This window comes from Aulonocara stuartgranti (genome assembly GCF_965226115.1).
Source record: "Aulonocara stuartgranti genome assembly, chromosome: 3".
In the NCBI taxonomy this organism is placed as follows: Eukaryota; Metazoa; Chordata; class Actinopteri; order Cichliformes; family Cichlidae; genus Aulonocara; species Aulonocara stuartgranti.
In genome coordinates, this window is record NC_138941.1 from 27465343 (window position 1) to 27536557 (window position 71215).

The 71215-nt window shown below is 41.1% G+C and overlaps 4 protein-coding genes across 7 annotated transcripts; all 4 read right to left on the minus strand.

Annotated features, from left to right (window-relative positions):
• Positions 1-3298: 3298 nt before the first annotated feature.
• Positions 3299-5119, minus strand: LOC309702972 (uncharacterized protein). Of its 2 annotated transcripts, XM_082527667.1 has the most exons (7): positions 5038-5119; positions 4831-4887; positions 4540-4581; positions 4323-4364; positions 4124-4225; positions 3945-3982; positions 3299-3844 (listed from the first exon to the last, which is right to left on the minus strand). In XM_082527667.1, exons 1-7 carry the CDS (start codon positions 5084-5086, stop codon positions 3734-3736), a joined length of 441 nt encoding a protein of 146 aa, XP_082383793.1. In that variant the 5' UTR covers positions 5087-5119; the 3' UTR covers positions 3299-3733. The 2 variants fall into 2 exon arrangements, with proteins under 2 accessions (XP_082383793.1, XP_082383792.1); XM_082527666.1 differs by having other exon boundaries at positions 4540-4887.
• Positions 5120-25505: 20386 nt separating this feature from the next.
• LOC309702971 (uncharacterized protein) lies at positions 25506-36421 on the minus strand. Its single transcript, XM_082527665.1, has 6 exons — positions 36274-36421; positions 35802-36146; positions 35678-35719; positions 26960-27070; positions 26801-26874; positions 25506-26404 (listed from the first exon to the last, which is right to left on the minus strand). The coding sequence occupies exons 1-6, from the start codon at positions 36317-36319 to the stop codon at positions 26285-26287; spliced, it is 738 nt and encodes a 245-aa protein (XP_082383791.1). The 5' UTR covers positions 36320-36421; the 3' UTR covers positions 25506-26284.
• Positions 36422-44671: 8250 nt separating this feature from the next.
• Positions 44672-49414, minus strand: LOC309703888 (uncharacterized protein). Its single transcript, XM_082528796.1, has 7 exons — positions 49398-49414; positions 47041-47191; positions 46506-46850; positions 46379-46414; positions 46150-46257; positions 46046-46068; positions 44672-44977 (listed from the first exon to the last, which is right to left on the minus strand). The coding sequence occupies exons 2-7, from the start codon at positions 47084-47086 to the stop codon at positions 44855-44857; spliced, it is 681 nt and encodes a 226-aa protein (XP_082384922.1). The 5' UTR covers positions 47087-47191; positions 49398-49414; the 3' UTR covers positions 44672-44854.
• A 1807-nt stretch (positions 49415-51221) lies between these two features.
• LOC309702968 (uncharacterized protein) lies at positions 51222-57693 on the minus strand. 3 transcript variants are annotated; one of them, XM_082527660.1, is made up of 8 exons: positions 57560-57693; positions 57401-57439; positions 57171-57278; positions 52879-53223; positions 52725-52763; positions 52505-52615; positions 52368-52394; positions 51222-51426 (listed from the first exon to the last, which is right to left on the minus strand). In XM_082527660.1, the coding sequence occupies exons 1-8, from the start codon at positions 57690-57692 to the stop codon at positions 51257-51259; spliced, it is 972 nt and encodes a 323-aa protein (XP_082383786.1). In that variant the 5' UTR covers position 57693; the 3' UTR covers positions 51222-51256. The 3 variants fall into 3 exon arrangements, with proteins under 3 accessions (XP_082383786.1, XP_082383785.1, XP_082383787.1); XM_082527659.1 differs by having other exon boundaries at positions 57171-57290; XM_082527661.1 differs by having other exon boundaries at positions 52363-52394; positions 57171-57290.
• Between the last annotated feature and the right edge of the window lie 13522 nt (positions 57694-71215).

Sequence of the window (71215 nt, forward strand, 5' to 3'; positions counted from 1 at the left end):
CCACCACTTCCCCTGCCAGTGGCGGACTACCTCAGGTGTCGGTGCGTTGGTGGTTCTTTGTGTCTGGGGGTGGGCGTCCGGGTACACACCGGCTCACTCCTTGGCGGCCGCTTATCGGGGCCTGGAACCTGGGGCTCGCTCGGGCCACTTCGGAGGTGGGGTGCCCCCGGCCTCTCGGCCTGGGGCTCGGTCACTCAGGCACGGCTGGCTGCTGGCGGAGCTCACGGGCACGTCACTGCAACTCCCCCTGGCTTCTGCTCCGCGGCTGCTGAGTGAGCCCTCACCTGGGACTCTCCTCAGCTCTTACTGGGACAGTGGCGCGGCTGCCCCTCTGTTAGTCTTCCTTGGTCTCTTGTGTTCTGGGGGCCTCTGGATGTCTGGAGTTTTGATCTCCTCCATACCTGCTTCATACCCTGGAGGACGGGGCTGTGGCTCCCCACACTCCCTAGCAGATCGTTACATGGAGAAACCTTTGGAATGCAAGCATGCTGATCCACACAGGTATGCACACAGGTGTACACACGGGTATTCACAGACGCGGACTACAGCTTTCTTGGCTGCTGCCTCAAAGCACATTGTGCGCTGTCTATCTTGCGTGCTGCACAATATCGTTTATTATTTAGTATCTACTGATATCTACTGCTAGCTAGTTTATTGTGATGGTGCTGTTTGTTTTTTTTTATTATGTTGCTCTTTGTTGTTTGCTTTCTCTTCTGTTTTTTTTTTCTCCATACAGGTGATCCAGGTGGGGTTTTTTTGTTTTGCTTGTTTTTTTTTTTGTTTTTTTTTCTTCCCCCCCCTTCTCACCGTCTCTTCTCCCCTTTGGTTTTCTTTCTCTCCCTCTCTTTCTTTCATTCTTTCTCCCTGTCCTATCCCCCAGTCATGTCTGTCCCGTTTGTAGCAACTGAAAATAAAATAAATTCATAATTATAATAAAGGTCAATCAAATGGACCAATATGGCAAGGCCATGATGATCCACTTGGTAAAATAAATCCGCTTGGCATCTTTCTTGGCCTTAAGACAACAATTCTGATGGCTAAAGATCCAAACGGGACACAAAAAAAAAAAAAAAAAAAAAAAGCTGCTGTTTCAACAGATACCATAGAAGATGGCTGATGCCACCACAGAGTCAGAAAAGGTCTTCAGGAGCACCTGCTGAACTCCAAAAGCTTCCTGAGCAGGTAGAGTCAGCTCTGACCCTTCCTGTAATGAGCTTCAGTCCACTATCCCACTGTCAGTTCCCCAGATGTTCACTGGTGTCGGTGTGGTGGGTCTGCACCTGTGGAAATCCACCACCAGCATCAGCATGATGGTAAGAATTCCCAACCACGGAAAAGAAAGATCCTTTATACCCACTCTATCCACACAATGAGTATAAAGGAGCTGTTATAATCCTTGTGATAAGACTGTTCATGCAGTATTGATGTCTTTACAAAGGCTTCAACAATCTTTCAATAAATATCTGAAAATCAGTTTGATTTTGGTTCTTAGTCAATTTGTTTCACATCACATGCCTTACCCAGTCTGACACGTACTTGCGGTAATCCTCTCTAAATAAGATGATTAACCTTTACAAGCTCATTGAGTATGAGGAACAATTTAAAAGACTCAAAGAGGCCAAACTTAGTTTTTGCTGCTTTCTGTCAAATGAAACCAGCCTGGCCTTCAGAGTAGAGCCTCTTAGTGGATCAGTGTTTTTTCCTCTAAAAGCATGTCACCCTTTTCAAATGCATTAAAGCAGTTGACCTAAACAGCTGAAAGAGAGATGTGAAACTTTTATGTGAAAGCAGTTCAGCTATTTTTGCGTGTGGTTTCATTGCAATGCTCAAAGCCTTTGATAAACAGTGTTGCTACAAACTTTGTTTGTTCAAATGTCAGGAAAGACAACTTCTCTTTTCTCATACAAGATAATAGAAACTGTGAAACAATTACTAATGTCAGTGTATTCAAACTAAAATCACGTTTGTGTTTTATATAAAACTTGATGGAATTAATTTAAGAGAAACATACCTTACACCATAGCTCCAATGATTTAATTATTTTTGTTTTTGCATATAAGACCAGTGTAGCCCAGTCATAGATTACTTATTGTTATAATTACACAGTAGCTGTTCTTTATACCTGACTGTTAGGACCTTCAAGCCTTTAGTTATATTCATTATCAGTTAGAGCCCCTCCTCATTGTTCTTCTTCTTTGGTGCAACCCTATGAATACAGTGTCCCCCTTGGGCCCCTCCCCTTACAATTCCCCTGTGGGAGAGGAGCTGGAGCGAGCAAGTTATTTACTTGGAGGTCTTTCTTTTTTTTACCCTTCTTTGTCAGACACAACACAGAAACACACCGGTTACACCAGCAAGAAGAGAGTTTTGTAAATAATGTTTCTCTTAGTATTTGAATTAATGATGTCATGTCATATTTGTTGTTAGTGCGGAAATCTCCCTGTGGTGCAGACTTTGTCCATTTATCCATTTATCTGTCTTCAAAGGGTGGATGGCTGCAGTTTTAATCACTTTCATTAAATAATTGTAATTATTTTTCTAAAAATCCGCAAAGTCTGACATTATGTAATCAGTGTTGGGAAGGTTACTTTTAAAATGTATTCCACTACAGATTACAGAATACATGCCCCAAAATGTATTTTGTAACGTATTCCGTTACGTTACTCAATGAGAGTAACGTATTCTGAATACTTTGGATTACTTAATATATTATCATGCTTTTTACAACTACATGAATGTACTATTGCTGTGTGATTTATTGCTATGACTGAAGGTCTGCAGCTCCGAACCGTAGTAAAGGGACCTCTGGCTAATACGTCGGGTTCGTAGCCGAAAAATAGCTTTACTTTGTTGTCTGGGTCAACTTTGCTTGTGAGGCGAGAGACAGAGAGAGGCATTGAAAGGCTGCTCCAACAGAACTTATTGTTTCGGAGGAAACAAGCCAAACATACTGTGGCAAGCTCAGACAAGGAGGAGACAGAGGTGTCGTTTGGTCTTGCTACCCTGAGTTGCCAGGAAGCACAGCCGTTTATTTTCCAACAGAAACACACCGCTGTTACCAAACTGCTCGGCATAGCTTAGCACAACAACAACAACAAAAAGGTGCTCTCTCACCCAGGAAACACACAGTCGCAGAGAGAGAGCGTCACCCTGTAACCATGGCAACCGTAACGCTGCCGCCTAGAACAACAGAACGTAGCTGTCAAACAAAACCTAAACAGTCCTGACCCGCCACAATATGAAACAGGGAAGTACCGCCGTGTAATCCATTTATTTCAACAAAGTAACTGTATTCTGAATACCACCTTTTTAAACGGTAACTGTAACGGAATACAGTTACTCATATTTTGTATTTTAAATACGTAACAGCGGTACATGTATTCCGTTACTCCCCAACACTGTATGTAATCAAAACAAGTAGATGAGGTTTCACAGCTTCTTTTTAAACTTTACTATCTGCTGGCAGCTTAAGCAACATGAATTTTACTTCTCTCTCAGCTGCAGGCTCTCTGTCTCCTGCTGGTTTGAGGTTGAGGTAAATGCAACAAAAAATCTAGAATCACATACTGAAAAAAGTGCCTGATCATATCTGTTAAAGGACAGTGTACAGCAGCTTCCTGCATACAGTGGCAGGCAGTCTATGTAGCAAACAAAACAAATAGGGGCTGATGGGGTGAAGATGCAGCCAAAAGTAGACAGGAAATAGAAATAAAAACAGTAAGCAACAGGGAAATTAGTTTTTTCTGTTGGTAGTATAAATAACATGAGTTTCTGCTGCAGGCCTCCTGCGTCTTTTTACTGCTGATTGCAGTGCTGGATCCTTCAGGGTGCCAGGGTCCAGACTCTGTAATTAAAAGTACAGAAATAAAATAACTGAACTGGCTCAAAGCTGCAAGCATCAAAATATTCAAACATTGCAGCATACTGTATAAAAAGGCTCCCACCTCAAATTGTTCTGGATTCTTATTTTCATGTTCGTTAGCTGATAATTCAAAGACATGATCATCAATTCAGTGAACAATACAGTGACATTAAGAGATAAAACTTTGTGGCAACATTGTATTTTTTCATATAGTTGACATTTCACCAAATAAGAGAAACACAGAGTTGAAGTAAAAAGTACCTGATTTCCCGTGTTGAACAACCAGAACAGTGATGACCATTAAGAGGAAAGCAGACAGAACACCCAGGGTGACACTCGTCAGCTTTGCTACTTCGTGAGCCTCTAATACAAAAATAAAGGTAAAAAGCGACACGGCTGAAATTTATTTCACATTCATGTGTTTTTAATCATCTGCACAATAAAAGAAATGTTGACTTACGTTTAGAGATGCAGTCCATGTCATCCTGAGGCTCATCGGTGCCTATTGAAAAATAAAGCCTTGATTTTTTTAGTCCTCATTTCTATATTTATCTTAATCTATAACCACCATAGTCTTTGTCTACAGAGTGTTGACAATAATTACATTGCATATGTAATATAAATTAAAAGAGTAATAACCGAAGAATGAGGAGGCAAAGACTTTACAATAATCTTACCTCCAACCTTTAATTGCACGACGCTTAAATTTAGACGTCCTTCTGAGAGAAATCCACAGAAATACAGCGCAGAGTCAGACACATCCACTTGTTTGATTTTGAGGAAGAGAGCAGAGATGTTTTTTGTCATTTCAAATTTTCCAGGTTGAAACGCAGCATTGTAGTTAACATTTGAACTAGACGCTTGCTTAAAAGCGATAGAGTTGGCTGTGGTTCCGTTGACCAGTCTGAACCAGAAAGTCGTAACGTCATATGTGTAAATCCTGGGGCACTGCAGAGTGACAGTTTCACCTGCCTGCACCTCTGAGGTCTGAAACTCAGAACCTGAGACAGCAATCCAGCCTGAAACTGTGGAAACAATGAGATGTTTAATTACTTCAAAAGAACATGAGGCTAAACCTGTAAAGTTACTAATAAGCAAATGTGTTTAAATTATTATGGGTTAAAATGCAGTGCTAGATTAACTAATGATGTCAAAGAGTAATAGAGCAAACTTACAGAAACAAGCAAGGGCTAAAGCTGTTATCACGTTCATCATCGTGCACATGACTTCTGCCCTGCAATGTCCGCAGATGGTGTGTTCACCAGGAAGGGTGCTCTCAGTGTGATAAATGTAATAGAAGTGGGAGTTTTGTGTTGCTTTCAAAGCTAAATGCATTTAGGTCATAGAGTCATGATACATGTGTTTAGTCATAAAGTGTTATTTTGAAGTTATTCTATATCAAAGTGTCAATCATATAGATTTCACCTCTGTCATATTCTCAACATTTATAACTGAGCTACTCGTGTATATAAGAGGTCTTTCTTATACTTTGTAAACATTGTAATATTGTAATATTTAATTTAGTCCAGTCTGTTACTGTTCTTATTGTCTTGGAGCAATAGTAACCTTCATCATCCTGAGTGTTTAACTTTTTGATTATTAATATTCTTTGTTTCATTCACGCCTCTTCTTTAGTTTCCTGTGTAGCGTCTCCTGTGTGTCCCCAGCCAGCCATGTCCCTGTGTTGCAGTTTGTTACTCTTGTCTCTGTGCTCCATGTTCGCTCTGTCTCCCCTCTTTGATTCTGTCTCCTGTTTCCTTTTTGTCTTTGATAGTCCTGTGTCCTTTGTCCAGTGTTGTGAGTTCTGCTTTCCCCTGTCTCTTTACGTCTGACTAGTCTCAGCTGTGTTTCCACCTGTTCCTCTTGTTATCCTACCGGTGTATTTTAGTCCTCAGTCTTCCCCTGCTTGTTGTTGTGTCATTAACATTCATGTGGTCTCTTGGCTCTGTGTTTTCCTCTGCGCTTCCTAGTTCTCCTCCTCCTCCTCCTGCCTGCCATACAGACAAATCATGAGGTAACCACATAATTTTCTTAGGAATTAATAAAGCATTCTGATTATTTTCAGAAAATGCAACTCTACATATAATGATTAACACGCACAGTAGTTGGAAATATAATCTTAAAGAGGAAGATTTGTCAGTTTATTTCAGCTTTGAAAACGAGACTCATTAATATAATGCCACCTACAAAAGACAGAAAATAACCTACTGCAGAAGCAGGGTCCGGCAAAATAGCCACCTGATTTATGAAAGTTGGGAGATGACAGAGAAAAGGATGGGCATTCCATGAAAAATTAACCTCCCATCTGACATACTGACTTTATTTATTACTTACGCGTTCAAATCAAAGTGTCAGAGCTGCAGCAGTCAACAATCTCTTTATAATTATATCCCAAATATCTATACGTGTATGCAGTCTCATATTATCTGGCAATAGTGTCTTTAGTCATTTGCTCTTGAACTCGGCTATAAAGCTCTGCTGTCTGTAGAGGCCTTGTGATTCCACTTGGTCTCAGGCCACAGCGAGCTCTCTTCCTGTGGTATGATGTCTCTCACTCAGCCCTACCTCCCCCTGGAGTATTTGACTCTCCTTCTGAGTACAAATAACAGTAATTTTCCATTTTTGACCAATTCAAATAGGAGGCAGTATTGTCTCAAAGGTCAGAGCCATAAGGTCAACTCCAGTCATTGTGCCTTTTTCTCCTGTTGCCTGCCCAAGGATCAGAATTATAGCATGGGGGATAGTGAGCTCCTGCCAATAAAACTAGCCTGGGAAGAATGGCGTCACTGGCTGAAGGGAGACGAACACCCATTTCTCATTGGACAGACCTGAGACCAGTCACTCAGTGGCAAACATTTTTCCTTTGGTTTCTGCTCCCTGCTGACATTTTTAGCTCTAGCCACATTCTTCATTCCTTCCATGTAAATAAAGTCTGGTAAACAGTTTAATTGTGTGCACTGAGTCTGCATTTGGGTCCAAGCCTTGTCTGAACCACGGGTTCATAAAAAAATTTGTGATGTTTTTTCCTGTATACTAATGTCACTTTTAAAAACAGCATTTTCAAAGCACTCTCTACTTGCGAGCAAAAAGACCCCATCCCTTTCCTATTGGTGAATGTAATGTAATATGACAACCAATCAAAAAATTATATGAGAACATGTGGCAGTTGGTTGTTTAGGAAGAGGGGAAAGATGTGGGAGTGACGGAGGTGAGAGAGATGGTGAGTTTTGAGATGTGAGAGATTTGTGGCATTTAGCATGTTTGGAGTGTCTCGATTATTATACTATCTTATGCCACGTTATACCTCTTATTAAAGATTGTGAAATCATTATGTAGTTTTAGGTTGCATTATTAGAAGACTTAGAAGAAGGTGATGACTATTAGACTGATTTGTATTACATTAGACTGCTGATTTATTGTGAATGAATTACATTGTTTATGATGCATTATACTGCTGAGTTATTAGAAATGCTGTTTGTGTAGAATGATGGCCTTTCTCTACTGATTACTGTCATGCCCTGGGTCATTTTGACCCAGCATTTTCAGTTCTTACATTCCTTTATATTATGGTTTGGTATTCTGATCCTTTTGTTATACTTTGTTTATTAGTATTATTCTATGTTCTTTGTGAGGGGTTAGTTCTTGGGTTGTGTCTCGTGTTTAGTATAGGTTCAGTTCAGTGTCAAGTCTGTGTCTGTTTCTTGTTTCCTGTTTTATTGTGAAAGGTTGTGCCTCATGTCAGTGTGTCTAGCTTTGCTCCCCGCGTCTCGTTAGCCCAAACCCTCTCAGCTGTGTCTCCCTCCTGTTTCTCATTCCTTGATGACTCCCTCAGTGTATTTAAGCCCAGTGTGTGTTTGTGTCAGTGTCGCGTCGTCAATGTCTACTCACCCTCAGTTTCCGCTGTGTGTTCTGTTACCTGTTTTTGCCTGCCTGTTAGTTTATATTTTCCAGTTTAGTTAGTCTTCTGTTTGATCAGCAGCCTGCAATAAAGCAGTTTATTCTGAGTTTACTTTCGCCTCCGTGAGTCCTGCATTTTGGGTCCTTCCTCTCTGCCTGCCTGCACAAAGCCATGACAGAACGATGCGACTATAACCTGGACCCAGCGGGCTTGCCCGCATCATGAGCTTAATGAAGCGGATTTCCCACACAGAGGATACTAAGGCGATGGCAATTGGGATAAATGCTATCAAAGCAATCCTCGAGAGGAATCCACATTTCCGCCAACTCGGGGTTCATGGGTTTGTTGGATGAGCTGCACGAAGCCCACGAGGTTATTCAAGCTCGGGAGCTAGCAGCCTTTGCTCGCTCCCAGTACTCCATGCCGAAGTCGCAGCAACCACAGTGGAAGGAGCTCGCTATGAAGCCGTATGAGCTCCCCGCGGGGCTAAAGGACTTATGTTGTGTTACTTTTCCTAATCTTGGGGCAAATCCCTCTGAGACAGCCAGCCCGGATTTTGTTAACCCTGAGTCAGTTTCTCCTCTATCCGACAACCCCATATCTGACTTTTCAGGCTGTGCCAAAACTGAACTTAGAGGTCTCAAAACTGTCTCAGCTGACATATCCGTCTCAGACACTGATAGTTCAGATGCTGTTTATTCCCATTCTTTGGACGTTAAAGACTCTTCTGTTTGTGCTCTTTTGGGGGCTGGGAATATAAAAACTATCATCCCGGAGTTTCATCCACGCCTGCAGCAGCAGCAGTTTCATCCACGTGTAACCCTGGTAAGATTTACAGCAATCAGAAGTACAGGGTTCTTTGAATGCATCGTAGTCCTTGTCTGATAGTTTAATTTCCGGGCTTGCCCTGAAGGCACCGTCTGCGGCTCCGTGCGCGTGAAGGTGTGGTGTAGAGGAAAAAGGACGGCAAGGAAAAACTCCATGCTGCCGCGGAGCACGGTTTTTTCCCGTTGAAAGAGAGGAAAGAGGTTTAATTAACATTTGTGAGAGAGCTGTCGTTAGCGGTGAACCACAGACGGGTACCTACCTGAAAGGAGCCGGAGTATTTCTTCGAACTTTTTTGAACTATTCTGGTGAGTTAGCCTAGCTCACTTAGCACCGCTATTGCAGTTCAATGCACTGGAAAAAATAACTAACCAGTCAGAATAGTAGTAAATGTGTTTAATGATGTTTAAGATGTGTTTTCATAGTATTGCAATGTTGTGACAGTTTTGTTTATTATGAGTGTCTAGTGTTTTACTTTCTTGGGCCTGCTAGTTCAGCCGCGGCCAGCTAAGTGGTTATGCGCAGTTCACGTGCAATAGCTGTGCTGTTACTGTAACTGCGGGTGATGCACAGTAATACCGGTGTATTTACTTTTAATGTGTCACAAGATGCAAATTTATTTTAATATTTCAAAAGAACCAAGGACATTAGGAACAAGGACATTTAAGGAATGTGGACATCTAACATTCTGCATATTTGTGTGCAGACTGGTTTTTTTTTGAGGTACAGTTCCATGGGTGCCAAGTGAGGAGCTGGTATCGTGGGTCTAAGACACTGTTGCTGCTGTGGAGGCCTTCTCTGTGTCAGGACGCCGACACGTTGATGCCTGCCGTACCAGGAGGGCGGTAGGGAAAAAAACAAAAGGAAGCCCACCTGAGAGATACCTTATCATTTTCTTTGCTACTTTTTCTCCGCCTGAGATTCAGGTCGTTTTCAGTTCTTAACCCAGGACAGTGGGTAACTGAATAAACTGACACCATAAGGAACTGGACACTCACGTGCTATTTTCTTTTCTTTTTCCTTTTCTTTGGGGTGTTGAAATATTGTGTTTCTTGTCTTACATCTATTTTGATTGTTTCAATTATTTTTGTGATGCATTTGAGATGGTTACTGCATTTGAAGATATCCCTACATTGAGGATGAGCAAAGGGAACTGATCCAAAAGGAAATATATAAAGCAAACTTTGTTTCATAAACCTGTGGTCGTGCGTGTTATGTGGGTTGGAAGTCTCATTGCTCTTACAGAGTTGCTACCGCCAATCTCCTTCCCAAACCTAGATTCGGATATTGTAGACATTGCACTTGGGCGAGCAGTATAGATCATCTCTTTATAGATAGAGGGACACACGTCCAGGTTACATAAAAAGTGGCGAGCCAGCCAGGAGATTGGTTAATAGTAGCTTTCTGATCTTCCACCCCACACTACGCACGTTTGAGATTTTTGAGATTTGTTCCACTGAGTCAGGTATGGATATTTGCAATCGTTTTGAGGTTAATGGTCAAAACTCCCTGTATGTAACAGGTATAGGACCAGAATACACAGATGAGGAAATAACTGCTGTGTTCAAAGTTAATGGAGATATTTCTAAATTAGTGAGGATCCCTGACGAATCAGGACAACCAGAGGGTAGAGCCCTGGTCCAGTATGCATCTGACAGGTCTATCTCTAGAATCGACCCCATTACTTTGGGTACCGTACCAAGTCCAAAGGACCCAGCTGTGATGTGGTTTGCGAGGACCATTAGAGATGTTTGTCAGGAAGTGGTGGGGAGGGAGATAGCTTGCAGATACCTGGACGAACTAAAGTCTGTCGCAGGCAGTGGCAGGAAAGGTTTCTTGAATGTGCTTCAGGAGGAACTGCATGGGAACCAGGGCACATCACATGACGTACACAGTAATGCTACACAGCCCTATGCAGCTCAAAATGCTAACACACCTAATAATGATCAAAATGAGCCTGCAGAGCCCACACATGTTTATAGTGCATCTGCTAGTTTACCAACGAGCCCAGTCCACATCAGTGAGGATGTTTTTAACCCCCCCCAGATCCAGAGAGTGATTGTGGAGCATGTCATCCGAAGTGAGTCCACCACTTCACCATCCCCACAAATAAGGTTGCGCACCTTCTCTGGGCGGATGCCAAGGCCAAACGGTGAGGTGGACTACGAAACATGGCACACCCAAGTTGATCTTCTCCTTAACGATCCTTCCTTGAATGATGCTCACAAGGTGAGAAGGATTCTTGAGAGCTTGCTGAGTCCAGCAGCTGATGTTGTGAAGCCTCTTGGCATCTCTTCACCACCAAGTGTCTACATCACTCAACTTGATTCTGCTTTTGGTGTTGTGGAGGATGGAGAGGAGTTGTTTGCGGCATTTCTCGGCTCTAACCAAGATAGTGGAGAGAAGCCATCAGCATACTTGAACAGGCTCCATAGCCTCCTCACAAGAGCAATTTCTAGAGGGGGAGCCTCAGCTGGAAATTCCAATGATCATTTGCTCAGACAGTTTTGTAGGGGCTGTTGGGATCAGAGCATCATCATCGGCTTACAGTTAGAGTGCAAAAAGGGAAATCCACCAACATTTCCTGAATTCCTCCTCATGCTGAGAACTGAGGAAGACCGCCGTTCCACAAAGCTAGATAGGATGAAAAAGCATTTAGGTGCTTCGAAAGCTAACATGTATGCCCACCATGTTTTTGATATGCCCTCTTATGACTGTGAGCCTGTCCCACTGACTAACTCAAAGCCGAATGAGACATCAAAGCTTGAAAAGAAAGTAAACGAGCTAACTAAACAGTTGGAAAAGCTAAACAAAAAGCCACCGAGCCTCACTCATGATAGTAATCCTCCCCTAGTGGTAAAAGCAAAGCGAGATGAAACCTCTGATATTGAGAACAAGATAGCTGAACTGACAAAGCAAGTTGAAAAACTAGCACAAAATCAGAGAGAGAGTACTGAAAAGACCGACTGCTTTGCAATCAGTAGTAGTAACATGAAGAGGGGCCTTAAGGTGCCTGGAATGCCGAGGCCGTGGTTTTGTTTTAAGTGTGGGGAAGACAACCACATTGCTGCTCATTGCTCGAATGAACCCAACCCCGCACTGGTTCGCAAGAAAAATGCAGAACTCCGGGAGAGGCAGGATAAGTTTTTAGCTCAGCAGGCTGCTTCCCCATTCACTTTAAACTAGTAGCAGCTCCTGTAGTGGGACGTCCAGGAGCTGCAGTTGATGATAACCCCTGTCCCAACAGATCAGTTGATGGTGCTGGAACACAGAAGAAAGTCATAACCCACACAATGACTGAAACCTACCGTTGCACAGAGCGATCTATACCTGCAGGGCTTGTAGGTCCTCGTTGTGCGGCTTCTGTCTTTCTTGAGGGTGTGCAGTGTGAGTCCATAATGGACACCGGCTCACAAGTTACAACAGTGTCCGAGTGTTTCCATAGGAACCATCTGTCTCACTTACCTATACATCCAATTCATGCCCTTCTTGAAATCGAAGGAGCAGGTGGACAGCAGGTCCCCTATCTTGGTTACATAGAAGCGCGTGTCACTTTCCCGCTGTCTGTTCCTGGCAGGAAAGAGGAGCTAGTCGTGTTAGCACTTGTGGTGCCAGAGTGTCAGTTCAACAGCAGGACCCCCCTGTTGATTGGTACCAATGTGTTATTACGACTTTATGAACAAGTACTTGAACAGGATGGTCCAGAGGTTGTTTGCAAACTCTTCTCTAGAGATTTTGCAGTGATCTTCCAGCATATTGCCCAGATCCATGACCTCAACAACCATGCTCATCCTGTCAGGTTACATGGTGGAAACCCCATCACCATCCCTGCAAAACAAAAGTGCTGCATCACAGGTGATGTCAGGTTGAAAAGGAACAGTCAGACCACATTTGTGCTTGAACCCAATGAACATCACAGGTTGCCAGGTGGCGTGTTCCTTGAAGCTGCTCTGATGGACATTCCATTTAAGTCTAGCTGCAAGGTCCCGGTCGTCCTGCGCAATCTTAGTGACCATGATGTTACGCTGCAGCCAAAATGCATCATTGCTCAAATATGTGCAGCTCAGCAGGTCACATCACTTGGACCAGTGAAAGGTGACTCTCATCACAATAAGCCTGACAGTGACAACCTCGAGTTCAATCTTGATGATTCACCAATATCTGAACAATGGAAAGATCGTATCACCACCAAGCTTAGATCTATTCCAGAAGTCTTTGCTGTGGATGACCTGTCATATGGTCACACCACTGCAGTGAAACATCACATCAGGCTACATGACGAGACTCCTTTTAAGGAGAGGCCAAGGCCTATTCATCCCAGTGACAGGGAGGCAGTCAAGGAGCATCTTAAAGAACTGCTTGATGCAGGAATCATTAAAGAGTCACAGAGCCCTTTTGCATCCCCAGTGGTCTTGGTCCGGAAGAAGAATGGTTCTATCAGGTTATGCATTGACTACAGGAAGCTAAATGCTCGAACCATCAGAGATGCATACGCTCTTCCGAACATTGAGGAGACCTTTGCTGCCCTTAGTGGTGCTAAATGGTTCTCCGTCATGGACCTTAAATCTGGTTATTACCAGGTTGAGATGGCCGAAGAAGACAAGCCTAAAACCGCTTTCACGTGTCCCCTCGGCTTCTTTGAATTCAATCGCATGCCTCAGGGTGTCACGAACGCACCAAGCACTTTTCAGCGCCTTATGGAAAGGTGTGTCGGTGACTTGCATCTCAATGAGGTATTGGTGTTTCTGGATGACTTGATTGTCTTTTCAGACACATTGGAAGAACATGAAGCACGACTCATGAAGGTGCTGAACCGTCTTAAAGATTTCGGTCTAAAGCTTTCTCCGGAGAAATGTCACTTCTTTAAGACGTCAGTAAAGTATCTTGGTCATGTCGTGGATGCACGAGGAGTTCATACTGACCCTGACAAGATATCCGCCTTGAGGGACTGGCCTCGTCCTTCAAATAGGAAAGAGCTTAAATGTTTCTTAGGCTTCGCTGGGTATTATCGGCGGTTTGTCGAAGGATATTCCCAGATAGCCAAACCTCTTAATAGCCTGATAGCAGGCTACTATCCACCAAAGAAAAGGGGCAAAGTGTACAAGAGGGAACGCTTCACGACTCTTGTGAGCCCTAATGCACCGCTCGGTGAGGAGTGGACTTCAGAGTGTGAGAGTGCATTCAGAACCCTGATCAAGAAACTGACGTCTGCGCCCATCCTTGCTTTTGCGAATCCACAACTACCATATGTTGTACATACTGACGCTTGTCGCGATGGATTGGGGGCAGCGCTCTATCAAGAGCAGGAGGGGAAGCTCAGAGTTGTCGCGTATGCCAGTCGAGGTCTTTCCAAGAGCGAGAGAAACTACCCTACGCACAAACTCGAATTCTTGGCCTTAAAGTGGGCCGTTTGTGAAAAGTTCAGTGATTTCCTTTATGGGTCAAGTTTCACTGTGCTTACCGACAACAACCCCCTCACATACGTCTTGACATCTGCGAAGTTAGATGCTGCTGGTCATCGCTGGTTAGCCGCTCTTTCTACTTACCAGTTTACCATCAAGTACAGAGCAGGGCAGGCCAACCGCGATGCAGATGGGTTATCCCGGCGGCCTCAAGGTCCGCCTCTTGAGGATGAAGCTTTCACTAAAGAAAGAGAGAGAATAGAGGACATGAAAAAACGGTTCATGGAAGCAGGAGATGACATGGATCATGAGGTGTTCTCTGCATTATGTCAACGTCATCTTGTGATGGTTAAAGATGAACGTCACCCTCATTCAGAGCAGCCTGTCATTGCGGAGTCTCTTGTTGTCGACCCTTCTGTAGTGCCTGATGTTTTCGATGAGGGCACTTTACCATCCATGGCTAACTCTGACTGGTGTAATGCTCAAAATAATGATCCGTCTCTCTCACGTGTCATCACCTTTGTGAGGAGAGCTGTAAAACCCAGTTTCAGAGAGACAAACCTTGAACATCCCGATGTCAAACTTCTTTTTAGGGAGTGGAAAAAACTTGAACTCAGGGATGGTGTCCTGTACAGGAAGTGGTCTGAGCGAGGCGAACTGGTGTATCAGTTGGTCTTACCCGAACAGTTCAGAGAGAGGGCACTGCAAGGAGTGCATGATGATGTTGGCCATCTCGGTTCTGAGCGTGCACTTCAGCTTGCTCGTGCCAGGTTCTACTGGCCGAGAATGGCCAGAGACATCGAGGAGAAGTGCAAAAAGTGCGAACGCTGTTTCAGGCGGAAGGCTGTGCCTCAGAGGGCCGCGCCTTTGGAAAACATTTCTGCTACTTATCCACTTGAACTTCTTTGTATGGATTATCTATCCCTTGAGCCGGATGATAGAGACACGAGAAACATTTTAGTCATCACCGACCACTTTACAAAATTTGCTGTGGCGGTGCCGACTAGGGATCAGAAAGCCAGAACTGTTGCGAAGGCTTTATGGGAGAACTTTATTGTTCACTACGGGTTCCCCAGTCGTCTGCTCAGCGACCAGGGCAGGGACTTTGAGTCTAAGACGATCAGAGAACTCTGCACACTGATTGGAGCAGACAAAGTTCGTACCACCCCGTACCATCCCCGGGGAAACCCAGTGGAACGATTTAACCGGACCCTCCTTGGTATGCTAGGGACCCTGGAAGAAAGAGACAAATATCATTGGAGAGATTTTGTCAAACCTCTGGTCCACGCATACAATTGCACGAGAAACAGTACAACAGGCTATTCGCCTTACGAACTAATGTTGGTAGGCAGCCCAGACTGCCAATTGATCTTGTCCTGGGAATCCAACCTGATATGGCAAGTCACAAGACCCACTCAGAGTATGTCAAGGGCCTTCGTCAACGCCTACAGGAGAGCTACTCATTAGCTGCTAAAAATGCCAAGAAGATGGGAGAGAAGAACAAGGCTAGGTTTGACAGGGAGGTCAGGGCAGCTGAACTCTTAGAAGGGGATAGGGTCTTAGTGAGAAACGTGAATATCAGGGGGAAACACAAACTGGCAGATCGGTGGGAACAGAAAATCCATGTTGTTGTCAGACGGATTAGCGACAGTCCTGTTTATGTAGTCAAACCTGAGACAGGGGAGGGGCCACACCGTACGTTGCATAGAGACCTCCTTTTGCCGTGCGGGTTCCTACCTGTAACTGAGATCAGAGAGCAAAGTTCTTCCACTGACGCATCGAGGAAAATGAGACTGAGGGGCAAAACAACAAAAGGCGTGCAAGGGGACACTGATTGTCAGGAGGACGAGTCGTACAGTGATGAAGATGAACTGTATCCTAATACATGGATGCCAGAAATCATCACGAAGGGTCCTTTCCTGCAGAGGGAAGGAGGCTTCAATGAGCCTCAGCCAGTTTCCAGGGTATTAAACCCAGACACCCCTTCTTTTGTGCCCCAAAGTTCCGCACACTTACCTGAAAGACCTACTCACGAGCTTCAACCAGGAACTCCTTATGTTAGCTCTGAGAATAGTGGTTCAGTTACACATCCTACTTCACACTGTAGGACTCCGGACCATATTGTCATTGATATTCCTGAACCTGATGTGACACAAATCTCACCTGATGAAGAGAACACAGATCTCATCACCACAGACCCTGTAGTTGCAGACACTGACAATGTAGTATCTGAGAGTCAAGAGTCCGAGAACGCAAGTGTCCGGCGTTCTACTAGGGAGAGACGTCCACCTCGGAAACTCACCTACGATGAGCTGGGGGAGCCTTTAACCTTGGCCATTAGTTCATTCTTTCAGGCTTTAGGGGCTGCTATTTCACATGTGTCTGTACCGGTAGGGGCAGGTATGCATGCTGGGACTCATGCAGTCTAGAGGGGGAGAATGTAACCCTGGTAAGATTTACAGCAATCAGAAGTACAGGGTTCTTTGAATGCATCGTAGTCCTTGTCTGATAGTTTAATTTCCGGGCTTGCCCTGAAGGCACCGTCTGCGGCTCCGTGCGCGTGAAGGTGTGGTGTAGAGGAAAAAGGACGGCAAGGAAAAACTCCATGCTGCCGCGGAGCACGGTTTTTTCCCGTTGAAAGAGAGGAAAGAGGTTTAATTAACATTTGTGAGAGAGCTGTCGTTAGCGGTGAACCACAGACGGGTACCTACCTGAAAGGAGCCGGAGTATTTCTTCGAACTTTTTTGAACTATTCTGGTGAGTTAGCCTAGCTCACTTAGCACCGCTATTGCAGTTCAATGCACTGGAAAAAATAACTAACCAGTCAGAATAGTAGTAAATGTGTTTAATGATGTTTAAGATGTGTTTTCATAGTATTGCAATGTTGTGACAGTTTTGTTTATTATGAGTGTCTAGTGTTTTACTTTCTTGGGCCTGCTAGTTCAGCCGCGGCCAGCTAAGTGGTTATGCGCAGTTCACGTGCAATAGCTGTGCTGTTACTGTAACTGCGGGTGATGCACAGTAATACCGGTGTATTTACTTTTAATGTGTCACAAGATGCAAATTTATTTTAATATTTCAAAAGAACCAAGGACATTAGGAACAAGGACATTTAAGGAATGTGGACATCTAACATTCTGCATATTTGTGTGCAGACTGGTTTTTTTTTGAGGTACAGTTCCATGGGTGCCAAGTGAGGAGCTGGTATCGTGGGTCTAAGACACTGTTGCTGCTGTGGAGGCCTTCTCTGTGTCAGGACGCCGACACGTTGATGCCTGCCGTACCAGGAGGGCGGTAGGGAAAAAAACAAAAGGAAGCCCACCTGAGAGATACCTTATCATTTTCTTTGCTACTTTTTCTCCGCCTGAGATTCAGGTCGTTTTCAGTTCTTAACCCAGGACAGTGGGTAACTGAATAAACTGACACCATAAGGAACTGGACACTCACGTGCTATTTTCTTTTCTTTTTCCTTTTCTTTGGGGTGTTGAAATATTGTGTTTCTTGTCTTACATCTATTTTGATTGTTTCAATTATTTTTGTGATGCATTTGAGATGGTTACTGCATTTGAAGATATCCCTACATTGAGGATGAGCAAAGGGAACTGATCCAAAAGGAAATATATAAAGCAAACTTTGTTTCATAAACCTGTGGTCGTGCGTGTTATGTGGGTTGGAAGTCTCATTGCTCTTACAGAGTTGCTACCGCCAATCTCCTTCCCAAACCTAGATTCGGATATTGTAGACATTGCACTTGGGCGAGCAGTATAGATCATCTCTTTATAGATAGAGGGACACACGTCCAGGTTACACACGCCTGCAGCAGCAGTTTCATCCACGCCTGCAGCAGCAGCTGCTTCCGCCTCGCCTGGTCCAGCTTCAGCCTCTTCTGCCTCGCCTGGTCCAGCGGCAGCCTCTTCCGCCTCGCCTGCAGCCGCCTCCTCATCAGCTTCAGCGTCGCCTGGTGCAGCCTCCTCATCAGCTTCAGCGTAGCCTGGTCCAGCTTCTGCATCAGTCTCGCCTGGTCCAGCCTCCGCATCAGCCTCACCTGCATCGGCTTCAGAATCAGAATCAGAAAGGGTTTTATTGCCAAATGTTGAGCGGGTTTACAACATTAGGAAATTGCTGCGGTGCTTCACTGCAAACATACTGTTATAAATTAAGCTTAAATAGACATGAAAATAAAAATGAGAATAAGAATTAAAAGTGCTAAGTAGATAGATATATACAAGATATATACATGATATATACATGAGTGCAGGTGGTGATCAGTGCCAAACATGGAATGATGCAGTGAACACAGCGTAGGGTCATGTGTTAGTGGTGGGAACAGTCATACGGTTATTATTCATGTGTTCAACAGCAGAGGGGAAGAAACTGTTCTTATGGCGAGAGGTTCTGGTGCGAATGGACCGGAGCCTCCTGCCTGAGGGGAGCAGGTCAAACAGACTGTGTCCAGGGTGAGAAGGGTCAGCTGAGATCCGAGCTGCACGCCGCAATGTCCTGGAGGTGTACAGGTCCTGCAGAGATGGGAGTCTGCAGCCAATCACCTTCTCAGCAGAGCGCACAACACGCTGCAGTCTCTGTTTGTCCCTGATAGTGGCTCCAGCGTACCACACGGTGATGGAGGAGGTGAGGATGGACTCGATGATTGCATGTGTAGAATTGCATCATCGTCCGTGTTGGCAGGTTGAATTTCTTCAGCTGCCTCAGGATGTACATCCTCTGCTGGGCTTTCTTTATGACGGAGGTGATGGTGGGCTCCCACTTCAGGTCCTGGGTGATGGTGGTACCCAGGAAGCGGAATGAGTCCAAAGAGGTGAAGGGGGTGTCAGTCAGGATGATGAGGGGGAGTGGAGCTGTGTGCTTCCTGAAGTCCACAATAATCTCCACTGTCTTCTGGGCATTCAGCACCAGGTTGTTGTGGCTGCACCAGGACACCAGACGTTCAACCTCCCTCCTGTAGGCAGACTCATCCCCGTCCGAGATGAGTCCAATAACGGTGGTGTCATCTGCAAACTTGATTAGCTTGACAGACTGGTGGGTGGAGGTGCAGCAGTTAGTATACAGGGAGAAGAGCAGGGGAGAAAGAACACAGCCCTGAGGGGAGCCGGTGCTGATGGTCCGGGAGTCCGAGACATTCTTTCCCAGCCTCACATGCTGTTTCCTGTCCGTCAGGAAGTCAGTGATCCACCGGCAGATGGGATCAGGCACATTCATCTGGGAAAGCTTGCCTCGGAGATGGTCTGGAAGGATGGTATTGAAGGCAGAGCTGAAGTCCACAAACAGGATCCTGGCGTAGGTTCCTGGGGAGTCCAGATGCTGCAGGATGAAGTGTAGGGCCATGTTGATGGCGTCATCTACAGACCTGTTGGCTCTGTATGCAAACTGCAGGGGGTCCAGGAGGGGGACCGTGAGGGTCTTGAGATAGGAGAGAACCAGGCGCTCAAAAGACTTCATGACCACAGATGTCAGAGCCACGGGTCTGTAGTCATTTAGTCCAGTGATCCTAGGTTTCTTGGGGACAGGGATTATGGTAGAGGACTTGAAGCAGGCAGGCACATGACATGCCTGCAGTGAGGAGTTGAAAATGCCAGAAAACACTGGGGCCAGCATGTTTGCACAGTGTCTGAGGGTGGCAGGAGACACACCGTCTGGGCCGGGAGCTTTTCGAGCATTCAGACTCTTAAACTGCTTCCTCACACCTTCTTCATGAATATGAAGAGTTGTGGTGGGAGGAGGTGGTGTGAAATCCTCTTTTGTGTGGGGTGAGGAGGGGGGTGTTGTAGGTGAAGTGTTTGAAGGTGGTGATGGCTCTATGGAGGGGGGAGAGGTGGGGGAATGAGTGTCCAAAGTGTCTCCATTGTTGGGGCCGTTGGAGGTGTGAAGGCTGCCTGATGGCTCGTCAAAACGGCAGTAAAAGTCGTCGAGGGTGTTGGCCAAGAGCAAGTCATCAGTGGAGTGGGGGGTTTTAGGCTTGTAATTGGTGATATTCCTAAAACCTTTCCACACAGAGGCCGAGTCATTCTCTGAGATCTGCTGCTGCATCTTCTCAGAGTGCTGATGTTTAGCAACATCCACTTCTTTAGTGAACCTGTACTTGGCCTCTCTGTAGCAGACCCTGTCTCCGCTTCTGAACGCTTTTCTCTTTTCCAGCCACAGCTTTTTGAGTTTAGGAGTAAACCAGGGTTTGTCATTGTTATAACTCACCCTGGTGTGTGATGGCACAATGCTGTCCTCACAGAAGTGGATATAGGAGGTGACAGTGTCCGTAAACTCGTCCAAGCTGTTAGAAGCAGCCTTCATTGTGTCCCAGTCTGTAGACTCCAAACACGTGCGAAGCTCCTCCACAGCCTCGTTGCTCCACAGTTTTTTGGTCCTCACGACAGGTTTGGAGAGCTTCAGCTTCTGTCTGTACGCGGGGCTTAGGTGGATCATGACGTGGTCAGAAAGTCTGAGTGAAGCGCGGGGCACCGCACGATAGGCACCGCTGATCGTGAAGTAACAGTGGTCTAATGTCCTCTCCTCTCTGGTCGGGCATTTAATATACTGCTTGGATTTGGGAAGCTCATGGCTCAGATTGGCTTTGTTAAAATCCCCAAGAGCAATAATGAGAGAGTCCGGGAATGTCCGCTCCATGTGCAGTATCTGCTCCGCGAGTGCGCACTGAGCTGCCTGCGCATCCGCATCTGGCGGGATGTAAACAGCGGCCAGGATGAATGAAGCAAACTCCCGCGGAGAATAAAACAGTTTGCAGTGAATAAAAAGGTATTCCAGAGAGGTAGAGCAGTGCTGAGCAATCACTGTTACATCTGTGCACCAGCCACTATTAATGTAGAAGCAGACACCTCCACCTTTGGTCTTACCAGAGAGAGAGGCCTGCCGGTCCGCGCGCAGCAGATGAAAGCCCTCCAGCTTGAGCGTGCTGTCCGGGATGTCCTCACAGAGCCACGACTCCGTAAAACATAAGACACAGGAGGAGGCAAAGTCTCTGTTCATGCTTCTCATCAGGGCCAGCTCGTCTATTTTATTCCTGAGTGAGCGTACATTGGAAAGGAAGATCCCAGGAAGAGCAGTTCGCAGTCCACGTCTCCTCAGACGCACGAGTGCGCCGGCTCGCTTACCTCTCTTTCGGCGTCTCACTTTCCTGATCAGAGTCTGCAGTAAATCTGCCGCAGATGCGACAAATATTGGAAGTAAATCCACAGGTGTTGTAGTCCTGTAGTTAAGAAGCTCTTCTCTGGTGTAAGAATATCCAGAGGAGTGCCCAGACACAGAAGTTATGCACAAAAACAAAACAGAAGTAACGCACTGAAGCACCAGCTTTGCCTGGTGCAGCCTCTGCTTCAACTTCTGCCTCTGCCTCGTCTGGCCCAGCCTCTGCCTCTCCTTGTGCTGCAGGGGCCACGCCGTCTTCAGGTCCCCAACTGCCACCTCAGCGTCGCCGGCCACTTTCCAGGCCTTTGGTCGGACGTCATCGCCGTCGAGGGTGGCCCCCTGAACGAGGCCGTCACCGCCACAGCCTCCGGACCTGTTCTTTCACTGCCGCCACTGCCTTCAGTGTGGTCGGCATCCGGACCTGTTCTTTCACTGCCGCCACTGCCTTCTGCGTGGCCGCTCCCCGGATTTGTTCCACCGGTGCTGCTACTGCTGCTTTTCGCGCGGTCGGCCCCCAGAACTGTTTGCCCGCCGCCGCCGTTGCCATCTGCACGGTCGGCCCCCGGAACTTTCCCGTGGAATCGTGTTGGATCTGGTTCTGTGTTGAACTGTTTTCTTGTTTATGAACTGCTCTGGACTCATGCTCCTTGTTTTCTGTGTTGTTCTTCCTTCAGCCCAAAGATCAAAGAATTGAGAATTTAACAAAACACATAGTAAGTGAAAAAGGTGAGTGAAGAAGAAAAGCTCTGTGCATCATGGGAAGCTCCCAGCAGCCTAGACCTATTGCAGTATAACTAACCCTCCAGTTTTGTGCACCCACATCCCTCTTACTTTAGAGTTTTCTGCCCACCATCTTTGGAACTCCCTTCCTTCTGAGATAAGAAACATCACTTCCCTCCCTCCTTTTAAGTCCACACTAAAAACTCACCTGTTCACATTAACCTATTCCGCATAAATTTTTCCATCCTGCTAGTTTAATTTATTTTATTTATTTGCTCAATGTTTTATTGTTATGTTTGTTGTCGTTGTTGTTGCTTGTGTACAGCGTCCTTGAGGGTTTTGAAATAAAATGTATTACTATTATTATTTTATTATTAACTCTGTAAAAACAGAAAGTTTTCAGCCTAATCTTAAAAGTAGAGACAGAGTCTGTCTCCCGAATTCAAACTGGGAGCTGGTTCCAAGTAAGCCTGCAGTGTGAGAGCGACATGCTCTATATGAGGATATTGCACTACGAGGTCTTTAATATAAGATGGGGCCTGATTATTTAGGACCTTGAAAATGAGTAGAAGGATTTTAAATTAACTTCAGGGTTTAACAGGGAGCCAATGAAGAGAAGCCAGTATGGGAGAAATATGCTCTCTTTCTAGTGCCTGTCAGAACCCTCACTGCAACATTTTGGATCAACTGAAGGGCTTTTCAGGAAACTTTTAGGTCATCCTGATCCAACCTTCACTGGCCTAGAAGTAATCCATGCATGAACTAGTTTCTCAGCATCACTCTGTGAGGATGTTATGCTGTTGTACATGACAATAAAACATTATTGCAACTTTACACCTCTGATGAACAAAATGTCTTGACAACACATTCACTGTCTCTAAAGCAGAGTGCTTGCACTTCTTATTTTAACTGCATATGAACATTCACACTGACAATTGCAGGAAGTGAAAACACTTTATTTATATAGCACATTTAAATAAAACAGGCCTGCTGTATAACGGACAACTGAAATCATTTAAGCCATTGACAAACATTAAAAACATTAAAATACAAATATGAAAAATAAAAGCAATTTAACAATTAAGAAAAAATGAGAGCGATTTGGACATTGGCGTAACAATGCAAATCAGCCGTGGGAATGTTAATTTCTTTAGAGTAATCTACAGGGTGAGCCATTTATATGGATACATTGTAATAAAATGGGAAGTTTGGTGATATTAAAGTCCTGTTTGTGGCACATTAGTATATGTGAGGGGGCAAACTCCTCAAGATGGGTGATGACCATGGTGGCCATTTAGAAGTCGGCCATCTTGGATACAACTTTTTTCAATAGGAAGAGGGCCATGTGACACATCAAACTTATTGGTAATGTCACAAGAAAAACAATGATGTGCTTGGTTTCGACATAGCTTTATTCTTTCATGAGTTATTTACAAGTTTCAGACCACTCATAACATGTGTTCAATGTCCTGCCAATTGTGTTGGATTGTCAATGCAACCCTCTTCTCCCACTCTTCACACACTGATAGCAACAAGGGAAGCAAAACTCTACTATCAACAAGTATTTTTTAAGAGTAAGGGTACAGCCTCTTACTGGAACCATTTTTTATTCACCAGAAGGATGCCACACCTTTCCTCCCCATTGTGATACTTAAACCTCAACTGACTGTTTTGATCTTGTCTACATGCATTAAAAAAGTTGATTTAAACAACCAAAAGAAAAATGTGAAACTTTAATATGAAAGCAGTTAATGCTATTTCTGTATGTGGGTTTCATTTTATAGTGTTGTCAACACAGCAGTAAACGGGGTGGGCCGCTACACATGTTCAGATATCAAGGGAGAAAGCTATTCTTTTTGTCATACATACATACATACATACATACATACATACATTTACTCGATACTGGATACAATATTAAGTAACATTCATAAGTAGATCAGCAAGTGGAAAGCTTTTTCAAGGAGCACTCCCATTGAAATCAATAAGAACATCTGATATTTCTTATTATTGGTGAAGTCTTACTGTTGCATAGACTTTGTTCATTACCTGCAACATCTGTCTTGTTCCTATAAAACCAAACAATAGGTAGGCCAGGTTTCACTATAGCATTACTGGCTGCAGAGGCCTTGTGATTTCAGCTGCTCTCAGACCACACTGTGCTGTTTCTTCCTGTGAAGTGATAAGTAATTTCACTCAGGCCTCTCTTCCTCCCCCTTCAGACCATTTGACTCTCACTCTAAGTATGACAGCCATCAGGTTCCATACTTTCTGTTTACCACACATTTAATAAAAATAGGTAAATAATAGGTTCCTTTCGGATGAAAATCAGAGGAAAAACAACTGAAGAAACAACCATAAGAATGTAACTTTTGATAGATATATGGATTTTAGTAAAACATTTTTTGTTTGTTTTAGTAAATAACACTACAGAGCTAATATCTGTTGGCAATTTAATCAACATGAATTTCAGCCTCCCTCATGTCGTCTGACTCTTGTTGTTTTTGTGTGATTTGAACAGAGCTATAGCTCTCTCAATGAATAATTTGGAGCCATAAGTTTTTTAAAAAGTGGCTAATCCAGTCTGTTAAAGGCCAGTATATGGCAGCTTCCTTCATACAGTCATACGGGAAGACAGTCTTTGTAACAGGCAAAGCTAAAAGGGGCAGACAAAATAAACATTCAACAAGCAAAACTCACAAAAAAACCCAGGGAAAACAAGAGGCAGAGTATGACTTCATGCTGATTAAGCGCACTTATCAGGGCGCTGGGCAATGTGATTTTATTTTGTATTTTTGAGTTCGTATGATGTACTAGGATATTAAGTTCTTGTGTTATTCCTTAGTGTGTCTTGGGTTTTAGTTAATATTATCTTCCATGCTCCCTCGCTTGTGTCATTTTCCCGTTTCCTGTCTAATTCTCTCTTTTCCGCTATACTTTTAGTTATGTCCGTCCTTTGTCCCTCTTATCTGATCCCATGTTCCTCTCCTTGTGTTCCCAGTCTGCTATGTATTTCATGTCTGCGTGTTCCACATCCTATCGTCAAGCTCGTGTTGTCATTTCTACATCTCATTATGTTTCCTGTTTTATTTTCACAGTCTCGTTTTCCATTCTCAGTGGGATTAGTTTTGCTTCCCTTGTGGCATCATGTTTATTTGTGTCAGCTGTGTTTGCTATGTGTTTCCACTTCCCTCGTTACTCTTCTGTGTATTTATGTCTTCTGCCTCCCTTTGGGGTGGCTGTGGCTCAGGTGGTAGAGCAGATCAGCTATTGAGTGGAAGTTTGGTAGTTAAACACTTGGCTTCCCCAGTCTGCATGCCAAATATCCTTGGGCAAAATCTTAACTAAATACTGCTCCCCGATGTGGCCATCAGAGTGTGAATATTGGTTAGATTGCACTTGATTATAGAAGGAAGTGATTGGGTGAATGAAGCATGTTGGATACAGCACTTTGAGTACTCTGGCAGAGTAGAAAAAAGTGCTATATGAGAATCAGTCTATTTACCACTTTGTTCATTTTTGGGTCCCTTGTCCATCTTATCCTATTTCTTTCTAGTCAAAAACTACATTGTCAGGTTCATATTGTTGAACACACACACGCACGCACGCACGCACTCACACACACACACACACACACACACACACACACACACACACACACACACACACACTTACCTACACAATGCACAGACTGATACTCTTTATTCACATGTATACCTATGTAAGACGTCATATGTTAATAAACCTATGCATATTCATGTAACCTCAATAAAGAGCAGTGTTAGGAGGGAGCAGACGAGAGCAACTAAGGTCAAGCGAAGGAACAGCGCTCGTCCGGTTCTCTCCTTCATGCATGAGTAACACAATGAACTTTGCCTACTTGTGTCTTGCTTTGCTGTGTAGTAAAATTTTCTCGTTCCAGCGGTGGGGTTGTGCTAGACAGACCCATCATACATGTAAACTACAAAGACTACAACAGAATAAGTGAAAATTATTTTCTTTACAAATAACTCTCACTAAACTAACACAGCCAATCACTCAACATGTTTGTTCTCTTGGCTCATATTGACTTCATAGTCAATGATGTTTTTACTTTTTTAAGACCTTAACTTAACATTGCACTCAAAAACAAACAAATCCAAAAAAAAAAAAGTAAGTTCAAGGACCAAATTGCATTAGATTTCTTCACGTCAAGGTAGGGGTGACATGGAAGTGGCCCCCGGGTCACGAGTTTGAGACCCCTGCTTTAAATGAAACATTCAGGATGCCATTGTTTCGTCATTTATATCTGTAGAGACCTTGTTTCAGTTGTGTGTGACAAATCACAATACCTTTGTCTTTTTCTTTTCAGGAGAGAGCTGACATATCAGGACAAAATAATAATCATAACAAAAACATCATTGTACACACAGAGAACGCACTTTATCTGCCAACATAATAAACAACGTGAGTTTCCACTTTTCTCTCTATTGCAGGCCTTCTGCTTCTTGTTTTGGCAAGAAGCCACAATGCTGCAGAGTCCAGGTGAAGAGAGCCCTCATCCTGCAAATGAACAGTTTAGAGTCACATACAAAAACAAAAGCAAAAAAAGAGACTGTCATTGCACCCATCTTATTCCTGACAGTCTGGTGCCTTGTAAACAGATAATTTTGGACTTTTAAAAAGCCATGACTGAGTGCACATCTGAGTGATACTGCTGAACAAGTACAAAATTGCTTTCCTTGAGTGTCATCTACTTAAATCAGAGATATCAGAGAAAAATCTGATGAAGCTCTAAAAAGAGTAGAAGAAATCTAACATCAAATAGGATAAGACAGCTTTGCTGGCAATACACGGTTAATGTTGCAAAATCATACTTTATATATATATATATATATTTCTTTTTTTTTGAAATTACTCCTTTTTTCTATCATAAAGGCTATCACAGTTATAATTTACCTGTAACACAGCTTTTGAGTAACAAAAAATGTGCTCCATCTTGGTTCTTTCAAGATGCAGCTCGTTCTTTGAGGCTAAAACACAAAGTAAAAAGTTAGAAGTTTGTACATGATTGTTACAGATATATGAGGATGTTTAATAAATCACTTGTTTCTGTACCTGCATGAAGCTGCCTGACTTTTATAGCCAAAGCAGCAGAAGTTATCATGAAGAAAACAGCCATGCTGATAAACATCACAGTGCCAGCTTTTGTATTTCCATTACACTCTTCTGCAGTAAAGATTGAAAAGGTATTTAAATGGTGTTAGAAAGTTACCCTAGCACGCCAAACTGTTTAAGTGGATGTTTATCAAATGCAAATACAAGACCAATCAGACCAGGAGTGACATATTTAGCCGCATGTTCTCCTTAAATTGCTGGCAGTCTAAGTGGTGTCCAAAGTGGTGTTTCCTGAAAACCCTCTCCTGTCTGATCATTTCCTGATAACATTTACATTTACAATAATGGATTACACAGCAGTGGAGAGTAGACTTTATCAAAGTAGATGTCTTTCTGAAAGCAAAGACATCTTAACTCAGTTTAAAAATATAATCCACCCACTGTTATCATCCTCAATGCCCTGTACCAACACAGAGCAGAGCAGCTACCTGAACGCTACTCCAAAACAAAGGTTATTATCGTTAACGAAAACTAACGAAATAACGAAAACTAGAAGTGAAAAAACATTTTCGTTAACGGAAATAAAAATAAAAACAAAAAAAGGAAAACTAACTAAAACTGTAATGAGTGTTCACAAAACTAACTAAAATTAACTGAATTTATAGCAAAAATGTGTTTAGCTTTCGTAGATGTGCGTGTCATACAATAGTCAAGGGTGAAAATGAAGTTTAGTTTCCAGATTTTTTTCTTGCTGTGTCTCATTATGGCAGCAGGTGGCCAGTACGTTAGTCGAGTCGTCTGTGTTGCTGCGTCCACGCGCAGAATCATGTCAGGAAAAGTCGGGAGAAAGCGCCAGAGTCCAGTTTGGGATTACTTTGAATATGACTGTGTTTTGGATAAGTGTCTTGTAGTGGAAAGAGACAAATTATGAGGGACATTTCTAAAGGGAAAAAAATCCCACAAACCTTAAAGTGCACTTGAAAAGCTCACACAAGAAGGCTAACCTAGCCTACCTTGAGAAGGGAGCACACTCAACCCTCATCCCCAGAAAACAGAAGCTAACCCCAGGCAAGGCAGCGTGATGCATCCCGAGACAACAGGACTGGGATATCTACACAACTGTGGGAGTCAATTGCCTTCAAAAAGTTTATCAATTCACTTAAACCAAAATTACGAACACCCGGTGCTGCAAGAGTTAATAGTCTCATTGGGGCCAAGATATACATTTTATAGTTGCCTGGTATCAATGGTTGTTCATCTGCCTTATTTATTTATTTAATTAAAGAACCCATAGGTGGAAATGTGAGTTGTCTGTCTCTGCGTGTTAGCCCTGCGACAAACAGGCGACCTGTCCAGGGTGCAGGGTATGGTAGCTGGAATAGCAACATACCCAAGGATAAGCAGAAGAGCATGACTGATATGATGAAACTGGGATTTTGTTACACATAATTATTGCAAACACAACTAAAACTATAACTGAAACTATTTAAAACTAAACTGAAAATAAGGATTTTCAAAAAAATAAAAACTAAACTAGCAAACAATTGGTAAAAACTAATTAAAACTGATATAAAATTGAAAATCTGAAGTCAAAACTAAATAAAAATAAAAACTAATGAAAATTGCAAAACTATTAAAACCCTGCTCCAAACGAGGTCGATTATCTTGTTAATAATGTTACCTCCCTACTACGTACAACTCTGGATACTGTAGCTCCTGTGAAAACTAAGGCCTCAAATCAGAAGTACCTGACTCCGTGGTGTAATTCTCAAACACGTACCCTAAAGCAGATGACTGGTAAGCTGGAGAGGAAATGGCGTGTCACACATTTAGAGGATCATCATTTAGCCTGGAGAAATAGTTTGCTGCTTTATAAGAAAGCCCCCCGCAAAGCCAGAACATGTTACTATTCGTCACTGATTGAAGAAAATAAGAACAACCCCAGGTTTCTCTTCAGCACTGTAGCCAGGCTGACAAAAAGTCAGAGCTCTTTTGAGCCAACCATCCCTTTAACGTTAACTAGTAATGACTTCATGAACTTCTTCACAAATAAAATTTTAATCATTAGAGAAAAAATTACCCATAATCATCTCACAGATGTAACATTATCTACAGCTACTCTTAGTACCATTGATGTTAAGTTAGACTCTTTTTCTCCAATTGATCTTTCTGAGTTAACTTCTTTTAGACCGCATTCCTACAAAACTGCTCAAAGAAGAAGAAAGAAGAACCTTCCTTTCATATCAAAAATCCTTGAAAGAGTAGTTGTCAAACAGCTAACAGATCATCTGCAGAGGAATGGTTTATTTGAAGAGTTTCAGTCAGGTTTCAGAGCTCATCACAGCACAGAAACAGCTTTAGTGAAGGTTACAAATGATCTTCTTATGGCCTCTGACAGTGGACTCATCTCTGTGCTTGTTCTGCTAGACCTCAGTGCAGCGTTCGATACTGTTGACCATAATATCCTATTAGAGCGATTAGAACATGATGTAGGTATTACAGGTACTGCGCTGCAGTGGTTTGTATCATATCTATCTAATAGACTTCAATTTGTACATGTAAATGGAGAGTCCTCTTCACACACTAAGGTCAATTATGGTGTTCCACAGGGTTCGGTGCTAGGACCAATTCTGCTTACATTATACATGCTTTCCCTAGGCATTATCATTAGAAAACATAGCAAATATTTTCACTGCTATGCAGATGGCACCCAACTCTATCTATCTATGAAGCTAGATAACACGTTCTTTAATTCAGATAAAACTGAGGTTATTTTACTCGGCCTTGAAAATCTTAGAAATATGGTATCTAACCAGATTCTTACTCTGGATGGCATTACCTTGGCCTCCAGTAACACTGTGAGGAAACTTGGAGTAATTTTTGACCAGGACATGTCCTTCAATGCACATATTAAACAAATATGTAGGACTGCCTTCTCCATTTGCACAACATCTCTAAAATTAGAAATATTCTGTCTCAGAGTGATGCGGAAAAACTAGTTCATAGATTTGTTATTTCTAGGCTGGACTACTGTAATTGATTATTATCAGGATGTTCTAAAAACTTGCTGTAAAGCCTTCAATTAATCCAAAATGTTGCAGTAAGAGTACTGACAGGGACTAGAAAGAGAGAGCAGATTTCTCCTGTATTGGCCTCCCTTCATTGCTCACTGGTAAATCCAGAATTGAATTCAAAATCCTGCTCCTCACATAATAACATACTCATAAATATCTTAATGACCTTATGTACCACATCACCCTAATAGCGCATTCTTTCCTTTTTGCTAAAGCATATACTTAGGGCTGGACCAGGTGACCCTGAATCCTCCTTTAGTTATGCTGCAATAGGCATAGGCTGCTGGGGGATTCCCATGATGCATTGAGATTTTCCTTTTCAGTCAACTTTCTCACTCACTGTGTGTCAATCCGGTCTTTAAGTCCGATGACATTAGCCGTGCCTGGGCTCAAACTCTGCTGCAGGTCCCTAACTGTGGCATCACTGAGAGTTAAAAACTGTCTAAATCCTTTCATCTGTAATAAAATGATCACCATTGCTGCTCTAAGTTTAACATCTAGGCATCCACGAAAACGGAGTTTAAGAAATTTAGCAGAGTTAGAAGTTAGCAGGAAGTTAGCTTGCTACTTTGCATCTACGTGATTGCTAGCGACACAGCTATGTTAGCATAATATAAACAGTGAAGCTGGAGGATGAACGCTAACTTTTTTCCACTCAATAAAAGTTAAGGTGAGGATTCCCAAAGGTTCAGGACAAATGTAATCGCATGTCAGGATGCTGTAAACGGACTGAACTTCAATTGGAAGAACAACTGAGATAATCCATGAACAATATGAGCTTAGTTATCAATACACTGCTGCATGGGCTAAGCTGTAGTTATATTGTAAGGTTTTAAAAAATGAGCTTTAAAATGATTAGCGATAATAAAAAACGAGAGGGCCTGCCAGTGATCACTGACTGCTTTCAGGGGCTTGTTGAGATTAAGTAGAACAACAAATAAAGCATTAAAACATGCAAAGAACACAAAAGCCTTATTAAACGTGGAGTCGTTTGGGCCCGGAAGCAGGATTCATCACGTCATCACTTAAAGACCGGATAGACCTCTCTGCATTGAATCATGCTTGATATTAATCTCTATCTCTCTTCCACAGCATGTCCTCTGTACTGTCTTCCTTCTCTCATCCCCAACCGATCGCAGCAGATGGCCCCGCCCCTCCCTGAGCCTGGTTCTGCAGGAGGTTTCTTCCTGTTAAAAGGGAGTTTTTCCTTCCTACTGTTGCCAAAGTGCTTGCTCATAGGGAGTCATTTGATTGTTGGGATTTTCTCTGTATGTTTTATTATAGGGTCTACCTTACAATATAAAGCGCCTTGAGGTGACTGTTGTTGTGATTTGGCTATATAAATAAAATTGATTTGAAAAATGTAATTGATTTGAGTAGTTACGATTATGTATTTCAGTTGCACATAAAAGTTTCATACATTTGGATTTGATAGTTAAAAAAAAGATGTAATACACTTGGTCAATCAAAAATTAAAAATGAAGTAACCTAAATTGATGTTAAATATTTTTACACAGCAAATGTATTTAAAACAAAATATGTGGGTTTATTTGCTAGATTATTGCTGTGTTTTAAAACATAAAAAACAGATGCTTACTTTATCTTTAAATGGCAAATATACAACACATTGAGTTACACTGTTACACTGTTACACTCTTTATGTTAAAATCATATAATAATAATAATAATAATAATGGATTGGATTTATATAGCGCTTTTCAAGGCATCCAAATTTGATAGTCTAATATAAGATTTTAGATACGCTGACCTGTACAATAACTGTTGATAATAAAATATAACTTAATAAGTAACAAAACTTAAATAGTGCTGAACTAAATCTAGTGAACTACTGTTTAATGTATCGGTCTCCTTGAAATAATATTGACATGGGATTAATTAATTAAAGAAAGTCACTACACAGGCAATAACAGATATAAGATCTTGACTAACCGAGCCTGATTATAAGAGTAACTTAATTAGCTTTAAGCTACATCGAGACAGGCCATCAGATCCATAATAATATTTACTTATATGGAAAGAAGATTATAAATAAATACACTGAAAGACATGGAATTACATCACCCCAGTTCTGTATGCTTAAAACTTATTTTAAGCGTACTCGCTCTTAACAGATCTTTTGCCCAGGACTCTGGACCTGTCTGACATACAGCTCACAGAGTCCATTCATTCGCTTCCGCTTATCCTTTTTAGGGTCGCGGGGGGCACTGGAGCCTATCCCAGCTGTTATATGGTGAGAGGCGGGGTACACCCTGGACAGGTCGTCAGTCTGTCGCAGGGCCAAGAAAGACCCCGGCCTGATGGAGGAATATGGCCTGTATTTATATAGCGCTTTACTAGTCCCTAAGGACCCCAAAGCGCTTTACATATCCAGTCATCCACCCATTCACACACACATTCACACACTGGTGATGGCAAGGTACATTGTAGCCACAGCCACCCTGGGGCGCACTGACAGAGGCGAGGCTGCCGGACACTGGCGCCACCGGGCCCTCTGACCACCACCAGTAGGCAACGGGTGAAGTGTCTTGCCCAAGGACACAACGACCGAGACTGTCCGAGCCGGGGCTCGAACCGGCAACCTTCCGATTACAAGGCGAACTCCCAACTCTTGAGCCACGATCGCCCCAATAGATACGTCCTGAATAGAACTCAGGACCTTCTTGCTCTGCGGCAACAGTGCTAACCACCGTGCCACTGTGCTGCCCAGCTCACAGAGTCATCTGTGCATTTTCTAAATACTTGTCATTACATGACATATAGTGAAGGAGTGAAGGAGGAGATGAAAGCAGCACAGCGGGAGGTGAAACGCTGCCTGAGGGAAGCAAAGGACACCTACAGGAGGAAGGTGGAAGAGAAGTTGGAGAGGAACAATATGAGGGAGGTCTGGAATGGTGTGAAAACCATCACAGGCCACAACACCAAGAAAAGCACAGTGGGGGGGACTGTGGAGAAGGCAAACGAACTCAACAACTTCTTCAACAGGTTTGACCAGCCCACAACCCCCCCACCCTCACCCTCACCTTCACTACAGAGTCCAATCCCCACTCTCCTACCTCCCTCGCTTGCCCCCCTTCCTGACACCATGACACCCCCCTCCTCCAATCCCTCTCTCAGCAGCAAGACATCTCCCCCCCTCCCCTCCTCCCAAACATCTCCCAGTGTCACAGTGGATCAGGTCAGGAGACAACTGAGGAAGCTTCGCCCCAGAAAGGCAGCAGGCCCAGACAAGGTGTGTCCTAGGATGCTAAAGGCGTGTGCTGCTGAACTTGGGGAGCCGCTACAATGAGTCTTCAACCTCAGTCTGCGACTGGGGACAGTGCCCGCCCTATGGAAGACATCCTGCATCGTCCCGGTCCCCAAAAAGAACCGGCCCAATGAGCTGAATGACTTCCGACCGGTGGCACTGACGTCACATCTTATGAAGACTCTAGAGCGGCTCTTCCTCAACCTCCTCCGACCACAGGTACAACATGCCCAGGACCCACTACAGTTTGCATACAAGGCGGGTGTCGGAGTGGAGGATGCCATCCTGTACCTCCTACACAGAGCCCATTCACACCTGGATGGGGGAAAAGGCACGGTCAGGATCCTGTTTCTTGACTTTTCCAGTGCCTTTAATACCATCCGGCCCTGTATGCTTCAGGAAAAACTGAACAGGATGGAGGTGGACCCCTGCCTGGTCGCTTGGATCTCCGACTACCTCACCGACAGACCACAGTACGCCAGGCTGAAGGACATCACGTCTGACACAGTGGTCAGCAGCACAGGAGCACCACAGGGAACTGTGCTGTCCCCTCTTCTCTTCACCCTGTACACCTCTGACTTCTGCTACAACTCTGAATTATGCCACATTCAGAAGTTTGCAGACGACACAGCCATCATGGGGTGTATCTGGGATGATCAGGAAGAGGAGTACAGAAGTCTGGTGAGGAACTTTGTCGCATGGAGTCACACAAACCACCTGCAACTCAACACCTCAAAGACTAAGGAACTGGTTGTGGACTTCGGGAGGTCTAGAGCAGGTCCACTGCCGGTTCAGATAGAGGGGGAGGAGGTGGAGGTGGTCAACAAGTACAAGTACCTCGGGCTGTGGGTGGACAATAAACTGGACTGGTCATGCAACACAGAGCACCTGTATAAAAAAGCACAAAGCCGACTGTACTTCCTCAGGAGGCTGAGGTCTTTTAACATCTGCAGGAAGCTCCTGAGGATGTTTTACCAGTCGGTGGTTGCTGGAGTACTTTTCTATGCTGTTGTGTGCTGGGGGAGCAGCACAGCAAAGAAGGACTCATCCAGGCTGGAGAAACTGATCAGGAGGGCTAGCTCTGTGGTCGGCATGAAGCTGGACACTCTGGTGACAGTGGCAGAGAAAAGGACATTAAAGAAACTGATGGACATTATGGACAATGCCAGGCATCCTCTGCACACGGCCATTAACAACCAGAAGAGTCTGTTCAGTGACAGGTTGCTTCTCCCAAAGACAAGAACTAACAGACTTAAAAACTCCTTTGTCCCACACGCCATCAAACTGTTTAACTCCTCTCTGGAGGGGAGAGGGAGGGGAAACAGGAGGACAAAGGAGGGGGGAACAACTAAGCTGTAGTGCCTCTTCACCTCACTGTGCAATACCTTTTGTGCAATACTTTTGTAAATAGTCAACAGTGCAATAGACCTCAATACTTGAAATGTGCAATTCACTTGTATTTTTATTTTTATTTTTATTTATTTATTTTTAATTCCTATTTATTCTATTTATCCCCTTCGTATATTTTATTTATATTGTCTCTGTATTTATATATATGTGTGTGTGTGTGTGTATATATATATATAATATTCTGTAACTGTAACTTCTGTCGGTGCTGTGCTTTTTTGGAAATCGAATTTCCCAGAGGAACCCACCCGAGGGATTAATAAAGTTCTATCTTATCTTATCTTATCTTATATCTGTTATACTATTTTATTCTCTGTTATAGAGGCTAAGACCACAGTTGAAGCCACGGTGGTGTTCATTGGTGGGGTTGACGCAATGCCACTGTTATGAATGAAACTTGTAACCAAGTCCAATAACTCCAGCCATACTTATCTTGTCCATTTAACATCTGTATGGTATTCCATCAGTTGCATTTGTTTTTGAACACAGTTCTCTTTATCCAAAAACATTTATCACAACAGAACGACAGTCACAAACTGGTTCTTCTTCCGACCAATAACACCTGGCGCCAATTACGTATGTGTACCTTAAATATATTCCCATAAACACACCATACTGTAAAACACATTAACACCTAGCAGCGCATATAAGGTAACAACACAAAAGTGGCTCCTACATCAGTTTTCTTGTTTCAGTTGTCTTGTTCAATATTCATTAAATATTTTATGTTTTATTTTCAAAGGTGATATATAAATACATTTTACTAGATCCTTTTTTTACTCATCCATGTATGTGTTACTATGAATGTGTTTCTAATTTTTACTTCTTTGAAATTTGAGGAAATAAAGTGCAAAGGCATATTAATCCACTTGTATTACTTTAGGAATGAAAATTATGCTACAAAACAGGTCACAGTTTACTAGAGTAAAGTGACAAAAGAAAAACATTTTAGAGAGATAAAATTAACCATACCTTGACTACTGAGTTTCACTTCATCATTGGGTTCACCATTTCCTGTAGGCATGGTATAACTTTATACATAACAATTTGATGATAAATCATGTGCAAGAAATAAGCCTTTACCCCACAAGCTTACCTTGAATTCTTAACTCTACTGCATCCGAAATAACTGTGTGTTTATTTGTGTAAAATCCACAGAAATACAGCCCAACATCAGATAAATTCACTTGCTTGATTTGAAGAAAGACAAAGGTGATGTTGGAACTCATAATAAATTTTCCATTTTGAAATCCATCGCAGAACGATGCTGAGCCACGAGATTCAAACATAGAAGAGACACAAGTGGGCTTAGTTTGGTTGACCACTTTAAACCAGTCTGCCTGTGTTTGATGCTTGGAGATGTTGGTGCACTGCAGTGTCACTTCTTCACCGGGCTGGACCTCCACAGTCTGAAACCCAGAACCTGAGACAGAGATCCAGCCTGAAACAAACACCACAGACAAATTAGTATTAAATTAACTGTAATCATTTTCACAGGGTTCCAAAAATATTTAAATTCTGGTAGGATCCAAATCTTGGACTGAGAATCATTAGATGCCAGTACTTACAGTGAATACAGAAAAACAACGCTGTTATAACGGTGAAGCTCCCCATTGTGTGCTTAATCCAGTTGCTACTCGGACATTTAGTAAACCACACAGCTATTACAAAGGCTTTTAGAGGGCGAGGTGTTTCTAGTTTTTCATCCTGTCAGTGACCTGTTAACACATTGCAGTACCTTGGCTTAAAAATCGTCAAGCCACTTCCTCTTGGTGGTGACGTGCTATTGGATCACAGCGTTGTCACATCACTTCCTTTGCTAGTGGTGTTTTTTCTAATCTGTATAGCGCATTTAGTTACAAACCTTTACATAACAATTTAGTAACAATGTTTATTTACTCCTTGGCCTCTATTAATAAAGATACCTATAATAAATTTAGCTTGGTTGTACCTTTGGAGATCACACTCAGTTAACTGAAGACCCAGATCTGCACCCTTGACAACCCTGTAACCAGCCAGGCCCCTGTGATATGTGCAGGTGAAGGAAGCTAAGCCACTGTTAGGTATTCTCCACCAGATTATGTGTGGGCCTGGACCTTCTCTCTGTATGTTGCTGAATTGTTGTTGATTATCATCTGTGCCATGGATATGTTATCTGCAAACTTATATATGAAATTTGTGCTATGAATGGGATTGTAGTCATGTGTGAAAACTGAATATAAGAGTCGACTGAGACCACAGCCCTGAAGGGTGCCAGTGTTAAGGATGGTATGACTGAAGAAGAGAAACTGAAGGAAAATAGCATTATTTCATTCATTTTTTGCTAAAAAAAAGAAGAGGGATTTGTTGCTCTGTACAAATTATTATAAAGAATCCCTAAAGCTAAGAAGCCCATAAAGCCAGGAAAGCTTAATGTTGAATAAAATAACATTTAGTGAAGAAAGTAAGAACTCCAGGTTTCATTTCAGCACTGTGTGAAGACTCAGAGTCAGAGATCTGTTGAACCAAGTACTAATTTACCATGAAGCTTAAAAGCCAAATACTACTAGCCCTCAAGGTAGCTGTAAATAAATCATTACCTAACGCATCACTTGATCTAGCTTTTATTCTTCCTGTCCTGCCACTCCTGCATCCACATCAGTCATATTTCTGTAAAAGAAAGGATGGACAAAATGCTGGAAACGAGACCAAGAGTGTCCAATTCCTTTTGGTCCACCTAGCTTACGTCTTCATCTACTGCTGCCGACAGAGTACGGGCACAAACAGAAGGTGCACGTCTCGAGCTCTCCTTTGTAGCTGAGCAATAACATACTGACAAGGTCACAGTGAACTTTCTTAAAACTGCATATATATATATATATATATATATATATATATATATATATATATATATATATAGATAGATAGATAGATAGATAGATAGATAGATAGATAGATAGATATGTGTGTGTGTATTATTTAAATGTAATTTGTTTGTAATACTAAGGTTCCACATGCCACTGTTGTAGTAGGGCATTAATGATGTTGCATTTGTGGGGGCTCCCAGCCGGAGTCATATGGACTTCTCCCTGTACTAAATTATAAGTTTAAATTTGGTGTATTTTGTTTTATTAAGCATTAGTTCTGAGGGCTAAATATCCCCAAAGTGCTTTTGATTTCTTTGAACGACGAAAATAGTAACCAACAGCCTTATATCTATTATACCACCCATTTATGTGTTTTAATGGGGGTTTAAATATTAAAAGTGATTATCAGTAGTTTATTTTTGAGTATCCTTTGCTTCATATTTGTCTCAACTTAACCCACTATTACATTTGATTTTGATTTTGCTGTTGAGAGAAACCACACCATTGTTTGATATTTGTATGTTTTTATATACGGTGGCCCACAGTGGGATGAAGAGGCGCCTGCTGCTGTGTGTGTCCACTGATTTTACTGCTGCATTTTGTCTTTTGTAAAATAAGCCATATTTTACAACCAGTCCCTGTTTTTCATCACAAGGCAGTCTACCATTTGAAATCTGCTACACAAGCAGAAAGATAACATCCTGAAACAGGATGAACAGCTTAAAAGGAAAACAGATCTGGATGCAAATCTACACATACTCAAATCACAGAAAGCAGCTGCAGCTGCATTAGCTGAGGCTCAAGCTTGGGAAATTTCTGCACAAGAAAGTGAACATCCAAAACAGCCCCAGCTGGGCAACATGCAGCAAATCAACCCAACAGAACAAGTTCAAGAGTATGTGTGGCAACAATCAGTACTCAATAATGATCTGCAGACTCCACAATTGGGCAGCCACTGCCATCGAGGCAACAGCAAAAGCTTGCAAAGAACCAAGTATCTGTCAGCCCAGTATGACCAACAACCAAGAGTTCACTCCTTTGCCAGTCATCTGTGTTTTGAACCCAAAGAGAGTCTTGCAACTGGAGTTATGGTGAACAACCAGCAAATAATGATCGATTTCACCATCATCAGTCCAAGATTTGGGCACCCATACATGTAAGGGGTAGACATGCTGACTCTTCAGATCTAACAGAATATCTAATATGAAAGGGAAATGAGCTCCACTCCAGCATCTGCCCCACTTCCTTCTTCCACTTTATGATACGATGCTAGTATGTCTTTGCACGTGATTATCCAGATGGGCTCTTAGAGCTGATCATTCACAAATGACACATTGCTATATAGTAGGATAGTTAGTTTTACAACATGCATTCAGACAACACGAGTGGTAAATTGAGTTGCCTTTCTGCTACTTTGGTACTTTGTAGTTTTTGACAAAGGAACCTACCAGTTAAAAAACAGGCTGTTAAAAAATGTAGAAAAAAACAATTGTGTGCAAATAGTACAGGATGTGTTGTTTGTGGTTTTAAAGGCTAGTCCTTCTGTGGCTTTTTATTTGGCTTATACACAGAGCCACTGCAGTGGAAAAAGACAGGGGGAGGTGCATAAAACTTGCCAAGCTTTGCACATAGACCATGGTCAGGGAAGAAAGCTGCCCATATAAACACTGGCTGTGTCTTTATTTGCCCCTTTTGTCAGTATACAAAAAAAAACCAAAACAATTTCAACATATCTAGTTAGAGAACACATCTAAAAACATATGACGGGATATACCCACACAAAATAATTCTAGCAAAAACACTGATGTTGCCACAGAATTTATTGTTTTATCATTTACATCAAGAATGAAACAACAGCGTTCTTTTTAATATAGCATTATTCTTGGTGTTGAAATCAACAGTTATTTGATATTTGTGATGAGTGAAAAGTCTTTTTCCTTAACTGTCTACACGTACAAAGGCCGATGCGAACTAGTAAAAAGCAGAAAGTCAAATTTCACCAGCTGTAGAGGCCTTGTGAGTTCAGCTGTGCTCAGACCACAGTGTGAAGTCTCTTCCTGTGAAGTGATCAGTATCTCACTCATGCCTCCACCCAAAGACCGCCTGACTCCCCCTATGAGTAACTTTGTGTACCCTCATTTTATTGAGATGAAGACAAATTAAGGCAGAAAAAAAAGACACATAAATGTTTAGTACAGGGTTAAAAAAAAAACTTAACCACTAAGCATGCTTTCTCATCATGAACACAGAGAATCAGCTCTATGCACTGGCAGCATAAACAACATGAGTTTCCACTCGTGTCTCTTTTGCAGGCCTTCTGCTTCTAGGTGTTTGTGGGTGGAGTCTCAACACTGCAGAGTTCAGGTCAACAGAGTCCACATTCTGTAGGTGAAAAATTTACAGTCACATAGCAAAACAACCACAGACTCAGTACTTTCACTATCCTTGACTGTGACAGTCTTAGCATATGCTAGATTATTCTAGGCTAGACTCCAAAAAAGACAGAAAGAGAGCCAAATGATTTTTGTTTTAAATGTACCTCTGAGTGATACACTACCAAATAAGTGTGGCATTCATTCATTACATTCATTTGAAACCTTCAGATAGAGATAATAGGGATTGGGACTATCAACTTTCCTTTACAATAACTCCAGGTTTCTAATTCAGACTTTGTGTCCACTCACACTAAATTTGGTGTTTGAGGTACAATATTTTCTTCACAAAATGGACCCAGGGCTACCTGCTTCTTAGTGGTTGGTAGATATCTTCAGAACAGAAGAAATTTAACATAAAAATAAGATAAGAGATCTTTTCTTCAATTCTTTTCCAGCCCTTATCCTATTCAGGGTTGTAGAGCACCTGGAATCTATCCCAGTTATCACTGGACAAGATCTGGCTAGGCTTTCCTTTCATACATAGAAAGAGCCCAGCCACTGGATTCAAACACTTCATTAAGTGAATTTATGACTATATGATATATACAATTCATGCTGCTGTAACTTTACAACAGAGCGTCCTTTCGTGGTCAACAAGGAGCAATGCAATAAGCTGCACATGTGAAATAAATGTATCTCAAATGTGCAACTTTTTCATTTAGTGAAAAAGTTGCACCTAATTTGCAACCTAATTTGAGGTGACCATTGTTTTGATTTGCTGCTATATAACTAAAACTGAACAAAATAAAACATGTAAGAGATTTCAAGCAAAAAGTTTCCAAGCACCATAGTGCTGCAGCATGGTACAAAGAGCCATGATAATAATTTCCAGCCCATTCACACTCAATATGCTGTTTGGATCACCTTCTCCAACATCGTCAATGCTGCTCTGCACTGACCTTAGTAGCTTCCCTGGGATATTTGAAGACTTTGAAGTGATTATTATTATTTATTACACAGCATCATAATCACAAGTGATCTATTCTAAGCTTTTTTAGTAAATGTAATTTGCATTTTTTTTTTTAAAGCGTCACCTTGTTCCTGGGAGTATGCTGTTCTTTGTCCACTGCTGAAAGATAATATAAAAAGTTGCATTTTGAGTGTTAAAAGTCATTGTATCACATGTAATAACTCTTAATAAATCACTTGTTGTATGTACCTGAAAAAAGCGGCACAATCTTAACAGCCAAACCAACGACAGCCATCACAAAGAAAACAGCCAGTGTAGCAAACACCACAGGCACAAGGCTGGACTCTGCAACAGCAAACAGCATTGACTGATAAAATATGTTGTTAAAATGCTAAAATATATATAATAACGTGTATTTGCAAAATACTTTTTAATGTGCTTTCATGCAAAAAGTCACATTTACTAACTTAAATACAAATCCATACTCTGAAAAATAACAAAACAGGAAATGCCTTTAAAAATAGATTAGATAGTTTTAATATAATCAAAATATCAAAACTGATGTGGTTATTTATTAGTCAAAAATGAAACAGGTAAAAGAAAATGTTATTATTATATTTAAAACACTTTGGTTTATTTGTTTAGTTCATGATTTATTATTATTAGTAATGGTTATGGTTATGAATATTCATACTGAGTACACTGAATACTATATGTGAAAACTTCCAGTAATATGTATTATTTTTGTTTATGTCTTTAATTAAAAAAAACTGTAAATAATGACCAAAATCAAAGTCACTCTGACTGTAAAGCAACCACAAATGTAATTTTACTTTGTATTATGACTATTATAAATATAGCAAATTAAAATTAATGTAAACTGAAATTTAAGACCACTCTCTTGGGCCTCTTCTGCTTTCAGCAGACAGCTGATACTCCACAGGGACTTCTGCTGGCTCCCTTTCGAATGGTTACAAACAATTTTAAAGCACATTAATTTCTCTGTCAAAACACTTGAACCTATAAACTGAAGTTTATTAAAGCTCTGTTACTGTGTATCATCTTATAATGTTGATTAATAATGTTATTAGCGATGATTAGATGCTTATTTATGTAAAGTTCAAAGAAACACAGGCAATCCATGTAAATGAAATGAAGGAAAGGAAAAAAACAAAAAACAAAGTTACCCTGGAACTCATTTCAAATGTTAATATAATTAAAAACCTAAAAATAACTTTTAAGAGAAAGGAAAAGATGTTTACTTTCCACTCCATTCACTTGATCATTAAATTCCACTCCATCATTTGTTTCATCCGTACCTGTGAAGAACCATGGCCATTAATTTATTTTTATGCATAAAAATATTCTGTTACTCTTTCAGCTCATTTCATGCTACTGTAAAAATAAAATTGATGACAAAAGCTAAACATTACACAAACGCATAGAAACATATAAATAGATCATTAACTCCAATCAAACCTTGAATTCTTAACTCGACTGCATTAGAAATGACTGTGTGCTCACTGATGTACAATCCACAGAAATACAGCCCGGCATCAGATAAATCCACTCGCTTGATTTGAAGGAAGACAAAAGAGACGTTGGAACTCATAGTAAAATTTCTGTTTCTAAATCCATGACAGAACGAAGCTTCGCTGTCAGATCCATACATAGAAGAAACACAGCTGGGCTTAGTTTTATTGACCACTCTGAACCAGTCTGTCTGCGTTGGATAGGCGGAAATGTTGGAACACTGCAGTGTGACCTCGTCCCCGTGCTGGACCTCCACAGTCTGAAACTCAGAAGTTGAGATCCAGCCTGAAATGAAAGAGCACAAAATCTATTTCTATCTCTACAGTGTTAAAGTTATTGTGACTGGACAATTGTCAATTAGCTTTGTTTAATGGCAATCGTTTAACAATTTACAAGGTAACAAGAAGCCAATACTTACCGAGGCAAAGAAACAAAGTTGTTATCAAGACAAAGCTCTTCATCATGCATTTAATCCTGTCACTGCTTTGATAGTTTCTAACACACAGCTCTTATAAAAGGGTTCAGAGGGGCGGAGTGTTTCTTTTCTTCTTCATCCCACCAATGACCTGCAAACATTTTCACTTTTGTCCCTCGTTCAACAGGTTCTTTTTAGGGTCTTCCAGCTGTGTGGTGCATGTGAAACCTGAGATTTAGTTGTAGTTACCTGTGACACTAAACAGGAAAGCAGACAGATGACTTTTATTACTCAATTTACAATACTGGAGAACTTCTAACATAGGTTGGTAGCTGGATTTTGTCACAGCACTTGATTGTAAATAACTGGTGCAAATTGATGTTTACAAGTTCATTATCTTGTGGAGAGAAACACAGTTGTGAGCTACTCCTGTGTCTGTATTGTCCTTATACAATTATTGGTTTGCCATACACCTTTCAATTTTTCTAACCTGCCACTCATCTTGCATTTGTAACAGTAAGGTGGTCTTTTTTATTTTAATGGGCTCAGAGAATCTCAGATTATGCAGAACAAAACTGCAATCTTGGAAAGATTAAAGTTTTTTGAGAAAACCTAAGAAATGTATTTGTTTCTTTGAACTTCTTTTTTGAACATCTGCATCATTTTGTGATTAAACAAGAGTTTCCGACAGCTGACAAGGTTCTTGCCTTATTGGTATTATCTGGTAAACCTACAACTCTGCTAGACTTGCCTATACAAAGGCCGAAACTAACCATGTTATCAGCAATCCTCACAAGAAACACACAAAACATGCTGGAATTATATCGCTCCCGCAGAGCCAATACTGAGTCAACTTCAATACCTAGACTCAGCTGTAATTCAGACTGAAACAGATAGGCATAACCAGTTATCCACAAATTAACTTATTTCCTGAATTCCAAATTGAACTTACCAGCATCCATACCAGCATGATTTTGAGAGGTTAAAGTTCCTCCTCCTTTTGCTCCCAATGCTCGGTTCCATTGACAGTTGATGTCAGTGTTGTAGGGACACGCACGGTGCTCTTGAGCATGCTCAAAAAGTAGACCTCCCAGTAGCTTATTTTTCTCACAAATAAATAACCAACATGTCAAATAATCTACTACTGACAACGAGACAAGACTCAGGTTCATGATGTCAGAGAAAAAAACTCTAAAAGCTCTAAAAGCTATAGCAAAATCTGTTCTTGCTGTTTATTTTTTAACAAAAAAGACATCATGTTTGTGTGAATTTTAAAAAGCTTGTGCAATGTAATGGTCTGTGAGGTGATTGACAATGCCAGATGCGACTGATGGAGGGAACTCTTTGCTCATACCTCAAGGCACTGACCTATTGTATCGTTACACAATTAAGATGTGGAAACACAGCAGCTGGTTTAAATAGATCATAATTCTGTTGTTTTTATGCTGTTTAAGAAACTCCAACTTTAGATTTTCAGTGCAGTTCTGCTCAGATCACACTGTCCTGTCTCTTCCTTACTACCTGACTCCTTCCACAGCAGACATTTAGACTCTCCCTATGAGACGTTTTCACAGTCATCAGTGTCATTTCTGACTTCTCCTCTATATTTACACTTTAATACGTGTTTTTTTTTTTCTCACACAAAAGGTAGACAAAGAGAAATAAAGCAATGGATGAAAAGTTGGAAAAAATGTTTTTATTTTCCAAGGACTCTTGTCAAAAAATATATCAGCATGTCTATTCCTCTCCTCCCAGAACAGACAATGAGACATTCCTCATAAGAAAAGTTCATATTCAGCATCAGATCAAAAACTTTTCCATCATCAACACACTTAAAAGAAAAGTTGCACGATAAAAAAGACAGGCACAAAAGTAAAGATACAAAGACAACTTCAATGCAAATTTTGTTATTTTTATTTTTGTTAGTATGTTTTGCCACATCATCCACAACACATACACAAAACTACATCAGTGGGTTATTATCCTAAAATATGAGCTCCACTTCCTTGTCTACCGTGTGGCAGCATACACAACATGAGACTCCAGCTCTCTGTGTGTCGCAGGCCTGCGACTTCTTTTGAGTTTTGTCTGGATACTCATAGCTGCGTAGTTCAGGTCATCTGAGCTCTTATTCTGAAAATCAAAATATTTAGTTACAGTAGAGTTTAACAAAATCTGAAGTAGTGGATTTGTGGGTTACATGACGAAAGATTTGATTTAAAGTAACATTTTAATAGTTTTAAAGTAAAATATGAAAACAAGATGAATAATGACACTTGGATTCCAAATAATGGGTTTAAATACTGTTTTAATTTGAATGGGTGGATGACTGGATGTGCAAAGCGCTTTGGGGTCCTTAGGGACTAGTAAAGCGCTATACAAATACAGGCCATTTACCATTTAATATTTAATTTGAAGGCTTTATGTACAGCACTTTTCTACTCTACTGAGCATTTTAAACAATTTGTGTCATTCACACTAGCACTTTTTTTTCTGCCTTTCTATGTAACACTCCATTGAACACACTAGAGTGCAACTTGCGATACTTGGCATGCACACTGGGAAAGCCGGGCATCAAACTACCAACCTTCTTGCTAGTAGATGGCCTTCTCCTGAGCTACGGCCACCCTAAATTATACTTTTTCAAATTCAGCTATTATTTTTATGTTATCACTGAGTCTTTTCCGTGCATGCATGTTTTGATTATCCACGTACTTTTCAGCTGAGCTAAATGAATGAAATGATAGGATAACATTGCTTGCTTGCCTGAAAAACATGTTCAGGCTGATATAATTCACAGAATAATTACAAGGTTAAATGGTCTAAGGAGCTTGGAAAGAAAAGCATCTGGACTTGTTTAAGTTGCCTGAAGACGTTTCACCTCTCATCCGAGAAGCTTCTTCAGTTCTAAAGGGTCAAATGGTGGGAGTTTCCCCCCAAAGAGGGACAAAGGACCCCTGATGATCCTCTAATTACTTGAGCCAATTACTTGCTTGGAGACGAACCTCTATTTGTCCCCCCAAGAAGGGACAAATAGAGGTTCGTCTTCAAGCAACTTAAACAAGTCCAGACGCTTTTCTTTCCAAGCTCCTTAGACTACGATGACCTGGATGACTGAGAACCTTCACAGACATACAAGGTTAAATTAATCTTTTCAGTCATGACATACAATTTACACAGTGTGAGTAAAAACACATTTACCTTGATGTTTCCTGGTTGGGGATCTGGAGTTAAATTGAAAATATAAAAGTGTGTTTAGTTTATTTTTAGCAACCATAGAAATTGTCTTTTGAAAGCAACTTTACCTGTCTGAGGTGTTTTGATTTTTAAAACCAGAATGATGACCAGTATAATGAGTAAACCAGTCAGACTACCTGGGATGATGTTCATTGGGTGTATCATTCTCTCAGACTCTGCAAAAAAATTACACTGAAACATTTCAGGCTGTGTACTTCAGGTATAATACTGACAATAGTGAAATAACTATGATCCCAATAAAAATCAATTTTTTTAGAGACAGGAAACTAATCTTACTTTCAGTCTTATATTCTTCATCATTCGTTTCACCACCTGTAAAGAAACATGGGTATTATAATACTTTGTGACTTCCATTTCTTATTTAAAGTCTCATCATGTTGTTTTGCTACTAAGGAAAGCTTACCTTCAAATCTTAACTCTACTGCATTGGAAATAATAATATGCACATCCATGTAAAATCCACAGAAATACAGCCCAACATCAGATAAACCCACTTGTGTGATTTTAAGAAAGACAGAAGTGACACTGGAACTCATACTGAATTTTCCATTTTGAAATCCATCACAGAAAGAGGCTTGGCCATGAGACCCAAACATAGAGGAGATGCAGCTTGTTTTAGTCGTGTCGATCACTCTGAACCACTCTGTGTGGGTTGGACTTGTGGAAATGTTGGAGCACTGCAGTGTGACGTCTTCACCAGGCTGGACCGTCACAGTGTGAACCTCAGAGCCAGAGACAAAGATCCATCCTGAATCAAACAACAAAGACAAAATGAGATTCAACTCAAAGTGTACGGTACAACAGACCCAATAACAGGGCGACAACTTTTTATTCAATTTAATTACATCACTGCTTTCTAACAATCACATTTAAATTCTGTTGGGCTCCTCGTTCCATTACTTATTTTAAGGTGAGAGTAGTGAGGTGCCAGTACTTACTGAGGCTGCAGAAAATCAAAGCTGTTATCAAGATGAAGCTCCTCATTGTGTGTATAATCCTTCACTGCTCGGACAGTTAGTGAACCACGCAGCTCTTATAAAGGGGTTTAGAGGGGCGGGGTGATTTTTTTTTTTTCATCTTGCCAATGACCTGCCAAAGCAATGCAATGCATTTGTAGATATTTTAGCTTTATTCACTATGAGATAACTGAAAGATTTTCACTTGTGATTTCTGAGCTTGAGACTCACAGACTTAATAATAATACCATGTTACATCCATTTCAGAACATATTAAACAGAGTCAAACAATGAGTCACTTATCAATGAGCTTCCTCAAAAACTCTTGGACTTTTGAGCAAATATTCTATTTTAGTCACTAAAAGTCTGGTGTGAAACATAAAACAAAGGAAAGGGGGGGGGGGGGGGGGGTTACAGAGGTCTGCCCCTTTTTTGGCAGCTATCCAAGGATGCAATTTAGATTTGATCATGGAGATGAGATAAGGAAGTAACTTTATATCCTAAAGTTGTAAAATTGTTTAAAGTCTTACTGTTTTCTTGTTGATTCTTGTGCTCATTCCTGACATGACACCATCTAAAATTTTTAGATTTCTGTATGAAATTCAGCTTCTTTTTCAGACTTTTTAAACTGCTTTTCTGATTGCATGTAACGCTGGTGTGGAAACTTGAGTTATAGTTACATTTACTTGTTTATGTAACAACAAACAGCAAAAGATAAGTTTTTGATCTTTCTATTTAATGGTTATAAATGTTATATATAGGAAGGTCTTTATTCTGAATTACTGGTTGAAAGTGGCACAATGCTCTTTATAAACTTAATTATTTTATGCACGCTTTCATGGTCTATAAATGTTTAACTGAGATGAAAATCAAAGCGTGAGTTTAAAGATGTGTGTGGTCAGACCCATGATTACTAAAAATTGACTGCATGTACATGTCACCATTGTGTTGTCACCAATGGTGACCACTAGTTTCTGGACTCAGTAAAAGATTTTGGTCACAGTCATGTTGTTTTAATTCTAGCTGGATGTTACTGTATTTAAAAGAGAGGCTGGAGTTCTAAGTTCATCAGCTAATATTCTGAAGCTCGGTAAGCATGCTGCATGAAGACATGTTGGAATGTAGACATGTAAATATGCTGACTGACAATTAAAAGAACACCAACTTCGAGTTAAAGCCCTGAAATAATTCTAATAATTGAGTTACTAACAAAAAAAATCACTCACAGCTCTTACAAAGGGCAAGAACCAGCCTACTCCTACTCCTACTGGCATTTCCAAGCCCAGACTGGTAGGATTGAGTCAGAATGCTTTACCAAATCATATTTGCAGCTCAGTTTCAGTATTAGATATTTGGGTCTAAGTTAACAACAATAACCACCTCTAGTGCGGTTGGCCAACAGGCTGCAAGTGGAAACTGTGCTACAGTTGGCCAAAGACAAAAGAAGAAGAAAGGGGGGTGTCCTGCTAGGAGGCAATGGGAGAGAAGAAAAGGGAGGAGTGTGGAGGTGAGAGTAAGAGTTTAACGCCTGATCCCTGTTTCAATCCAGGGGGTCAATGTTGACATTGTAGATGACTATAAATACCTCGGAGTAGACTTTGACAATAAACTGGACTGGGCTAAAAACACCTCAGCACTTTACAGGAAAGGCCAGGGCCGACTCTATTTTCTGAGGTCCTTCAACATCTGCCAGACAATGCTCAGGATTACGAGCTGGACTCTCTTAGGGTGGTGATGGAGAGGCGAATGTTATCCAGGATATAGACAATGTTGGATAATTCCTTCCACCCACTCCATGATGTGCTGGCTAGCCACAGGAGCACGTTCAGTGAGAGGCTAAGATTACCAAAAAGCACCACTGAACGACACAGGAAATCATTCCTGCCTGTGGCCATCTCCATGTACAACTCCTCCATCTAACATGTACTGCAATAGCTACACCTTTTTTGCACATGCTCTTCTTTCTTATTCAGATATTTATTAGTAAGTGACTTATTCATATATTGTATATATTGTGCTATTTCTTATTTCTTGTATTGTCTGTTTTTGTTACTGTTTGTACTGGAACATTGTAACCAGCATAATTTCCCCTAGGGATCAATAAAGTATTCTGATTCTGATTTAAATGTAGGGCCTATGACCGGTAAAAGGAGAGATTCAGCTCATGTAATGGTGAGCAGGAAGGTAAATGGGCTTAGCAGCACTTGTCTACTCTCCTGGAGTACTCAAATCGCTTAATACACCACACCACTTCCCTCTATGATTTTTAAGTGCTTATTAACTAACATTCACACATAGAACAACTTATGGTTATGCCAGGGATTGAACTACCAACCTACCAATCAGTAGATGATCTGCTCTGCCTCCTGAGCTACAGCCACCCATCAATAAGCTGCATGTGCATGAGACCAGGTGTGAAGTAAGGCCAGGAACACTGGAGGTGGGTTCAATCTGTTCTACAGCCTAGATATAAAGAGAAATGGAGTAATGGTAATGTTTAAGGAAGAATATGTGACTAGTGTTGTGGAGAGTGTCAGACAGGATCATGAGTTTGAAAAGGGTTGATGTTGAATATTGTCAGTGTGTCCCACAGGTTAGATGCCAATTCTCGTGATCATCTAAAAGAAATTGAATTGAATTGAATAACATTGAAAAAAAGGTATCTATGCTTTAATCACATGCAAACTGGAAACTGCTGCTTTTGTATATATGTTGGCTTGGGCAAGGCATTATCAGGATTGCTGCACCATCTCCTGACTGGTAGACAAAAACATTGTTGGCAATGTTACACTGGCTGCCTTATGAAGTTATTTTCAAAAACTCCTACTTGTGAATAATAATTCAAAAGTCAGTTCATCAGCTTTTTAAGTTTGCCTCATAGCTGTGTCTTACTGTGAACAGCAGAAGTTGTATATGTTAATTTATTGTCTTTATTGATTTTATAGCTTGTTGTGTAGTTATTGCTGTCTTTTTCTATGGATTGTACAATACAATAATAATGTCCATCTATAGCTTAACTAACAGAGCTCACTGCTAAATGGAGTCATAGGTTCCACACAATAAAGGGCGGTACCTAAGATGGGGATGCCACACCCCCACACAGGCACCTCCCACAGTAGACCAGAGAGTGCAGTTGGGGTCACAACATGTGTTCGGAGAACCTGAGTTGTTATTTCATTTGTGTTTCTGTCACCTCAAGCTAGTCTGGCACTAATAATGTACTGTGACAAAGAGTACTGCTGCTCACTCACGTTTTATGTTATGAAGCTGTTTTTAATCTCTAAAACTCTATCAGTGAATCCATTTGAAAACAGTGAAACCAGCTCGTGGTTAAAGTCACACCTTTGTTCATTCCTCTGTTGCAGGCAAAAAAAGGAGAATGAAAGCAACACATTTCTGTGAAAACAGCAAAGCATTTATTGCGTGTGGTTTTAAAGGCTAGTGTCTGTGTGGTTTTCAGTTCATCAGATACACAGTGCTGTCACCGCAGTGGAAAATAACAGGGGGGGATGCATGAGATTTGTTGCACCCCAGAATGTGCACAAGAACATGGTCAAGCAAGAAAGCTGCCCATATACACACTGACTGTGTCAGGGTGTGATAGAGGTGCAATTAACATTTACAAAGTAATATGAATTTAGATGGCGTCCATTTAGTACCACTTATGTGGTAGTAATGTTGTATTAAATCTGCGGTTTCATCATTTACGTCAGTAAGGAGAAAACTGTTGCTAGATTTTCTTTGTTTCTTAATCATCTGTAGTCTCAAAATCAGCAAATTTTTACTGTTCCACAGATTTTATTCGTGACTCTTACACTGCTTTTCATCAAAGTTGCAGGATCAAAAAATATATTTTCAATTACATTTCATTATAAAACATATTACTGTCTTGGAGTATTTTTCTAAAGTCTGTGAAAGTACAAAGCCTGACGTTATCTAGCTCAAGCTTCAATGCCGTTTCTTAAACTTTGCTGTGAACCATTACTGACTGTACAGGCCTTGTGAGTTCAGCTGTGCTCAGACCACACTGTGAAGTCTCTTCCTGTCAAGTGATCAGTATCTCGCTCATGCCTCCTTCCCCCTGAAGACGACCTGACTCTCCCTATGAGTAACTTTATATGCCCATATTTTATTTGATATGAAGACAAATTAAGGCAGAAAAACAGACATAAAAATGTTTAGTCAAAGGTTATAAAGACTAAACCACTAAACATGTTTTCCCATCATGAACACAGACAATCAGCTCTATGCACTGGCAGCATAAACAACATGAGTTTCCACTTGTGTCTCTATTGCAGGCCTTCTGCTTCTTGGTGTTTGTGGGTGGAGTCTCAACGCTGCTGAGTTCAGGTAAACGGAGTCCACATTCTGTAGGTGAAAACATTTACAGTCACAGACCTAAAAAAACTCAATCAGTCAATACTTTCAATATTCTTGACTGTGTCAGTCTGATAGCATATGAAAGATAACTGGACTTGGCTTCAAAAAGGTAGGGTGAGAACCAGTTGATGTTAGATTTCAGATGCTTGTGATTTAGAAAGCATCTGAAATCTACCACAGGTGTCAGCGGTCAAAAGGCTAGGTAGAACCTGACCAGGCTTTCATTATGTAGAAGTGGCCCAGCCGGGCAGGGGAATCAAACCTCACATTCGAACTGCAAAAGTTTAACCATGATACATGAGGTTACTCAGTGTGACTGTATTGCAGTCTAATGAAGACAATGCAGAAACATATATTAGTCTGTGCCCAGATCAAAATCAAATTCCATCCATCCATCCATTCGCTTCCGCTTATCCTTTCCAGGGTCGCGGGGGGCGCCGGAGCCTATTCCAGCTGTCATAGGGCGAAAGGCGGGGTACACCCTGGACAGGTCGCCAGTCTGTCGCAGGGCTCAAAATCAAATTAATTTCATTAATTCAATATTCTCTGTGATAAATAGATTAATCAGTCTGATTGGAGTCACTGCGATACCAGCAGTGTAAAACGAACTATATGCATTACATCATCATGTAATCACTCGATTGATGCATAAATTCAATGAATATCATTTGTTTCTGTGATGTTAGCAAGAAACTGCTGCATGTGTAACATGAAAATATGTTGCAATGAATGATGTCTGAAAAAGATTCAGTGACAATGTGGTGCTTGTAACCTTTGACAGAAACTCTGCTTTTATATTTTTCCTCAATAAGGGGAGAGATTTTCTTCCTTGCTTGAAGGCCGAGGTTTTTCTTAGATTAATCACACATTTAATTCTCCTGTTAAATCGTAAACCTTTTAAAATTGCAATAAAGAATGATTTACCTCACCGCTTTGCTCTGGCTGCTGTCTTGGAGCTAAATGCCAAATATAAAAGTGTGATTAGTTTATTACCAACACAGTACTTTTATTAGGACTTGTTAATCAGCTTGTAAGAGTAGGTGAAACAAATTATAGCCACATTTACCTGTTTGAGGTTTCCTGACTTTTAAAACCAGAACAATGACCACTATACTTAGTAAACCAATCAGACCAGCCAGGATGATGCTCAATGGTTGGGTCGTTCTGTTGAACTCTTCTAAAAAATGAATTAGATTAACTGTGTGATTAGTGTGGTTAAGACATATTATACAAGATAGTACTGCACAGTGAAGATTAAAATCTTTCCACTCATCATGGAATCTCACCTTCAGTCTTAAAATCCTCTCCTTCACTGGTTTCACCACCTGTGACCATGATTGTTGTATTATTTTACAATTTGCTGTTTGTAGTTACTGTGTTTCCACATGACATGATGAGAAACACTAAAGTTGCAAAGAAAGGTTTTTAACCTAAACTCACCTTGAATTCTCAACTCTACCCTAGTGGAAATAATTATATGATAGTCCAAGAAAAATCCACAGAAATACAGGCCAGCATCAGACAGATCCACTGGCTTTATTTGAAGAAAGACGGCGACGTTGTTGGAAGTCATATTGAATTTTCCATTTTGAAATCCATCACAGAATAAAGCTTGTCCATTGGAGCCATACATAGAGGCAATGCAGCTCAACGTAGCTCGGTTGACCACTCTGAACCACTCTGTATGTGTTGAACTTCTGGAAATGTTGGAGCACTGCAGTGTGACTTCTTCACCAGACTGAACCTCCACGGTCTGAAATTCAGAACCAGAGACAGAGAGCCAGCCTGAAACAAACAGCAAAGACAAAATTAAGATCCAACTCAAAGTGTACGGTACAACAGACGCTGTAAGAGGGCAACAACGTTTCATTTCATATATTTACTTAACTATTTTGTAACAATCAAATTTTAAATCGAATGGGTCCTCATGGCATTACTTGGAGCTGAGAGTAATAAACTGCCAGTCAGTCTGTAGATACTTACTGAATTTACAGAAAAATAAAGCTGTTATAAAGATGAAGCTCGTCATCATGTGTTAAATCTTGTCACTGCTTGGACTGTTAGTAAACCACACACCTCTTAAAAAGGGGTTTAGAGGGGCGGGGTATTTTTTTTTTATCTGTCCAATGACCTGCCAATACAATACAGTATATTTGCATATATTTTAGCTCTTGTCAAATTCAAATGTAGAGGTTATTTATTTCGAACATAGCTTAACAATGAGTCACATATACAGAAAAAGACCAACTCCTCAGAAGCCCTTGGAGTTTTAATGCCTGGCGTGGTATATACAAGAAAACCACTAAGAGCTAGAAGAAGGGGGTCTGCGTTTGTTTTTTTCATTTTACAGAATAGAACTCGTAGCTTAGACTTGTTAATAAGACTACCTCTTGTGCTGTTGGCCAACAGGGTACAGTTGGCTGAAGACAGAAGAAGAAAGGAGGAAGGCATGCTAGGAGTCAGCAAGAAAAAAGGAACTTTAAATATAGGGACTTAGACTGGTAAATGAGATAGCTGGGTGATATGATGGAGAGATGGAACGTAGGTAGTCTGTCAAAGAGACCAGGTGGAAGGTAAGCAATGCCAGGAGCACTGAGTTCAACCTGCTCTACCATAGCCTAGATAGGAAGAGATATCATTTAATGGTAATCTTTAAGGAAGAAGAATATGTTAATAGTGTTGTGGAGGTGACAAAAGTGTCAGACAGGTATATGAGTTTGAAGCTGGAAGTTGAAGGGGTGCTTTCAGTGTGCATGGCCCAAAAGATGGATGTCAATAGGAAGAGAGAGAGGAATTATGGAGTTACATGGACAGGTGAGCAGAACGGAGTTCTAAGGTGTTGGGTAGGTATAGTGTTAAGGAAAGAAATGCAGACTGCCAGAGAGCAGTGGATTTTTCAAAGGGATAAAAAAAAGCTGTGGTGATGACATACACAAAGAGGGAGGAACATAAGATGATGCATAAGTTTGGAACAATGTGCACACATCTAGACTGGTAAAGAGAGAAGTTGCAAAGGAAAAGGCAAATGATGATTTGTATGTGAGGCTGTACACTAAGGAAACCACAAAGGCTTGTATTGGCTGCCAAGGCAAAGATCTTGAGGTGGAAAGGACCCAGCCAACATGCACACCTGGGATTTGCTCGGGGTGGATGGGTACCATGTGGGCACTGGCTCAAAATGGGTTTTTTGTATGGGTTCCACTTGGGTTCCTCACATTAAACCAATATGGACAATCCAAAGTGGGCACATATAGTAGGTCCTTGCTGGGTCAAAGATGGGAAATACTTAACTTGGTTGGAAATGGGAAAGACACATTCACGGACTCACTTGGGTCAGTTGGGGCCCATTCAGTTTCAGATTTTCCCAACATAACACCAATATGAGCTTTTAAAATTGGGGCCATTATGGAACCCGTGTACAATCCCACTTAAAACCCAATTTTTAGCTGTTGTGGTACCCAAATGGGACCCACACAAATTTGAAAGATGGGGCCCGGATGGGTTTTTGTGTACTTTGCCCAGTTGGGGCTCATTTAGTGACCAAATTTTCTCAACATAACACTTATATGGACATTTAACATGGGGCCATTACAGATCCGTGGTCCTTCCTGTATGGGTTCATTTTTCAGCCCATTTCTAAACCATATGGGCCCCACATGTAAATGTTGGCTAGAGACGTTCAGCAGGTTAGGGTGATTTAGGATAGAGACATAAATGTCATGTACGGCTTTAAATACTTATTATACACAAAAAATATTGAACACTTTGAGGCAAGTTAGTTGCATCAAGAAGCCCTTTTTGTTGAAGACTCATTTCTTCTGTTTATTAGCTAGGTTACAAAATTGTCTTTTGTTTGCCTTTGGTTCACATTTTGTGATATTGCAAAATGTGAGCTTGCTCCTGAGGAAAGACATTGAGACATTTTCATTATGTGTCAGAAATGTTGAGCAGAAATGTTGAGCAAAAATGAGACTAAAAGCCTGAAATACTCAAATTACATCATCTACTTAAAAAAATAGATGATGCATATTTTTGCAGACAGAAACACAAAAGTAAAGATACAAAGACTTTAGTGCAAATTTTATTATTTTTATTTTTTGCCAGCCAGTTTTTGCCATGTCATCCACAAAACATCCACAAAACTACATCAGCAGGTTACTATCATATAGCGTGAGCTCCACTTATTGAGTCTGTCTGGCGGCAGCATACACAACATGTGTCTCCAGCTCTGTCTGTGCCACAGACCTACAGCTGCTTTTGCCCTTCATCTGTATATTCATCCCCGTGTACTTCAGATTTTCTGAGCTCACTTTCTGAAAATCAAATAGTTACACAGCTGAGTTTACAACACATATGTGAAATGTTTATTGACTTGTGGTTTGTACCAAAAAATATTTTGCATTAAATGGGATTTTTTGATTTTAATTCCATAATACCTTATCTATACCAGCTGGGCAGCACAGTATTAAACAAAATTTAATTAAGAATCCAAGTTAAGTTAAAATATTATCATATCCAATGAACTAAAAGAAATGAGGAGAATCTTAATGACATAAGTCCTACTGATGTTACAGTACTAAAATGTTTCCCTGCTGTGAGTAATAACGTTTTGCCTGATTCGGATAATATTTGGGATTTTTGTTTTCAACTCATAACATTAAGCTTGTAAATTCAAATTTAAGACAATTTTTTTTTTACCTTGTTTCTCTCTGGTTTAGGTTCTGCAGATAAGGAGCAAATATAAACATATGATTAGCTCTTTAACCCTTTAAGACCTACCATAGAACCAAGTCCGCCAGAGCTTATATTATATTTTTACATGCTGTGGAGCCATTTTTGGGAGCATTTCAAGTTGCTATACATCAATACAACCATTATAGCCCAGATTTTAATAATATGTATTCATTAAGTGCATAGTAATTACATAAATTGCAAAAAAGTGCAATAAACTACAAAAAAATTGAAAATCGTTTTTGATTTTTTAACATATATTTGTAGTTAGAGAAATTTAAGAGGCTTATCCCTCAAAACTGTAAATACAAAAAAGTTGCACAAAATAGTTTCCCACCACAGGAAATTTATTTTGAGTGTCTTCATAGTTTTATTTTTGAAATACACCAATTTTTATACACTGCAGGAAAAACGAAAATAAATATTATACTGCAAATTTGCAAAAAGGCAGCATATGCATCAAAATAAACTATTTCCAGCAGTGCAATATGAGTCCTAAACATCCCAGAAACGACACAGAAAGTCATAAAGTCAAAGATAACTTTTAAAAAGAGCAGTATAGGCCCTGAGGCCCTGATCGCAAAAAAGACTACATTTCCGCGGTTTCGGCCAGGTAATGGCGGAAATGCGCGCTGACGTCTATTCCAACATAGGAAGTGTTTTGAACAGCTGATCGGACCGGCAAAGCGTGTTTCTGGAATATTATGTTTTTGTTCCTGCAAGCGCTTTTTATGCAGTTTTTGCAAAGCTTTATGTGGAAGGAAACCGTGACCTAGGACAAGCTGATGGCACAATATGTAAGTACAACTCCTCCAGTTTCATATGCAAAAAAAAATTTTGCGCTAGCTTACGTGGTTGCAGTGCTACCGGGATTTAAAAATAGTTACGCATAACAGAGCGTTCCCGCTCCGATCGGCTCTAAAGGGTTAATACCACCATACTTTCCTTTGAATTTCAAATCAACTTATAAGAGGAGGCACAAAAATTACAGCAAATTTTACCTGTTTGAAGTTTCCAGATTTTTAGAACCAGAACAATGACCACCACAGTGAGTAAACCCGTCACACCACTCAGGATGATGCTCATCACATGTGTATTACCAGGCTCTTCTGTAAAAGAGACTATAATAGAACATCACTCTAATTCAATCTGTTTGATTTACACGTAATATTAATAATAATAATGATCACAATGAAAAACAAAATGTTACGAGTCAGAAAAGTAATTTTACTTTCCGTCTTAAAACCCTCTTCTTCATTGGTTTCACCGCCTGTAAAGAAACATGGCTATTATAATATTTTGTGATTTCCTTTTTGTCTGTGAGCTGATTTTGGATTTCATATGAACATAAAACTAACCTGGAAGACAAAAGTCCTCCCTACAAGCTTACCTTGAATTCTTAACTCGACTGCATTGGAAATGACCGTATGCTTATTCACGTAAAATCCACAGAAATACAGCCCGACATCAGATAAATCCACTTGTGTGATTTTAAGAAACACAGAGGTGTTGTTGGAACTCATATTGAATTTTCCATTTCGAAATCCATCACAGAATGAAGCTTTGCCCTGAGATCCATACATAGCAGCAATACAGCTGGGCTTAGTTCTGTTGATAACTTTGAACCAGTCTGTCTGTGTTGGATGACTCGAAATGTTGGAGCACTTCAACGTGACTTCTTCATCAAGTTGGACCTCCACAGTCTGAAACTCAGAACCTGAGACAGAGATCCAGCCTGGAATGAAATAACATGATGTTTATGTCTGAGCCTACAGTGTTACAGGACAACAACATCCATTATATCTGTTTAATGACTTCACTTATTCCATTATTTGAAAGTACTGAGGTGCCAGTACTTACTGAGGCTGGAGAGAAATAAAGCTGTGCTCAAGACGAAGCTCCTCATCATGCGTTTAATCCTGTAACTGCATGGATATGTTGTACAACACAACTCATATAAAGGGGTTCAGAGGGGCGGAGTGTATTTTTCTTTTTTATCTTGCCAGTGATCTGCCTATACAATGTAATGCTTTTGCATACATTTCTGTTTATAAATCCAGTTACAAAGTTTCCAAATGTTATCATTCCAAATTTTACCAAAAAACTTCACAGTGTGGCAGAAATTCATAAAAAGTAACTCAGAAACTCCCACAGTCCTCTTCTCGGCCCTAAAATGGTTTACATTTAAAACGAAAGAAGAATGTGGTACTTTGGCATCATAGTGGGCCCATTTTGCTGTTGAATTTCAGCTTCACTGAAAATGCGTTGGAACAGACATTTATGAGAGATGTCCTGAAACATGTCAGAAGTTCTTATTTGAAGTGTGAGCTAAGTATTTACTCAGTCAGAGGCAAAACCACGTGCTTTGTTTGTGGAGAACAGATTGCTGTATTTAAAGTGGACATGGAACACCACATTTATTAAGGCTATTTTACACCATAGAGCCCTACTTTCAAAAACTGTCATAGATGTAACACTGTCTGCGCAGCTGGATTTAAGAAATAAGTGCTTAAGGTTAAAGTTTTCAAAACATGTTTAGTTGGTTGGTTGCAATCAATAGATTTACTTTATTTATGTTAGCTAACTAATAATAGAACCAAGAACTGGATGGCCCTAAAACAAAGTTTTACATTAGGGATATACTGTCCACTTTCACTCTCTGTCTTATTAGGAGGTTCTTCATTGTTTGGCTAGCTGCACTGAGACAGAAAAACCTAACTGTTAGCTGTAATGTTCGGGTTTGTAAAACACTTTATAACACAATGTCTTTTCAGCTACTCCAAGCCGCTCTGCTCTTTGCTTTTGCTCTGGCTCGAGCTCTTTTCTAATCATCCACTCTCTCTGTCCCTCCTGGACTAGGGCTGGGTACCGTCACTGATTTCTACAACTGATTCAATTCTGATTCAAAAGTTCCCTATTCAATTCAGTTTGATTCCATCTTGACTCAGGAAGTCAGAAATATTATAATTCTGATAATTTATATTGGATATGTACTGTCAAAAGAACCCTCTAAACCTTGTAAATTAAAAAAATTAATTCCAAATTATTTGACTATTTCTCTGCAATCACAAACTCAATGTAAACTATTTAGGTATAAAAAAATTGACACTTGTGAGACTTCATCAGATGTTTTTGTGTCATGGTAATTAAAATATGAAGGAATTTTTCCTGGCCTGGCTTTTTATAGCAGATCAAAAAACAGAAGAAAACCATGAAACAACATATTAACATTACCTGATGCTGAAGTGAAGTAAAGTTACAGAGGTTTTATTAGAGACACAGCCAAGTGCTTTGCAATTTGGTATAAGTTTAAATTTCTTCAGTGCTGAACAGCAGAAATAAGGATTTCTTGTTGGAGGTCATTTTTGAAAAAAAACCCCAAAAAAAGAAAACAGCGGCCGACAGCACTGAACACAACGGTAGACTGGTGCTTAGTAAGCGAGTGAAGAATGCACAAAATAGACATTTTTAATGGGAAACTGGTCTTGAAGTACACTGAGAAGGAAGTGTGATTTGGTGGAAGCAAAGAGCAAAAGTAAGAGCGAATTCAAGCATAGTTTTGATCTTCTTTAACCGCTGGTTGAGTGAATTTTGGTTGGAGAGTGACAAAACCTGCTGTTTCGGAACCTGTAAGATTTCAGTTTTCAGCACCCGATAGTATATACGTACACACTACTGCTGTCTGGTCATCAGTGTTTGTCAAGTTACTTGAAAAAGTAATCAGTAATGATTACTTCCTGAAAAAAGTAATCCCATTACTTCACTGTTTACTTATTTTCAAAAGTAGTTAGTTACTTAGTTAATTAGTAACTTTTTAAAACATGATTTATCCCCTAAATAGGTGATAAAGCGATAGATCTTTCAGCCCAATTCTACTTTTTCTGCATAATCCATCATATAAATGTAATCAAATGAAAAAGTCTCTTTTTAAAACTTGTTTTATTAATTTTGATCATTTAACTTTATGCATCAAGCAAACATTAAATTATATGCAACATTCTCTGACTGGAAGAAATATGTTTAACATTTAAACCTATTTTCTACACATTCCAGCACATAAAATAAATTCGTTTTTTGTGTTTACACTCAGTCTTTCAAATAGATGCAAGTAAAACACAGCAGAAAATAAATAAAATCAAAGACTCAGCGGTCGTGGCTCCCTTTTTTCACCTGTATAGCAGGAGTGGGGCAGGTATGCTCTGGTGCAGGTGTGCCGCAGTGGTCAGTGGAAGGATACGGCAGTTTCTCTGTGAGTTTCCCATTACGTGGTAGCGTACTTGGTGCTTGCTCGGACGTTTAGGGTTTTTTTCACTGTAAAAAGAAGTTTTCTTCCCACGCAGTGAACAGTGGACGCTAATGTTTTTGTCACTTTTCACGGAATCAAACTCAAAGTAAGGTCAGTATTTCTACGCTTTAAACGCTGCACGCTCATACTCTCTCCCGCACTCGATATGTTATCCATTTTTGATCTGCACACAGCTGTTGCCACGAATGTCGCACTCGCGTACGTCACTGTCATGAGACACACTCGCAAAAAAAATCACGGTTTTAGTAACGCAGCGTGCTTACGGGAAAGTAACAGTAATCTAATTACCTTTTTTGCAATAGTAATCCCTTACTTTACTCATTACTTGAAAAAAGTAATCGGAACGCGTTACTGCCCAACTCTGCTGGTCATGCTTTGTGTTTACATATTTTGGGCAATCAGTTTACCTGCTCTTTAATCGTTTGTTGTTTTAGCTGTTTGGCGTTTGTCGAAATACTTTTATGAGCTTTAAGCTGAGATTCTGGCATTTATGACAAAATACATTTATATTTAAAATCAATTTCAAGAATTAATGAATTGATATTGCATTATTCACATTCAAATTGATTTGAATCAGGAAATCCATTTTTTAAACCTATCCCTATCCTGGACCCAGTATGCTACTGAAATAGGGAAAGTCTTGATGGTCATGATGAACCCTAACCCTGTGGCCTCCACCCTCCCCTAAGCTCTGTCTCTGCTGCTTCATTCCTCCCCTATAGCTGAGCCACCAGCCACACCCCACTACAGAGACCTTTCCACATATAAGCATACATGATCAGAAGATGTTAGTTTTCTTTGAACCTCCCTTCATATTTGAATAAGCAATGATGAAACAGTTCTAAGTGATGAAGTCTAATAAATCCAGATATAGATCTTCTTTCAGTAACAATCACTGTCCACTATCCTTCGCATTTAAAGCTCAGACGTTGTCCAAAACACACTCAATTTCACCCACCATAAATGAAAAACGAAAAAGATGGTAGCTAAAGTTAAACACTTTAAGATTTTGTCAAAACCTGCAGATTTTTGTGTTGTCCTCAGGTCAAAAATGACCCCAGGTGTATGGCAAACAAGTGTATGGGAATCCCGAGGACATCACAAGGGTTAACTAGTGATAAAATATTGGCTAATTCATATTTTCATTGTCTAATTGTAACATCTACCCATACCTGTATGGGATTTTTGAGCCTGATGTTTATATAACTCTAAATATTTATATAATCAATAAATTATCAAAAACAGAAGAAGATTTTAAGACCGCTCCTTACTGAATATCTTTTGCACACACACACACGTACTGAATGTGTTCTGTGACCATGGCAGATACACAACTTGCCTCTCTAAATATTCAAGGCTTGTGGTCCCTCTTGGTTAAAACACATTCAGACTGCTGTCATGCTGTCTGTATTGCTGTTTGTTGTCTTTGTAAAGATGAATAAAACTCATAAAGAGATCTTGGTTTGTGAAGTGCATTGAAGATGTCCACAACAAACTCTCAAGCACCTGTGTGGTGATACAGCTTGAGGGAGGATCAGTTTACTTCCACAACCATCTTCACTAACCAATCACTAAAACCACACACTTTTTTTTCTGGGGACATCAAGGCTTTTGTTCTCATGCAGAAGGCTGATGGCCAAACTTTCTGCACCTTCCTGATAGAAACTCTTGTTCAGATTCAGTAGCACACTAGGCTTTTATACTTTCCTTTAGCAATCAAAGTGCTTTATACTGCATGTATCTATTTACACAAGAACGTTTTTCTACACTTAAGTGCTTTCCATCCAATATTCACGCTCCAGTAAAACATTGGGAATCAATGTGGGGTTCAGTATCTTGCCCAAGGATACTTTGGCATGCAGACTGGAACAACAAGGGATTGAATTACGAACCTTCTCAAGAGTTGATGACCTGCCACCTTGTTTTTACATGCTATGATTAGTGTATTATAGGTTGTTTTTAAGGGTACATCTATAGCCTTAACTTGAAGACTATCTATCTATCTATCTATCTATCTATCTATCTATCTATCTATCCATCCATCCATCCATCCATCCATCCATCCATCCATCCATCCATCCATCCATCCATCCATCCATCCATCCATCCATCCATCCATCCATCCATCCATCCATCTTCATAACTACACTGGAGAAAGGAAGAGTGTCAACGTGTTTCACTTCCTGCCTACCTGAATGCGGAACTGTGCATTCTATGTACAATGCATGAAGCTGAGTGGAGTAAGCATGTCAGTGACAGCAGAATAAAGGCCGGAGTCTAAGATAAGAATGCCACACGTTCACACAGGCACCTCCCACAGTAGAACATTTAGGAAAGTTAAAGTCATAACATACATTCAAAGAACATGAGTGCTTAACTGAGTTAGCACTTTGCCACTAAAGAGGCATTTTGACAAAGGGAAGCGCTGCTCACTGAAGTTTTCTCTCAGAGCCCTTTTTTCCCCCCTAACCCTATCAGTAACCCTATCAGTAAATGCATGTGAAAACAGTGAATCCAACCTCTGCTCATGGTTAAAGACACTTAGATCAACTATATTCATTGTTCTGATGCATGCAAAGAAAGAATGAAGTGAAATAAGTAAGTGTGAAAACAACACAGTATTTGTTGCGTGTGGTTTTAAAGGCTAGCGTTTCTGTGGCTTTCAATTCGGCTGATAAACAGTGCTGTCACCACAGTGGAAAATAACAGGGGGAGGTGCACAAGACCTGTTGCGCGCCAGAATGTGCTCAAGAACATGGTCAGGCAAGAAAACTGTTGATATACACACTGTGTGAGGATGTAATAGAGGAAAATGAAAAAAAAAAAGTTAAAATAAATTTAGATGATGTAACTTTAGTACCACTAATGTACTTTTAAATCTGTGATTCCATCGTTTCCATCAGTAAAGAGGTGACTGTTACAGGATTTTGATTTTCTTTGATTCTTAATCATCTGTAGTCTTGAAATCAGCGAATCCTTACTGGTCCTCACTGTTTTTCATGAAAGCTTGCAGGATTGAAAAAAATGTTTTAATTACATTTCATTATAAAACATATCATTATATTTTTCTAAAGTCTGTGAAAATACAAAGGTTGGTGTTATCTAGTCAAAAGACAGTACTTTAATATCCGCTGCCTCTTCTTAAACTTTGCTGTGAACCATTACTGACTGTACAGGCCGTGGGAGTTCAGCACTCAGACCACACTGTGAAGTCTCTTCCTGTCACGTGATCAGTATCTCGCTCATGCGTCCTTCCCACTGAACACCACTTGACTCTCCCTATTAGTAAACTTTATATGCCCTTCTTTTATTTGATATGAAGACAAATTAAGGCAGAAAAAAACAAACATAAAACTGTTTAGTCCAGGGTAAAAAAAAAAACTTAACCACTAAACGTGCTATCTCATCATGAACACAGAGAATCAGCTCTATGCACTGGCAGCATAAACAACATGAGTTTCCACTTGTGTCTCTTTTGCAGGCCTTCTGCTTCTGGGTGTTTGTGGGTGGAGTCTCAACACTGCAGAGTAAACAGAGCCCACATTCTGTAGGTGAAAAATTTACAGTCACATACAAAAACAACCACAGTCATTACTTTCATTATTCTTGACTGTGACAGTCTTAGCATATGAAAGATCATTCTGGGCTTGGCTCCAAAAAAAGTAGGGTGGTCAAGAGGCTAGGTAGAGTCTGACCACGCTTTCATTTGTAGAAGTAGCCCAGTCAAGGCAGGCGAGTCAAACCTCACTGCTATGACGCAACAGTAGCAACACTGCACCACTAGATATACTGTAGCACTCTGGCATGATAATTACTTTAACATACTAGTTGCACATTTGAGCTGGAAAAGTTTAACCATGATACATGAGGTTACTCAGTGTGTTGAGATTTGACACAGTGTCACAGCCTAATGAAGAAAATGCTGAAAACACATTAGTCTGTGTCATTTTTAACTGTGACATTTGTTCTTTACAGGATCAAGACAGGTAGGTATGAGATGATGATAAAAAAGCTTGGCTGTTGTAAAAAACACACAAAAAGAACAAAAAAACCCCAAAAGAAAAAGTATGTTGCAAAATCATTATTTCAGTTCAGCATGCAGCCCTTATTTAAGGAGCCTCTTTCAACCTGTCCAGGCTTTCACGTGGAGAAATGGTCTAGCCAGGCAGTGGGCCATCAAAACCCCTGGTAGCAACTATCAGTGTTGCCACACTAGGCTGCTTTTTTGGCAGATAAAGATAAAAGATAAAAACTGAAGAAACCACAGTTCTCAAACAAGGTGAGAGATTTCGCAAGTCTGGGGGCCACTGTGGGAAAAGCTTTATGTCCTTCAGTTTTGTCTAGTCTTGTATGATGTACAATAAGTATGATAGCTGCTGCTTCTCCATGGAAAGCTCTAAAAGTTGGAACCAGAATCTTGAAACGTGCTCTGGATTCAAGGCAGTGCAGCTGAATTAGCAATGGTGAGGTATCAGAGTACTTTAGTTTGTGTGTCAGAGGAAGATAATAGCAGTGCAGTCTACAGGTTTGCTGTTTGCAAGCATCTGCACAGATAGCATGCTAGCCAAGAACCCAGAGTGGAACTAAAGCCAAGTGAATGTCAACCTCAGCCCAGCACCTTGTTCAAAGAGCAAAGCCAGCGACAGGTGAACTTCATCAGGCAACAAACTATTGAGCAGTGAGGCTGCAGCCTCTGTTTCTATCGGTTCATGTGTCTATAGATGAAACACTGATTTTTAGAAACAGAATAATGATGACTATAGTGAGTAAACCAGTCAGACAACCCAGAATGGTTTTCATCATGTGTGCGCTATCAGGCTCTTCTGTAAAGGCAATTATAATAAAACGTCACTCCAATTCAGTCTGGTTAAATTGCACACAATAATAATAACAATGATCACAATGGAAAAAGAAAAAAAAATTAAGAGACAGAAAAGTAATTTTACTTGCAGTCTTAAAATCCTCTTCTTCATTGGTTTCACCGCCTGTAAAGAACCATGGCTATTATAATACTTTGTGATTTCTTGTTTGTCTCTGAGGTATTTTTGGATTTCATATGAACATAAAACTAACCTGGAAGATTAGAATTCACGTATGCTTATTCACGCAAAATCCACAGAAATACAGCCCGACCTCAGATAAATCCCCTTGTGTGATTTTAAGAAACACAGAGGTGATGTTGGAAGTCATATTGAATTTTCCATTTTGAAATCATCACAGAATGAAGCTTTGCCCTGAGAGCCATACATAGCAGCAATACAGCTGGGCTTAGTTCTGTTGATAACTTTGAACCAGTCTGTCTGTGTTGGATTATAATAATAATAATAATAATGGATTGCATTTATATAGTGCTTTTCAAGGCACCCAAAGCGCTTTACAATACCACTATTCATTCGCTCTCACATTCACACAGTGGTGGAGGCAGCTACAGTTGTAGCCACAGCTGCCCTGGGGCAGACTGACAGAAGCGAGGCTGCCATATCGCGCCATCGGCCCCTCTGGCCAACACCAGTAGGCGGTAGGGTAAGCACGCCATGGACACAACGACCAGGACAGAGAGCCCAGGGATCGAACCGGCGACCTTCCAGTTACAGATGCGCTTCCGACCGTTATTCATTGATAGTTTGTTTCACATAGCTCTTATAATGGGGTTAAAGGGATGGAGTGTTTTTTTTCTTTTTCATTTTAGTATTGACCTACCTATACAATGCAAATGCAGAGCTCTGATATCTGCAACACAGATAACAGCATGCTTTGATTGGATGAGGTAGAAATGGGACAAAGGGCGAGATTTTACAAAAAATAACTGTCCAAATCTAACTGGGAAAATGTCTGGCACTGTCGAGTGCAGATCCACTGAGCGCAGCGCAAGTTAGCAAGACAGAAGCTAAGCTCGTTGGAACATGCCTCAACGTTACCCGAAATTGAATCTCCCCCACCCTCATTCAGATCTGGCCTTTGAAACTATTTTGGTCTTCATGTGAAGCATGACCCTGAAGGTAAGCACGTCATGGACAAAAGTAAAACAGTATGTCGGATTTTATTTTTTAATAATTTTGTTGTTTCAGCAACATTAAATTTAAAAACTGTACTTTTGAGTTAAAATATATATTTATAATTTTAATATATGACAAATTAAAAAGGCACGAACATTTTTTTGTATCGAAAAAATATCGAACCGTGACACCAAAGTATCGAACCGAACCATGAATTTTGTGTATCGTTGCACCCCTAAAATATATACTTCATTAAGCTAACCCCACTTAGCTTCTGAGAGCAGATGAGATGAGACATCCATGAGTTTGTATGTGATTGTACATTTAGTTGATTCTCTATGTGCATGAGGGTACAACATGTATGTTAGTGAAGTCATTATAACATTTTTGTGTCCGTTTTTCTGCTGGTTTGTTTGTTTCTATCTTAATGAAACAAGAGCATACAAAGTTAGGGGAGTCAAAAGGTCTTTGGGGGAGGGAGGTGTGAGCAAAATACTCGTCGCTTTACAGGAAGAGACTACACAGTGTGGTCTGAGCACAGTCAGAAGAGGTTCACATGAAGTTTAAGAAGAAGAAATGAAACTTGAACTACTTGCTTTTGACCAGATAAATCCAGCCTTTGTACATTTACAGATTTTTTTTTTCCTATTTTAGAAAAAACATTGAGAATGAGAAATTACACACACACACACACACACACACACACACACACACACACACACACATATATATATGTATATATCTATATATATATATATACTTTTTAAAAGAACAATCTGGCACGCTTTGATGAAAAATTATGTGTAGGTCATGACACTTATTATAAAGCACAACGGCTAATGAAAATTATGCAGCCAGGGATTGCACTAGAGCTGTTTCTTAGTACTGAATTAAATAATATCTTATGTGTATTCATTTGAATTTATTTTAACTTCGTCGGGTGTTTTCATTTTTCATTGTCCTCTATTACATCCTGACACAGTCGGTGTGTGTATGGGCAGCTTTCTTGCCTGACGATGTTCTTGTGCAGTCTCATGCTCCTCCCCCTGTAATTTTCCACTGTGGTGACAGCATGTTCTATCAGCTAAAACAAAAGCCCTTTTTCTTGCCTGCATCAGAAGAATAAATAAACAAAGTTGATCTGAGTAACTTTGACCATGAGTAGAGGCTAGTTTCACTGTTTTCATATTTGAGGGTGTTTTTGTTTGACTGATACTTGATCATTTTGCTTCATCTGTTTTTATTTATCATCTGTTTTTTATTTATGTTCCTTTCTCTCCATCATTTCCCTGAATGTGCATTATGCCACTTTAACAATATGTGTGGTTACATCTGGTTATAAACATTCCAATATTATGTCGCCTGCAGAGAGAACGACAGGGGCAGGTATGTGGTGCATCATGTGTCTTTGAGGAGTGGATGAAGACTGTTGCAAGGGCATTCAGTTTATGTCTCTAGGTGAGGGTGGAAGACTCATGCCTGATGGATGGAGAGGTTTATCAGTTTCATTCATGCATCCTCTTCTTCTTATCCTTGTGAGGGTCACTGGAGGGGTGGGGGTGGGGGGGACTCCGAAGCGAAAGCACTGTATCGAACGGTTCAATACTGATACAAGTATTGTAGCACCACTAATATATTTACCCTGAATTTCCAATTTAGCTATGTTGCAATAGGCCTAGACTTCTGGAGAGGCTTCCCATGATGCATGTTTGTGTTTTTGTTCACTTTCTATATGCTTATAGATCACTGTGAATTTAGTCATTAGTCATTTTTACTCCACAGCATGTCTTTGTCCTGTTTTCTAACCATGGCAGATGGCTGCAGATCCCTGAGCCTGGTCGACACAGGCTTATTACTGTTAAAATAGAGTTTCTCCTTCCCACTGCTGCTTACTCATTCCCCTATGAGTAATGTTACGACCCGTCTAGGGCCAGGCCATAACATGAGCGAGGCACTCGCTTCCCCCCCCCCAAGACCCAAGCAGTCACACGCAACAAATCCGTTAGATGTGAAGTGATTTATTTACAAGGTGAATAAAGAGAACCAAAACGGGAGTGTCAACACTTCAGGGTGAGCCAAGGCCAAAACAATAAACAAAACAAACCTACACAAATCCCGCACCCCTGACCTCACCAAAATAAAGTCAAAATAAAGACAGAGTCTGACCTCCTTAACCAACTCAAAAACAGGAGAAAACGGGTGATCAAAATAAACGGCAGCTCACCCCTACCCACTCCACTTCCACAATTTCCGCACGTATACTGCAGCCAGCGGCTACCACAGGACTACTGCTGGGTGATGAGGAGAAATGCGAGGACCTCTCCCACTGTAGCGCTCCAGCCTCCTTTTATTGGGCGGGTCCTCCAGCTGGATCCAATCACGCCGGGGCAGTAAGTCCACGCACCAATCGGAACAGGGCCCTGGCACAGCTAAATTAACATAGACAAAACACAGCACCTGCACAAACAAACACACGGACATACAAGTTCGTAACACCCCCTTCCATAAGAATTAAACAATCCTTCTAGTGTTTAATCCTAGACTACAAAATTGCTCTCGACAGGGCGTCCGCGATGACATTTTCCGTCCCTTTCTTATGCCTGATCTGCAGGTTGAAGTCTTGCAAGAGAAGGGACCAACGCATAAGTCTCTGATTTGAGTTCTGCATCTGGGAGAGAAAAACCAATGGGTTATGGTCAGTGAACACTTGAACAGGGATAGAGCTGGATCCGATATACACCTCGAAATGCTGTAGGGCTAACAACAAGGCAAGGGCTTCCTTTTCAATGGTACTGTAGTTCATCTGATGTTTGTTGAATTTTTTTGAGAAGTAACAAATTGGGCGATCCACGCCGCAATGGTCTTCCTGCATAAGGACAGCTCCTGCACCAACCGCACTAGCGTCAACCTCGAGCTTGAAAGGGGACATGAAATTCGGGGCCGTAAGAACAGGGGAACTGCACAGTAATGCTTTCGCAGACTCGAAAGCAGTCTGACAAACAGGCGTCCACACAAAAGGCTTCTTCGGACTGATCAAATCGGTGAGAGGAACGACGACAGTGGCAAAGTTCTTACAAAACCCTCTATAATAACCACACATTCCTAGAAATCGGCGCAGCGCCCTTCTCGTTTGTGGGACTGGAAACTCAACGATCGCCTGTATTTTCGCGGTCACCGGCAGTATCTGTCCCTGACCCACCTGTTTTCCCAGATATGTGATGGTGGCTCTGCCAAATTCACATTTGGCTAGGTTCAACGTAAGCGAGGCCTCCTGAAAACGGCTGAAAACAAGAGAGTGTTTGTAAGTGGTCAGACCAGGTGGATGAGTAAATGACAACATCGTCCAGGTAGGCATCGCAGTTATTCATGCCCGCCAGTACTTTGGCCATAAGGCGCTGGAAAGTAGCGGGTGCATTACGCAACCCAAACGGCATAACCGTATACTGGAGAAAATGGTCCGGTGTAACAAAAGCAGATATTTCAGAGGCTCGGGGAGTTAAAGGTACTTGCCAGTAACCTTTTAACAAATCAAGTTTGGTTACAAACGATGCCGATCCCACTCTATCAATACAATCCTCCATTCTAGGAAGAGGAAATGAATCAGGTTTGGTAACAGCGTTAACCTTCCTGTAATCATTACAAAACCGAGGAGTGTTGTCGGATTTTGGTACTAGCACACACGGCGAACTCCATGCGCTGGCGCTCGGAAAGGCTAAACCGTGTTCTAAGAGATAGTCAACTTCCTTCTGCATTATCGCCCTTTTCACTGGGTTCACTCGGTAAGCATGTTGCTTAATCGGTTTATGTCCTTCCACATCAATATCGTGGCACAGGACCGCAGTTTGACGAGGGTGATCAGAAAAAAGTGATAAGTTGTTTTCTATCAGATCAGTGATGTCAGCTCGAGCGGGTTCAGACAGGTGGACTAAATATGTGTCTAAATCATTTAAGATCTCCGAATTTTTCAACCGGCCGCTACCCAGCGCTTCACTTTTCTGGAGTAGCCCGTCATCAGAGGGTTCATAGGGAGAAACAGTACTAGCGGCGCACACTGGAGACGGCGCACCCGAAGGACTCCTCGAGTGAAACGATTTTAACAGATTAATATGACAAACCCTAGACTTTCTCCGGCGGTCTGGGGTCTGGATCACATAATTGTTGTCACTGAGTTTTTGTTCCACCACATATGGGCCAGCGAACTGAGCTGATAAGCTGGACCCTACCACAGGCAACAACACCAACACTTTCTCTCCCGGCTGAAAACTTCTGCAAACAGCTTTTTTATCATAGCGAGTTTTCATTTTAGCTTGCGTATGTGACAGATTCTCTCGAGCTAACTGACATTCAAGGTGAAGCTTTTCCCGAAGTCCGCTAACATAATCCAGAACATTATGCTGAGTTTCAGAAGTTTCTGACAACCACCTCTCCTTCAGAAGGCGGAGGGGACCGCGGACCACGTGTCCAAACACCAGATCCATCGGACTGAATCCCAAGGATTCCTGAGTGGTTTCTCTGACTGCAAACGACAATAACGGCAGACCCTCATCCCATTCTCTATCCGACTCTGCGCAGAACTTGCGCAGCATAGCTTTGAGGGTTTGATGGAATCTTTCCAGAGCACCTTGACTTTCCGGGTGGTATGGACTGGATTTTACATGATTTATGTGCAACTCCTCCACAACCTGTGCAAATATTTTTGAGGTGAAATTCGTTCCTTGGTCTGTTTGAACAACCTTTGGAAGTC

Excerpts from the sequence above, each read along its gene's own strand:
- LOC309702972 (XM_082527666.1), bottom strand. The coding sequence starts at position 5,086 with ATGTGCACGATGATGAACGTGATAACAGCTTTAGCCCTTGCTTGTTTC. Across the intron at positions 4,888-5,037 it reads TTTAGCCCTTGCTTGTTTCT|TTTCAGGCTGGATTGCTGTC; the intron begins GTAAGTTTGCTC and ends TTGTTTCCACAG. Across the intron at positions 3,983-4,123 it reads TGTTCAACACGGGAAATCAG|CTAACGAACATGAAAATAAG; the intron begins GTACTTTTTACT and ends TTGAATTATCAG.
- LOC309702971 (XM_082527665.1), bottom strand. The coding sequence starts at position 36,319 with ATGGGGAGCTTCACCGTTATAACAGCGTTGTTTTTCTGTATTCACT. Across the intron at positions 27,071-35,677 it reads AGTGAAACTCAGTAGTCAAG|AAGAGTGTAATGGAAATACA; the intron begins GTATGGTTAATT and ends TCTTTACTGCAG. Across the intron at positions 26,405-26,800 it reads ACTCAAAAGCTGTGTTACAG|GATGAGGGCTCTCTTCACCT; the intron begins GTAAATTATAAC and ends GTTCATTTGCAG.
- LOC309703888 (XM_082528796.1), bottom strand. The coding sequence starts at position 47,086 with ATGAGGAGCTTCATCTTGATAACAGCTTTGATTTTCTGCAGCCTCA. Across the intron at positions 46,851-47,040 it reads TTTGATTTTCTGCAGCCTCA|GATGGATCTTTGTCTCTGGC; the intron begins GTAAGTACTGGC and ends TGTTTGATTCAG. Across the intron at positions 46,415-46,505 it reads AGTAGAGTTAAGATTTGAAG|GTGGTGAAACGAATGATGAA; the intron begins GTAAGCTTTCCT and ends GTTTCTTTACAG.
- LOC309702968 (XM_082527659.1), bottom strand. The coding sequence starts at position 57,692 with ATGAGTTCCAACAACACCTCTGTGTTTCTTAAAATCACACAAGTGGAT. Across the intron at positions 57,440-57,559 it reads AGTCGAGTTAAGAATTCAAG|GCGGTGAAACCAATGAAGAA; the intron begins GTAAGCTTGTAG and ends GTTTCTTTACAG. Across the intron at positions 51,427-52,367 it reads ACAGCAGCCAGAGCAAAGCG|AATGTGGACTCCGTTTACCT; the intron begins GTGAGGTAAATC and ends TTTCACCTACAG.